Here is a 71,559-nt window from a genome sequence, read left to right as displayed (position 1 = left end):
TTTCTCATTAACTTCTGCCCTTCCACTGAGATTTGCCTAGAGGTAGCATTGCATGATCACCATTCATGCAAAAATCCCATTTGCTGAAGTAATAGGGGAGATCGTTGTCCTTCCCAGAGATTTCCAGTTAACAGATGTTGTGGTTGGTTGGGTGGTTTGTAAAAAAACAACAAAACATTTCCTAGATGTGTTCTAATCCAAATTTAATGGATTTTTAGTGCCTTGAGAATCGGCAAGTGAAGTTGAGGAAGTAAATCCATCCATCCATCCATTTTCAAAACTGGAATAACTGGAAAAATGAACAGACTAAAATAGACAAGCTTAATGATACAGCATGATTATTAGCATAGGGATGTTAAAATATGCATAATGTGGACAAGGATGTGCTACGCCTCGCCCTGTGCTCATTGAAGGCGGCAGGAATGTTGCTGCTGATTTCAGTGGGTGGGGACGGGCCCGCTGCATGCAAAAGTTGTTTCATTACCGGTTACATTCTACCTTGTCTTCCTCTGGTTACTTCTTTCAAGCCTTAGAAAACCCCCTTTTCTAAGTACTAGTTCCCACGCAGTTATTCCTGACCGCTCAGCACCAAGACTCTTGAAATGAGGCCGGAGTGGGGAATTCATTGCCGAGGCAATAGGCTGCTATAATGAGCTGATTTCCAGAAGGCGCTTGGGGAAAGGTGGTCTGGGATGAGGTTTTCCAGCGTGCCCAGGGCGGCTCTCCCTGCTCGCAGTCCGGCCTGGGGGTGCGGTAGCGGCTCCCGGGGAGCGCCGGGCGGGGGCGAGCGGAGCTGCGCGTCCGTCCGCGGGCCGGGGAGCGCTCCCGGAGCTCCAGGGGCGGCTCGCCAGGGGCTCCGCGGCCCGCCGGGGGAAAGGCGACCCCAGCCCGGCCGCCGGCCGGAGGCGCGGCCAGCGCCGGCCCTCGGGGAAGGGAGCGGCCGCAGGGGCGGGACGCGCCGCGCCATTGGCCGCCAGCCGCGCCGGCAGAGCGAAAGCCCGGCCCGGGTTGGCGGCGGCGGCCCGAGGGCGAAGCCATCGCCTTGGTAACCCCGGCGGAGCGCAGCGCCGGGGCCGGTGGCGGCCGAGGGAGTGCTCCCCGCTGGCTCCAGCGCCGCCGCGCTGGCTGGGGCGGCGCGGACACGGCGGCGGCCGCTGCTGCCCGGGCAGGTGGGTGTGCGGGGCTGGCCGTGCCCGGGCGGGTGGGTGTGCGGGGCTGGCCGTGCTCGGGCAAATGGGTGTGCGGGCTATGCGGGGCTGCGCTCCGAGCACGACGGGACGGGGCACACCGGCGGCACGGCTCGGTGTCGGTGTGGCTGCGGCGGGGCTCCCCTGCGCTGCCAGCCCGCTGCTGGCCGTGCCTCCCCGGCCCGGTGCCGGGCTCCGCGGGAAGAGGGCTCCGCTCCGCTCCGCTTGCGACACCGCGGTTGCTCAACTGCGCGGGCGGCTCGGCGCGGGGGAAGGTTCCGGCGGGACGCGGCCGGTTGGCGGCGGAAAGGGGCCCGGGGCGGCCGGCGGGGCTGGGCCGGGCTCGGTGCGGCGGGCGGGCGCCTTTGTGCGCCGGGATCGGCCCCGCAACAAGTGCCCAGCTCCAGCCGGGCCACCCCTCCCGCTGCCCGGGGCTCGGCAGAGCCTGCTCGGTCCCTGGGCGCCCGCTCCCCCCTGCTTGTCCTGTTCTCTGCACAAGCTTTGCGCTCTGCCTGGAGGGTTTTCCTATTTTTTTTTTTTTTTTTGTCCCGAGCTGAGAACTTTCGGTGATTGCTCTGTGAATTTTAAGTGGTGTTTCTATTAGTCGATACTCCCGGTTGTTTTCAGCTGGGTTTCTGAGCGTTGTTTTCCTTGGGAACCGCAGGAATTTGTATGGCAAAGCAGTATTTGGGAAATGTGTTTGCAGTCAGCTGCAGGGCGGCGCGCAGAGCGGTGGCTTTGGCACTGCTGTCAGCGTGTGCTCTCCTAACAGACAGCCACGCTGCCACAGACCAGGAGCGGCTTCTCTGCAAGGGGGGAATAAATCTTCATTAGTCCCAAAGAGTTCCTGAAAGAAAAACGGAAACCTCTCATGCCAGACTCGCTGGTTTTTCTGGCTGCAACACATGTGTGCTTAGACTCGTGCTGGACACTTTCCAAGCTCCGGAAAACTGAGTTTTTCTTCTTGGGATGTACAGAGTTTTTGTTTGTTTTGGTTTGGTTTAGGTGTGTGTTTTTTCCCTCGAACTTTATGCACTTACAGTCTTTTCTTGTCACTGCATACACTGAAGTTTTGTTCATTTGGAATTGACAAGTGTAGCCATAACTGTAAATATTAGGTACTAAGTAAGTCCGTGCTGCCATTGTTCTGTTGATACTGAGCTTCATTCAGGCTTAGGAAGCTCCTGGAGCTGGAAGCCTCAGCAATACATAATTTATGTTCTCAGGATCATAGTTCAGGGTTCGAAGTGATATGAATGTATGAAGGATGTTGGAGAAATTTGACTGGCCTGTGTTTTGCAGTATTAGCTAGAGACTCCCACAGCTGTGTGCCTTCAAAGATTAATTAAAAGGTGGAATAAAACTGGTACATGCTTGCTTTTAGGAAAATTGCATATAAAGGAATATTGAACATCCATATGCTGGCAGAGGGTTGTGAAGTCTCAGGAATGCATTAAGGTGGCTGGGAATCAATCACCAGGTCACCTGGAAACTTTGGTCTGGAAGCTTCCCTTCAGACTGATGGGGCTTCCAGGCTCTGGGAGTTTCATGGCAGCAAGTAGTGCTTCTCAGGAGAGCTGGGGTTCAGGAAAGGGTTACTGAACAAAAATTCTGTGGTAATTGGTTTACTGGCCTTTTAAAAAAGAATATCAGGGATATTCAGGTCACATCAGGAATGTTTTGATGTGGAAACATGCTTTAGTGGGGTTTTAACATTGATTCAATATTTTGGGGGTGTTTTATTATTTGACTTTTGTGTGGGTTTTTTTCCTTTAAAAGAGACCTCCTCTATATGTGGTCTTAAAATAGTTTTGTTGTTTGCCTATTTAAGTATCTATTTTTCTTGAGTAAAAATCACTTCCGTTCAGTCAGGTTTCACTTCCTTGGAATATCTGATGTCATGAATTCACTGGTTCTCCAATTGTCTATGGACTTTTGGCAGAACTTCAAATTCCAGTGTAGGAAAGCCTTCTTAAAAAAAATAAAAAATCATTCTTTGACCTTGTGATGTAGTGAAGAGAGAACATGTCCCGTTCCACTACTCTTTTCCCTTTAAAGTTTGTATATGTCTGTTATATGGGCTATTTTGCAAATAATTTAGACCCACAATCCAGTAAAACCCCCAGCTGTTAGGATGCTGTATACAGGACGAGGTTGCAGAGGAAGGAATGTTGTTATTTAGAAGTTGTGTGGAAATGCAGGCTGATGCTTTGGCTGTTTACTTCGAAAGCTGCTGTTGTGTTTCAGTGACCAGGGCACTCAGTTTAAGTGCTTTTTCACAGATCTAAAGATACACATGGAAGTGTTGCCCTTGGTTCTCTAAAGGGTTGCCACCAGTTAACTTAGCTGAAAACAAATGCAGAATGTGATGCTGTGTTTATCCAAAGGATGCTTTGGGTTTGCTGGGCTTTCTGACTTGAGAGCATTTCCCCACTGGTAGTTTCGCTGGAAGCAGTCCAGGACAGAACAATCTGAAATAAGCATAATTCACACAGTTGCCTAGAAAAGCTTGCTTGTTTGTTTTGTTTTGGTTTTTGTTTGTTTTTTTGGTGAGTTTGGTTGTTTGTTTGTTTGTTATTTTTAGTGAATATGTGTTTTCCTCAAACCAATACTCTTGGGCTGACACACACACACTGTTACACATTACATCTCAAATAGTTTGCCTCAAGGTATGAGGACTTTGAATTTCTGGAGGCCAGAAATTCATATTAATTCATTCAAATACTAATGCCTGAGTGCATGAAACACTTGGTTTTGTGGCAGTGCTTGTTAGTCCTTCTAGTCACTCACATGTGAAAGTTTTCATGTGTTTTGTTTTGATAATTAAATCAGATTTGGGGGCAAAGATCATCTTGTGTTAGAAATTTAACTTTTTGTAAATTATTTTAGTAAGTAAGTAAGCCAGCAGTTTTGCTTGGTAAAGTGTGTATTTACATTCCAGAATGAACAGCAGGTAACCTTTGAAATAACCACAATTTGGGGAATCTTCAAGGTGAAGGGAACCTGAATCTGGATAATGCCTGAAGTATCAGATATTTTATTGGCAACATCGACCAGTCTGTGTTAGTCTATCAAATTTACATGGGTAAATCTTTTTATCCCAGCCTTTGGTGGAAGGAAATTCAGGAATGTGGTTTCATTTGCATACATTAGGAGCTGCAGAGGAGGCCCTCATGTGCAAATGCCCGTGGATATGTAGGTACCAACATAATTGAATTTACATACTGCTTGAGAAGATTAAAGAAACAAAGAGTGACACCGAGGTGTCAAAACCAGCTTCCTTTGACAAGTGGGATTGGGCAGTTCTGCTTCCCCACTGATCATTTGTGTGTGGCCATTGTGACTGGGTTGATTCTGGCTTCTTTTCTGCAGCCGAGGTTCATCCCAGCCTGCTCCAGGGCTGCACAGAGCTCAGGATCCGCGCTGTCCTCACCTACCTGGGTTTAATTCTCTCTTTTGGCTTTTGGCCAAGCCCTCTTCAGTTCATTGTAAGAGAGAAGGGCAGCTGTATCCATTTCTTACCTTCGGTGTCCTGACTGGAAATTGTGAATGAGCTGAACTCGGGAGTACCTTCGTGTCTTTGGAGCTGCATCTAGGTATACAGAAGCATGTTTAGTACTTATTTTTAAAAAAGCATAAGAATTAGGAGTACTATAACTTTCTTCTGACACAAAATATGTAAATTTGCTACTCACAGCTTACTGTTGTTTTTTTCAAGCTTGTTAAACGTGTGCATTTTTCATAAGTAGTATTGCACGCAATTGCAATATGCATTGCAATTTTTGGCATGAAATTGAATTGTAAAGGGTGCTTTTCTGTTTCTAGACTATCTTGCTTTTGTTTGCAAAAGTAGTTACTCTGATTTTTTAGAACAGCTTTGTGAATTCATCAAATATCTTTAAGGAACTCCATCAGAGGTATTGATGTCTAGTTTTGTGCTTGTGTAGCTCAGCTTTATATGCTGCTGTAAAGTTTTACCTCCCATATTAGGTTGCTAAATAATCTTTTAGTACTTCACTACTGGCTGAAAGCCATTTTTTGTTCCTGTTTGCCAGAAACTGTGGTGATTTGGAGTAAAGGCTGCGTTGGGGGTTTAATTTTTGTGTTGGTATGTGGTGTTATGTTTTATCTTTGCATGAATTTACTTGTAAGGGGAGGAACAGTGACAGTATGAGTACTCCTAATTTCTTTTTATGAGACACAAGTAATCAGTGCCTTCTCATTGCTGTCTCTTTGGGTTCACTTTTAGGGGCTACTAGAGGCTTAGATTGATTTTAAATTTCTTTTCACAATGCTCTTCTGAGGCTTTTCCCCACCATATTTGTTGTATGCAAAGCAGAAAGCATAATTTGGAGCTATGGGACAGTTTTAAGTGATGTGCACTCCATCAGAGCTTGCACTGCTTGCTCTCCCTTTAGGTCATTCCTGTCCTCTCCCTGTCCCCAGGCACCAAATATCCACTGGATTTTAAAAAATAAACCTCAGTGAGAGAATTGAGATGTGAATTGGAGGATGTAAGTTTGGAGTTGGCCTCAGCTGGCAGAATGTGGGCAGGAGCTGGTGTGGCTGGCAGAGGTAGATAAAGAGTTCTGTGGAAGTCATGTGGGGCTCTGTGGGGAGAGTTGTCTGTTAATAAGAACTTGTAAAAATACTGCTGTGCCTTTAGTTTTATGGTGCAGGGTTGCTATGAGGTGTTTGCTAAACTCTTGGTGTTTCTGGAAGCCCTTTGTGTGCAGGAAGGCATCAGGGCAATGAAATAAATAAATATAAGCATAAGAATAGCCAGTTGTTTATGGAAGCTGCCATGTGGACAATCACTGGTGGTCTGTACCATTACCCTGACACTGCCAGAGGCTCAGTCCTGCTGTCAGGTGGTTTTGTGGCAGATTTAGTGTGGAAGACCTGTGTGTGTGTGCAGCTACAGAGTATCAGAAGCAGCTTAAAATTCAGGGTAGGTAGATGGTTTGGAGAGCATTGTACAAAATCTGTAGAAAATAGAATAGCTGGTAGTATTTTTTAGTGCTTGAGGTTCTTATGGGAGCTAACTCTGGAGCAATTCCTTTTTTTATCTTTGGTAACTACAGTTCTTGAGAGATGCACATTGATGTTGTTGCATCATTTTATTTTCTGAGAGGCAAAGGTAACTGTTATTTTCACTTAACAATTGGATGTTTATGAGTATAGCATGTTCACAACAGAAGAATATAAAGCCTACATGATTAAAAAAACTGATTACATTTGTGTCACTACAAGTAACAGCCTAAAAATGCTGCTTTTGAGTGCTGCAGAAGGATGGTTTTCAGTCAGTGGTGTCATTGCTGTTTCTCCAGAAGACTGCAGGTTGGTCTGTAGTTTGCATGTACAAACCATTGTACAGACACAGCTGCAGGGGAGAACCAGGTCACCAAAGGCCTGTGTTGCCAGCAGAAACTCAAAAAGCTGAGTACAAAATTGACCTGGTAGAAAGAGGCACATAAAATGTTATTTGAAAATTGCACTGGGCACTGAATGCCCTTCCTGCTTGGCTTCATCTCTCAAATTCCTTTTCTGGTGTTGAAGAGTACTTTGGTCCTTTTGCCTGTACTTTTTTTCACTTCATCTACCTTTCAGCATGCCCAGCTTTTTTACTTTTTTTTTTTCTTTGTACAGTATGGCACTAAGTTTACTACTCCTGGGTTAGTCCTTCTCCTCAGATCCTCCATTTTTTCCCTCCCAACCCCCAAAGAATTGAAGCGTGAAGCGTGTTAACCATACGTGACAATGTTATTTACTCTCTGCTGGTGTTGGGAGATGTTTTGCATTTGGGTTTTTTTGTGGTTTGGTTTTGTTGGTTTTTTTTTGTTTTTTTTTTTTTTCCAGTTCCTTTTTTGACTTAAATAGGTGTTGCTGAGGAAGGCAAGGCCTTTGAGATTTTCACATCACTACACACACATGGGCAATGGCAGCCTCAGGATGGGAGCAGACACAGCAGAGTGTTGGTCCTGCTAATAATTAATGGAGATGGACAAGACTGAATCCCCAGAAACAAGTCCAGACCTAGCAGGAAATAAAATTTGTAATGTAGAATCCTAAAATAGTTTGGGTGGAAAGGTTAAACCTTGCACTATCCCAGGTTGCTCCAAGCCCATCCAGCCTGGCCTGGGACACTCCCAGGGCTGGGGCAGCCACAACTTGCTTTACAATTTTACACTAATGTAATGTACAACAACTTGAAAGGGTGTTCCAGCCAGGGGAAGGTCAGTCTTTACCCAAGCACCAAGTGACAGCGTGAGAAGAAATGCCTCAGCTGCACCAGGGCAGGTTTAGGTTGGATATTAGGAAACATTTCTTCACCAAAAGCATTATCTAGCAGGTAGTGGTGCACTCACCTTCCCTGGATGAATATAAAAGATGTGCAGATGTGGCACTCAGGGTATGGTTTAGTGCTGAGCTGGCAGCACTGAGTTAATGGTTAAACTTGCTGTTAAAGAGGCTTTTCCAGTCTAAATGATTCTATGATTTTATTCTGTCCTGTGCCAGGTTTAAGTGAAATTGAGGAACTGTGGATTGAGCCACGACAGCAGGAGGTGAGGAGCACTGGTGTGCTTCTGCTGAAGTTTATTTACTTGTGGTGATGCCTGAGGTGTGTCTGTGTCTGCAAAGAGCTGCCTCATTTCTCCTTTCGTGGGAGGAATCTGATGAATGCTGACCGGAAAGTGAGCAGCGGTTTCTGAACCCTCAGAGTGAAGAAAAACACCATTAGTCTGGCAGATTGTCAGCAGCAAATGGTGCATTAATTGTTGGCAAAAAAAGAGACTTTCCTTTCTATTGTTAAAAATAAAAATGAGGAGGGACTGATTATCTGTGCTCAGTAGCTAATAATGTTCTGCTTTTTAGTATCCATGTAAGACAGATACAATGCTTTTGACAAGTCTTTTTATATTATATAAAAATAAAAAACCACTTTATAATATACTGATAATCTGCATCTGATTACATATCTCACTTTAAATAATTTTATTATTTTATAAGCTTTTACAAGCTGTGTGCTAAGAAGTGCAAAATTTCCCATGTGTTTGGAGCTAGAGACAGCACTCTCCAGATGTGTAGAATAATGAGAGTCTTCATGCTAGCTCAGTTTTACTCCCCCAGCACTTCAGAGGGTCTTTTTAACATCTCCTACTAGTGGCAGTAATATAGGGAGGTAATATTTTTTAATAGAAATGTTTATTTACACTTGAATTAGGTGACCTCTAGCTATATTGAAAATTTTAGTAAGCTCAGAGTAATGACCTAACTCTATTTTTGTCTGAGTAATAGTAACAGCAGTGACATTTTGTTTACTGAATTGTTGCTTTAACTGTTAGGATGTGGTTATTAATTGTTGTGACCCTAGAGATAGAGGGTCTCTAGGATGAGATAAGAGATAAGAATTGACTCTTAACTTCTTAGCAGGTTATAATATAATATAATAGTATAGTATAGTATATAATAGTATACAATAGTATATAATATAATAGTATAGTATATTATGGTATAGTATATTATAGTATAGTATATTTTATTTATTATATTTTTTCTTATATTATATTATATTAAAAGAAAATTATGTACTAAAATTACATTAAAGAAAGAGAAAGGAGGTTAGAAAAGAAGGTTAGAAAAGAATGATAATAAAAAACTTGTGACAGACCAGAGTCCCAATACAGCTGGACTGGGATTGGTCATTAAATAAAAACAATTCACATGGAACCAATTAATGATGCACCTGTTGGTAAGCAACTTTTAAACCACATTCCAAGCAATCAGATAATTATTGTTTACATTTCTTTTCTGAAGTTTCTCAGGAGAAAAATCCTGGCAAAGGGATTTTTCATAAAATATGACAGTGACATTAGGATACCATTTTTTTTATACCCAGTGTCATTCTGCACACATTAGAGTCCAGCTGCCATAAATGCATAACAATTATTTGCATTCTGTAGTCTGTTTTGATAGCTGGGAGCTTCTGTTTCCTCTGGGTGCTGTAAATAAATCTGGTGCATGAAGAGTTGCAGTGAGAGGGAAGAGTAGAAAAGTTCTGCATAAAAAGGAAAAGCTGTCTGTTTAGTAGAGTTCTTCCATAAAAGCAGGATTGGCAAGAGTGTGAGGATGTAACTTAAGTTGGAAGGAATGTTAAGACCATAATAAAGTTTTTTTGTCACAATTTCTTGTAATGAGTAGTCAGTGGAGATCTGCAGCAGCTGAATGCAGATATTGGGTGCTGTCCTAGTTTCTGTCACTGCAAATATACTGGGTTACAACTCACTTTATAGCAAACCTGCTGGGCACCCCAAAATGACAAAAGTCTTTATCTGTTTCTACATTTTGAGTGAAGAACTTCTCTCTGTGTATTATTTCTCATACTCCATTTGGTTTAACTGAAAAGCTTCAGCATTAATTTACTTGGATGGGAAATACTGTGAGTAAAGCACTGACTGGGGATTTGTAATAATTAGATTCTATTTCCAAGTGTGTCACAGGCTCTGTGTGAGTTCAGAGTCATTGGCTTATCCTGGTGTGTGTTTTTATCTGTGCATCAAGGGTGAGGCAGTTTTCTTTCTTTCTTTGCATGGTAAACTTGAATTAATGTCCTTGAATAAACACAATGGATGTGATGCTGAGGGACAGGGCTTGGGGATGGGCCTGGCAGTGCTGGGACAAGTTGGTCTCCATCACCTTAGAGGCCTTTCCCAACTCTAATGAGTCTAAGTTTCTCTGCTGCTTCTAGGATAAACGCAAACACTTCATTGAAAAATACTTTGTAGCAGCTCTGGTAGTTGAAATCGATGACAAATAAGTTTTATGTGCTTTGTAATAGGATGGGGAAAAAGTAAATGTATTTTTAAGTGGCCCCATTAAAAAAAAAAGATCAGTTTAAGTGATCCCATATAGTTGTTCCAGCTGATGCACAGGCTCGCTTTGGTGACTGTCAGTGAAAATGGTTTTGTCCATAGAAAATCTCCTTTATCATGTTTAAAAAAAATAAAGGAGAAATTATTCTTAAAAAGTAGGTAGAGGCAGATTGTAGTGCAGCAGCTGAAGTATTTTTAAAGCATCATATCATAAGATTAAAAAGTTAGAGTCTTTAGTGTATTCTTGTCATGGGAATAGAAATTTGAATGATTAACCCCTTTCTATTTATAGCTGTTTTCTGAGTTATTTCAGTTCCAGTTAACTTCTAGGTAAATTTCATGAGAAAGCAGAGCAATTCTTGCCTTAGTCTATCTCTGGAGCTCATCATTTTAGTGTCCTCAAGTAACTTTCTTTTTAATGTGAATTTCACAAACCACGGCTGAATTTTCAGATTCATTTGTAGTTTGGTAACCTGTCAGGTTTTGTACAGGATTTATAGAGGCCTTCAGCATTTGGTGGCTCCTTTTGTCTTCCCATCACTACTTGGCAGTTTTTAAAATCCTGGTATATCACTGCTTAGGGGTGAATTCCTGGGACTATTGCCTCAGGAGAATGAGAGGTGCAGGCTCTGTGTGCTGTGCTGATAAAGCTTGAAAGAACCAGACAATATATATCAATTTCTGTGAAAGTTTTCCACTCTCTTGATGCCCTAAGTTGCTTCTTCATTGCAGATTTAACTGGGACTTGTTGGCCAGGAAAGTAGCACGCTGCTCTTCAGGTGGTTTTTAGCTCTATTTGTGCAGTGATAAAGGGTTTTTACCTATATAATGACAATTTTCTTGAAAAAGAGGCAATGGCTAGACCCCTTATACAAGAAGGGTTCTTCAAAATGGCATTATTCCCAAAACCTTAGGCTCAAGCACCTCATTTTGGTGATTAACAGACCCAGTTAAGCTGAACAAAGATTGGTTGGGGTGTGGTGGCAAATGAAATGGTTTCTTGTTAAACTTTCTGTCGTTCTGTGATGTACTTTTTTCTTGCAATGCACGGGTGAGAAGTAAAATAGGATTTTAGAGGGGCTTTGTTTTCTTTCTCACTTGTCTTGGGAGAAAATTTGAAAGGAGTTTAGGGAAATATTTCTTGAGCTTTTCTGCTGTCAGGTATGGTGCTGAGAAATTTCTATCTTGATCAAGCCATCGTTGTTGGTGTGAAAACTGAAAAGCCTTTGCTTTCAGTTGCAAGAGTCACTTTTTTGGTGTCTGATTTTGTCATATTTTAATAATGGCTTTCCTAAATACAGATGCTGTCCTCCTGCTCCTGCAGTTTGGAGATGAAGCAGGCTGGGGTGCAGAATGCAGTGAAGGTGTCACAGGAAAGTCTGAGAAGGAGGAGCTGATGTTCATTTATCAGGGAGAGGCTGGGTTTGAGATGCCTGTGCCAGACAGTGGTGTCATGACTGAGTGACAGCAGGATAAATAAAATAATAATATATAAAATACACAATATAAAGTAATATATTAAATATATACAATATAAAATAATAATATATAAATATGCAATATAAAATAATAATATATAAAATATATAATATAAAATCAACACAATGTACCTGCTGCCTCTGCTCCTGCTCACAACATGGAAGGGAATTTCTCTCTGGAGGGCTCCTGGCACCACAAAATGCTTCTGCTTCTCTCAGAAATGAGCCTGTGGAGCAGGTGTCTGGTGAATGGACTGAAACCTTTCATTAATGAAGGAAGCCAGAAAATGCCAGTAGTCTGAATTCCTGAGCTGAGCACTGCAGCTGAGGAAAATAGAAGGGTTTGGGTTGGTTGGTTTGTTCTTACATCAAGTATTCTGTGATGTTAGGTGCTATGTCCAAAGGCAGTGGAAAAAATGTGAATACTATTCAAATCTGATTTTTGGATCCAAATTCAGATATAAACTGTTGGTTTGAAGACAGGAGGGTTGTCTTTTGTATTTGTTTTTCTTTTGTGGTGTGTTTTTGGTTTTGGTGGGTTTAGGATTTTGTTTGTTTATTTTTTTGTTTTTGTTTTTGAAACCAAGCACTCCCTTGCTTCTAGCCTGGGATTAGTTCAGATTTGAAGTTCTTAAATTACGTAGTATTATAAATTATCATGCTGATATTATGCTTCATATTTTAAATATTTTTTCTATGAGGCCTTGCTACCTGAAAGAGGAGGGAGTGGGGAGCAAGAGCAGATTAAAATGCACACTTTTATTATCTAAAAGAGCTAATAGATTTCCTTTTGAGTGTTGGATGTAGCTGGAGGTAAACTGCATTTATTAGATACTTGTATTTTTCCTTCTTCAGCGCAGGAACTATTCTTAGTGATTACTTTGAGTTTCAGGTAGAATTTACTGTATGCATGTTGTTAGTGATGGAATGCTGGTTTTATTTATTATGTGGTAATATTTGGAATCAAAGAGCAAGCTGGACTGCAGCAGCATGTCTGTAAAATAAATTAGGTATTTCTGTGTGGGTTCATAGTCCCTTGCAATGCCCAATTAGGAGTTTGTTTTAATCATAAAGAACAAAGCCTTTCAAGTGGTACCTGGAGCAGGGTGGGCAGCACCTTCACAAAATGGCTCAGAATGATTAATAACTGACAGATTGTTCAGTCTTGCTTTTGAATTCTGTGTTCTCATTTCTGTAAATTCAAATATGAGCACAACAAAAAGCAGAATTTGGGAACTAAATAGAAGTAAATTTGTGTAGTTTCACCATATTAGGCATTTCACAAAATGTAATTGGGAAGTGAAACGTGGGGACGTGCAAATAGTGAAGAAAACAGACTACACAGATCACAAGAAACAGAAATCACAAGTAGTGCTGCTAAATACATTTTAAATAACTCAGTAATTGTGGTGGGATCTTCACAGAAACAGGATGAGGACTCGCTGCTGTATTTCTCTGTTTAAAGTGCAGGTAAATATTTATTCATGTAGTAACTTTTGGGTGGAACCAGGTGGTGTTTTTCAGTGTTTTTATGTCAGTGGCACACTGGTGAGTAGAAAATGCATCAGCAATAAAGGCCTTGTTCAGGTGTTCCTGAGTTCAGAGGAAGTGCTGTGTTAGACCTTGGCCTTTCAGAGTTCAAGGCAATCAGAGAGAAATCATGAAAAAGGACACCATAAACTGTAGAGTGGCTGAAAATATCTCCTTAAACAAATAAAAGGTTTCTTTATTGAAAGTAATGGTGCAGGGGTAATTGTGTTCTAAGTCCTTGTGTTCTGCCTAGTAATTAACTCTAGATTCAGGAGCAGCTTAAAAAACAAAAGTATGGGATGTGATAGTGTTGTGATAGAAGAGCAAAGAAACAGGAACAGGAATTGCTCTGCTGCTGGCTGTTAATGCCCCTGCCCCCTTGTCCTTAAGTACTGCTTTAGATGTAATGAAAATCCATGCAGAATCAAATATTTTATTATTGCTTGCAGCCCATTGTAAGATGTGGGAAGCTGAATTTGGGTGCCAGGGCTGCTGAGGGTGTGCAGGGATGGCAGCCAGGCTGGTTGGGGATTCACTGACTCCTGCAAACACCTCTGTAGGTGTCACAGGGGCTTGTGCAGGATGCTGGCTTTGTCTGCACCTGCCTAAACTGCTGCTCAGTGGTGAGGCTGGCTCAGCTCAAGCCTTTGGGCCTCACATTTCACCTGTAGGTGAGGATTTCTTGCGCATGCCCGTGTAGGTGAGGATTTCTGGGAAGAGGAGCACTGCCCTGTGACCGCAGCATCCAGTTCCTCCCTGCTCTCAGCCACATGGAGTGAGCCAGACGTGGAGAAGCTGCAGGGCTAGCATGGAGGTGGAAGTGATCTGTGGGCCCTGGGAGGAGTTCCATCTTCACATGGATGAGTCTGTTCAGGGTGAGCCATCCAGGGCTTTGTCCCTGCTCGGGGCTGCTGAGCCAGCTGGGTCATCGCTTGTGCCCCGTGCTGCAGCGGAACTGGAAACCAGCTGGAAAGTGTTGCTCGCTTGATTCTGTGTTTGTGGAGCACTATAAAGGCTGGAAAGTGTTGCTCACTTGATTCTGTGTTTGTGGAGCACTATAAAGCAGATCTAAGCACTTGTTTGTGAGTCATCTGAAATAACAAACACGCTGCTGTTTTCACAGAACCGTCACAGCAGCCTTGGACTTTGTGCTTTTTGAACCATGGAGTAGCAGACAGAGCACATCCTTCAGGCCAGAGCCTCCCCTGGGAGCTTTTCTTGCTCTGCACTTGTCATTAGAAGTGATCAGCACTGGCAGCCAGCCCTGAGTGCTGAGGGCATCCCAGGGTCTCCCTCAGCACAGACCTTGCCCATCTCCATCTCAGCACTCTGCCCTCAGGTCAGGGGATGTCTGCCTGTCTGGCACAGTCTGAGAGGAAAATTTGCTGTCTAGGAGCCTCTTTTTGTTAAGCTTCCCTAACAGTGATGTGTTCCCCTTCTGCTTTGCCCAGAGGCATTTCTTTTGAAGGTGGCAGAGCAGGAAAAAAACAAGTGAAACATTCTGGGAAAATAAAAACCAATTATTTATGTTTAGGTTTCTGTTTGTTGATCCGAAATAGTGCATGTGATTCCTTCCTGTCTGGAACTATGTGTTCTTGCTGCTTTAAGGGAAAATCCTTCATTTTCCAGTGCCAGTAAGTGCCAACAGTCTTTTGCTCTTAAGTTTGACTTTATTGTAAGGAAAAAAGATTATTTTCCTCACAACTCCAATGGAATTGAGTTCTAAGATAGAATTAGCAGGAGGGTTACTGAACCTTGAGCACCATCAGGCAGGATACATCACTGGGTGGGAGGGACACACCCTCCCACCCTCCCAGATAAATTCAAATGTCTGTAACAGACACCCTGTTAAAGAATCACTGTGATCAAAAGAAAAACTGTGTTCAAAATAAAGGTGGAAACTTGCAAGATCGTTTTGATGTTGTTTTGCAGATCTGAACTGGAAGGGAGCTCAGCAGCCTGTGTAACCAAGTAAGAACATGATTCATTGTGAGGTGTATCAGTCTGTGCTTGTGTGAGTATCAATGAGTTTTACCCGGGCCTGTTGGGCTCTGAAGGGGATTTCAGAGGTGAGCCAGGGCTCAGTGAGGCACAGCTCTGGGAAGGGTGAACAAGGCTCCCTCAGACTGTGAGTCACTGTGGTGGGAGACAGGGCTCCTGCACCAGTCACCCACTGCATAAATATAATTATGGTATCGACTTCTTGGTGAAGGCATAACTGAATCTAGCCTCAAATCATGTTTTTATCTGTTTAACCTAAAGAATAATACTGGAAAATGCTAAGTGGTCTGTGCTTTGCCCAGAGTGCATGTTGTTGGCAATTGGGGCATGTGGCCACAATCGCTTTGGCCCAGCTTCAGGAGTAAGAAAGGACATAAACTGACTTACAATCTGACATAGATATCTCTTTTGAACTCATTTGGTGCTCTGTAATTTCTGTCTCTGCCTTTTTTTTCTTTTTCTGTGGCTGTTCTTGTGCAATGAGAACTTGTTGCTCTATGCCTGTTCAGTTTTGGTTAAAAGATTTTGTACAAGATATGTGGGTTTCACATTTCAGAGAAGTCTGAGGCTTTTCAAAGGATATCACTGGTTTCTGACCAAGCACCGACACCTGGGAAAGTAGAGCACAAAGAAGAATGCTGTCCTGTGTGTAACAGTGTGCTGTCCATTGGCAGGTTTGTCTCTTGATGTCACTGCAGAAATAGGTGGCACCTTTTAGGGGTCAGAGCTGGTCTGTGCTGCTGAAGGGGCTCTGGCACTGCATTGCTGGGGCAGTGCTTGTGCTGAGCTCTGCTCTGGGTCAGCTGGCACACATCACTACCTAACAGACATGAAATGCTCCTTTCAGAGCTAGGATTGAACCTGCATTTTCAGCCTGTGCAGTGTGCAGAAGCTGGAAGCTGCTCTCATTTAGGCAGGTGTGCACTGCTGTGAGCTTCTCTTGTGCCCACTGTTTTAGTTCCTGCACTTGAGTTGTGATGGCTTAGTTACTGTCAGTGAATGCTCTTGAAGAATTTTGTCTGTTATTGTTGGAACTTCAGACTGAGTTGCTTTATATGTTTCATTATTTTTAAAGTTGAAGATACTGGATGTATTTACTGATCCTTCATACTTTTTTGTCTCTGACTTGGTGAAATGGTGACTGACAGTGTTCACAGGGAGAGGGAAGAGACGTGGATTTGACTCCATGTTTCAGAAGGCTTGATTTATTATTTTATTATATATATTACATTAAAACGATACTAAAAGAATAGAAGAAAAGGTTTCATTAGAAGGCTGGCTAAGAATAGCAAAGCAAAGAATGATAAAGGTTTGTGTCTCAGACACAGTCCGAGCCAGCTGACTGTGATTGGCCATTAATTAGAAACAGCCACATGAGACCAATCCCAGATGCACCTGTTGCATTCCACAGCAGCAGATAACCATTGTTTACATTTTGTTCCTGAGGCCTTTCAACTTCTCAGGAGGAAAAATCCTAAGGAAAGGATTTTTCATGAAAAGATGCCTGTGACAGGTGAGTTTCTTCATTGCTACAGCAGCTAATTCACTTTGATACTCACCTGTCCAGTCTTCAGCACTACTGAGAGCATGAAATGCTCAAGGCAGCTTGGAGGTGACCAAAGCTGTGAACCAAAAGCTCTAAAATGCCCCAGCTGTGTATCACTGTCCTAAACTTCTGCTAGTCTCTCCTGATGTCTGCCTCAGTGCTTTCTTCCAGAGTAAGAGATTTAATCACAGAGAAATACCCAAGAAAATGCTGTGTTATGTCATTCAACCCACTCTGAGTTCCTTACCTCAAGTAAACCTGGAGCATCCTCTCTGACAAATGGATTTTTTGTGTACTCTGGAAGAATTGACAGAGCAGCAGCCTGTTAGATGGCCTAGAAATTGTTATAGAGCAGAAGACAACAGGGCCACAATTAGCCCAGTAATTTCTATGTGACACCTTACATTGCTTATGAATTATTTTTTCTCTCTTCTCTTTTTCCTTTTCTCTGTCTTTGTGAGTGGCCTATTCCCTTGGCTTGTAATTGTTTATCTTGAACATTATGCCACGCAGGAATTTTAGGCAAAAGTTTCTTGTAGCTCTTCCCCCTTTCTTTCCTTTTTGGTTATATATATATATACACACATATATATATACATATATATAGTTATATATGTATATATATAATATATATATATTATACATGTACATATATAACTATAAAATACATTCATAAGTGTTTCTTTGGACATAGGGAGTGTAGGTGAAGAGCTCTAAAAAGTTTTGCTGTACTGTCACAGGCATTTTGATTGCCGCCACACAGTGTTATGATTGCTAAATTGCCTCATAGGATTGTTAATATTTTAGAAGAAACAAATTACGACTTACATAAAATCAGTATCTGTGTAATGAGGGTGTGATTAAAGGATTCACGAAAATTATTCTTTTGCCAAATGCAATTTCTCATGCAGAAGTTGCAAGCTGGAACAGAAAAGGATTTCTGTTGGGTCCCTGGTGGGTCCTGTCAGAAGTAGTTTTATGGGTGTGGGCCCATGGTGGTTTGGTGGTGTGTTCTGGCTGAGATCACACCCAGCAGACCCACAAGAGAGGCTCTCTAGTGTCCAGCTGCCAGTTCTGTTTTTCCCATGTTCCCCAGAGAGGTGCAGTGGGGAAAAGAGATGTCCTCACTCTCCTCAGAGAGTGCTGTTCGTGAGGCAGTGCCTTCAAGTCCCTCTGTCCTTATACAGTTCCCAAAGACGGTGCTGGCAGGTTTGTGATGTGGTTGGAGTCCTCAGCAGCTGCTCATTGGCACTAAAAGGCCGGCAGGGTTTGTACCTTGTCTACTGGGTGTAACCAGCAAATTCTCCACTCGTGGTGTGAAGGTGGGAAGTGTCCTGGCTGCCCATGTGTGATCTGCAGCCCTTGGGTACCACCTCTCCTAACCCCTGCTCTGCTGCTCTGCAGAATGGGATGGGTTGGTTGGTGAGAAAAACAAGACTGTGCCCTCTCATCCTCTAGTGAAGGGTTTGTTTCTCATGCTTGGCTGTAGCCATGGCTGCTTTGTTTCTGTACTGTAGGTCTCAAGGGCTGGCTGATCCCCCACAGTTGGTTGTAGAGGACCAGCCTGTTGTCAGTGTGATGTCTGAGATGTCTGAGCTGCAGAGATCCAAAGTGCTGGGAGAAAAGAGGTGAAACAGGACAGGGAGCTGTGACAGGAGCTGTTCACAATGCAGTGGTTTGTTTAAGCTGTACTATTTATAGACCCTGGGTAACTTTTGGGCACCCACCATCTGATTGGTCATCATGTGTCTAGTTAGCCATTGACCTCTAGAAGTTTGGAATATCCAGCTTTTAGTCAGTGTCCTGCTCCTGCCATGGGCAATGGTTCAGTCACACACTGTGCCCCTTGTGTGAGGGGCCACAGGTCATGCAGGATTTCTTCCTTGGGTGGAAATTCTCTTGTCATGCCTGTGAGCTACGGCAGGATGCATTTCACAGCCCCTCCTAAGATCCTGCCTGCTGGCCAGTAGCCTTTGATTAGGATTTTTCTGATTCCACAAGCACAAATATTGACATGGCTGTAAAACATGAATTCCAGGCTGGTAGTTCAGCCTTGCTTCTGTGAGATTCACACTGATGCTTTGTCCTTGCAATTTCCAAATCACATAATACTCATTTTTCTCTAGTCTTTTTTTTTCTCTTGTGTGTGTTCCCTGCTGTAGGCTCCTAAACATTAATATTGAGAAGTTTTTGGATTAACTCATGCCTCTGTAAATCAAATAACTCAGTGTGTGTGGAGTGGCTTCTTGGACACCAGGTTGTGACCGTGTTCACAGGGGTTTTCAGGATGAGGGAAGAGACGTAGATCTGACTTCATATTTCAGAAGGCTTGATTTATTATTTTAATATATATATATATATTACATTATAACTATAGTAAAAAGAATAGAAGGAAAAGTTTCATCTCAGAAGGCTGGCTAAGCTAAGAATAGAAAGGAATGAATAATAAATGTTTATGTCTCGAACAGAGAATTCAAGCTAACTGAGCTGTGGTTGGCCATTAATTGTAAACATCCAAGATGGGCCAATTGCAGATGCACCTGTTGCATTTCACAGCAGCAGATAACCATTGTTTACATTTTGTTGCTGAAGCTTCTCAGCTTCTTAGCAGGAAAAATCCTAATGAAAAGATTTTCATGACAAGATATCTGCGACACCAGGTGAAAACCCATTTTGTGACAACACCTTTATGCACCAAAAGGTTGTGCATGGAGCAGTAGCTTAACTTTTTTTAGACCTAAGTACGTGAGGCAGTAAGGATTTATCCCTCAAAGCCACTGAAGAGTTGGAGTTGCTTCAGAGGGCTCCAGGTACCAATTCCCAGAGGAATTCTGCTCTGTGTGGGACAAGGCAGTGACAGCCCTCCCTCCCTCCCTCCTGGTCACCGTGCTGAGTTCTCACAAGCACAGGGGATGTGCCTGGTGTGGTTTAGAAAAAGAATTGTTTATGGGAAGTGCAGGGTAGTTACATGTCTTGTGCTTTGTGGCTTGGCCTACAAACCTGGAGATAGCATCAGTGCGAGCTGCCAGCACTGCTTGCTGCTCAGGGGGATTGAATGGTTTTTGTTCACTTCTCTTTCCTGAGAGCTCCATTTGCAGCGTACAGCTGAGGAGGATGATGCCTTGGCTCTGTGGAGGTGTTCTGCCCTGAACATCTGCAGGGTGTTGGTTGGGCAGAGACCTTCTGAACCTGTCACACCTTGAACTGTGCCTAGGAATAGGGGATCACTTGTGTCATTGGCTCAGCTTCTCCGTAGCAGGACTACAGATGATATTACACTCTTAAAACAACCCAAAATCCACCCAAACAAACAAAAAACCTCCACCAAAATCACCTTATAGCCCAGAGGAAAAAGAGAAAATGTGGTTAAGATAAGAAGGCAACTCTGTCTCCCTTTATTTTGGCTTTAAGTGCAATGGAGATCTGCTAGTCTGGTTCAAATTGAGTGAACAAAAATTTGAAAATATTTCTGGCAGCTAAAAATGCTTTTGACTAATTCATGATCATAAGACTTATTAGAATTAATTGCATATTCACATTATTACTTCCATTTTTTTCATTTCTGCTAGAAGGGTGTTTGTGGATTTGACATTGATTTAATTGTTAGATTAATCACATTGTGCAGTGGGAATGTGGTGCTGAAGTATTTGAATGCAGTAAAAAATAATGTGTTTATTAGGTATTTCTACACAGAAAGTTGGTGCAGCTTTTACACCAAATACAAATTGCTAATTTTCTCATTTGGTCAATTACATTGTATTGTGTTTTACATTTTTTAGATCACATTGAGGTCATCTCGTGGAATCTTCTGAAAAAACAAGAGTAATAGGAAGAAAATGTTTAATAAAAGTATCTTCTCTACACAGTCAAATTGAAACAAGGAAGGTTCATTGGAGTAAGTATTACAGGGCTGGGGTTTTCTGGGGTTTTCTGTTGTCTTGTGCTTGTAAAGTCAGCATGATTATTAGGCTTTTATTGTATTTAGTTTTGTTATAGTTACACTAAAAATAAAAATGAGTGACTCTACTCATTTCAGTTGATCAGCTGGTAATGGACTCGTGGATTGTCACTGAACCATCTTCCCACTTGGAATTAGTTGTATCTTGTGAAATTGGGATGGGTTTCAGGTTTTTCTCTTGGCTGCTGTGTATGCTGCCTGTGGTTTTGAACAGGGGGTTGTCAGGTATAGATGTGATTACATATAAACCCATATTTGCTGGAAAAAGTTAAGGCACTGCTTGTGTTTTCCAGGGAGTTTGAAAATACACTTGGTTTTTTTTTTGGTCTGTAACTCTCCAGTCATGGCCCTTATGACTGACTTTATTTTTGTCCTGTGTTGCAGTTCCATAATTCGTCAAACTTGCTTAGATTTTCAGTTTCTGAATGTCACAGACATCTTTCCTTCACTGTTTGTAGCTCACTTCCAGCTTTTGTGAATTCTGGGCTGACACAGGTCTCTCATTTCTGATAAAAGGAGCTTCTCTAGCATTAAGCATTAGGTAGCTTCTCTACCTAATGCAGGGACTGTGGATGGCACTTTTTGCTACCAGATAAATAAACATTTGTATCCTGATACAGTGTTATTCTTAATTTCTGTATCCTTCATGTGCTTGAGATGGGAAATGTAATAATTTTTCTCTCACTTTGCATCAGATTGTCAGATGTTTAAACATGTTCTCCTTAGAAACTGGGAAAAAGCTGCATTTGTCTGATGCATTTTAAATGCATCTGTCTGATGTAAAATGTAATATGCAAAATGCATATGTCTGATGCATTTTACCCTTGCTGTGTGGTTGTGTGAATGTAACTCTGCAGGAGTAAATAACTCACTGGAAATAGTCCTGAATGCCTGGTTGGGAGTGAAAAAGATCTGGCCATTAGAACTGAGAAGGCTGAGAAGTCATTTTACTTTACAAGAAGTATATTTCAGCATATTACTCTATTACCAAGAGGAAATGACTCCTCTCAGCTTCTTCTTTGAACACAGATGTGTAGAGGGCATCATAATTTGGGTAGAACAATGTCTGTGGAACCTAATCAGACAAAAAAAAGCTTTTCATACTTGGTGTTTTTAACAGAGTGTGTTTAACTGGCAGAATAACAGGTTTGGATTGATCAATTTCCTGCCTTAAAGAAAAAAATTCTATAAAATTTTCAATTCAGCGTGGATTTAAAGAAGTTGATGTGCATTAGTTCCCTTTCTCTAGGTACTTGAAAGAAATGCTACAATTTTTAGTCAGCACATTTAAATTTCATCAGTTCCTGATCTAGGCCAAATGTCAAGTGACTGGTAAATACTCATGTGCCACATTCTTGTGGCACCTGATTGTGAATTCTGACCCCTGAAGTGTTCAGGAGCTGTGTTATGTGGAGTTATTTGTCTTTTACTGCCTTATTAGATTACACAAGGGAAATACAGCACGTGCTCAGAAGGTCCCAGTACAAACAACCAAACCAACCTATTTGCTGCCTGCACACTTAGTTTGACAAGTTAATTCTTGACTCTGGTAATCAAGTTACTAAAACAGATAAACAAAGTTGCAGCTGAGCTCCCCAAACAAATAAAATGAAGAATGTCCACTGGAGACAGCTTTAGTAATTTTAAATCATTGTTCTTAGGCTTGTGCCAGACACAAAACTTGCTCAGGTGTTCCACAGTCAGTAAACTTGTGTTTCTTCCCTCCCTCCCCCCACTTTTTTCCTTTTTTAAATTTTTTTAAGAGACTCAGAGAATTCCATTGTTACAACTTAAAATTAATTCATATTTTCCTTTTTGGAGAAATGTTTTGCAACCCGTTTGTTTGTTTGTTTTTAGTTGGAGTTTGTGTGCTTGTGTTTGTTTGGATCATCACAAGGTATTTTGCAATTGGAATTTTTAAATTGCAATTAGCATTAAAATAAAGTCCTCTCAGCATCTCTATTCACAGTTAAAAAGCCAGATGGATTTCTTGTGAAGTCTTAGATGCAGATGCTGACTCTCACAGCTGGGGGAAAGTAACCCCAGGAGCAGCCAGGCCCTGCTGAAGGGATGCTGAAGGCTCCAAGGGCTGCTGCATTTCTGGGACACTGAGCCTCCATCCATGGAGACTTGCAAAATTATGTGTGCAGACTCCTAAGCAAGATGCTGGAGCTGAGCTTGGAACCAGCTGACTCCCAGGGGTACCTTTCAGGCTAAATAGTCTGTAATTCCTATGTAATCTTAAATATTTTTCGTCCTTGTGATGAATGGCCAGGGCTTCTTTTGGCTTTATCACCTTTATCTTCATGACAAAAAGGGTTTCTAGGATTGTGTTTTTCTACCAAATGGCATTCTATTTCAACTTGTCTTTATAGAACAATAGATATAAAATATATCTAAATATTTGCATTAGAGTTGAGTTGTTGGATTTCCTTCAGTGTTTGCTCAGTCCTTGACCAGTCCTGTCCATGTAACAAATGGCTGTGAGCAGCCACCTCTGAATCTGTGATGCGGGTGTTGAAACTGGTGTAGGAAGAAAAATAACTTCAAAAATCCACATTATGTAACAAACAGACCCCATCAGAAAGGATGTCTGGCCAGATGAAGCATGTAAAATCTATTTTTTTTTCCTTTAGAGGGCATCTTTCTACTTTTTAGGATACATGGCATCTCTGTATGAGACTTAAGCACAAGCTGCTTGTGTGCCCTCCTTGTAGGTGAAAATTTCACTCCTCCTTGATCCTCAACTGCTTTTTATTTCACTGGTTCACCTCCCTCTGTAGATACATGGAATCTGTCTGCTGGAGAATAATCCCCTTTCCTAGAGGTTTTGATCAAAATACCAGAAATAACTAAAAGGTGAATCTTTTAGTCCCTGGGTGAAGAGGTGTCCATCCACTTAGAGGAAAACCTCAGTTTCTGTTTTTAACTTTTTTTACAGTAGAATGTTGTCTAGATGTAACATCTGAATAGCCAGCCCCTGGTGAGATTTGCTGGTCTAGGTTCATTTGTACAATTCCAAAGGAGTGGAAATATAAACTATTTATATTTTAAAATGTCTTATAAGTGGAATGTTTCCTTTGTGTTTACAGTGGAATAAAAAATTATTTTGAGTGGTAGAACAGGCAAGGAAATCCCAGAGAGCAGAACTAATCCTGGCTGATTATTTCCTAGTTTTGTTGTGGGTCTGTTAAGAAGTCAGGTACAATTCTTGTTGAGCAATGGGAGGACAGGGCCTCTACAGTTTACTTAACAATAAAGTTTTGTTTACTTTGTACAATAAAGTAATAAAAGCTCAGATTATTAATGCATCTTTTCAGATTCATGACGGGCACTGCAAAGTAGCTTAATAATAGCTTGGGCTGTTAGAAAGCCAGTCCCTTAGGCTGTGGTTTTGCCTACAATTTGAGATGATTTTAAGAGCTGTCAAGTGGCCAGGCAGCCCTGAGGCTGCTAGGAGCTGTCACTGTGCCACTCCTCCTGCACCCTCACTGTGCTGGCACAAGCACTGGAGAAACACCTGACTGCCTGGCTTCAAATGGCATCTTTATTCTGCTTCAGCTCCTCCTCCTCCTCCTTTCTCATTCAGTCTCACTGTCCATCCTCCTCCTGCCCTCGTGCCCCCTCCTTTCACTTGTTTTGTTAAGCCTGGGTTTGTTTGTTTGTTTAAAATATCCAAGTGAGTGTGCCATCACTTCAATGTTAATCTATTCTTGGAACTCAACATACCCTAACATTTCATGCTGGCCTCCTGATGCTGTTTGGTTTTTTGCTTTTTTTTTTTATACATTATTTTTTAACATGATCTCTCCATAACTGCCCCCGAAGGCCTTCAACTAAAGATCTACTCTTATGTTACCTCCTTACTAAAATGATTTCAAGTTTCATTTCCGGGCTGGGAAAAAGACAACACTCCCTCTAGTTCATGAAGTATCTACAGTGCAGGGTCAAAAGGGCTGAGAACTCACCAGCTGTGATCTGTTCCCAAATCTTCAGTCTCACCTTTGTGCACAGGAACAGGATCTACAGATGCATTGCCCCTCATGTCAGAGCCCGCTCTGCCTGCTGCTCTTGAAGTTTTCCAAAATATCTAAGAGAGCTGGTTAGAAGTGCTTCTAAAGGTGATTCTATTGTTTTCTATCCTATTTCTATTGTTAGAAATGCCTCTAAAGGTGATTCTACTAGATGTTTTCTCACAGCCCAGTTGATATAGAATCCTGAATAACTGGCCTGGGCTTTTTTCCTTTGAGCTTTTCTCCTTTTTGTCTCCCTGACTCCATTGGTGAAGGTGTCAAATGAACTGTTCCTCATATGACTGTGCTTTTCTGAGCTGCTGTTTTCTTCCATTCCTTTATACTCCTTCCTTCTCAACCATGCAGAACTGCATTCCAGCCAGCTGAAAGGGAATGTTTTCCCATAGTGTCCTCAGCTTGTGTGTGATCCAGTGATTGGATGCTTCTAAAGACAGTTTCACACAGCAATATGGGAATGTGAAAGGAGTTTTTCCACTCCCTGTAACTCAGTTTACTTGCACAATTCAAAAGGATGGCCTGAACCTGTTTCTGTATTAATGTGACTATGCAGTGGTTTCAGGGTAGAGCAGAGGATGGCTGTGAATTAATTGGCTGTGAGAAGCTGATGTGTTCCTGTTGGCTTTTCCAGAATTTCCTGCTGCCTGGCCATTGGCAGAAATCTATCCAAAGCCTGGGATTTAAGTGTTATTCACTTGTTCAGTTCCTCATAGATATTCTTCAGAGGGAGCAGCAGATGTGCGTGCTTGCCTGAGTAAAGTATATATATATAGGGTGTATATATATGTAAAAATACATAATTTTATATATATAAAGTATCAGGAAGTAAGATTTTCCTTCTTGTGCAAGCCAAGTCCATAAGTTCCTCTGAGTCTGGAATACCATTTTAGTAGTGTTGTTCTCTATATGTAGACTTGTTTTCCAGGAAAAAAAATTCTGAAGACAGTTTTATTCACAGTTAGTTTTTAAGCTATACTGTTATTGAATTGTAGAATAACTTTTGTAAAAAGGGATGACTAGAGGTAATCTAATTTAACCATCTGTTCAAATGAAGTTACTTAAATTAAATATTAATTTGTAACCAGTTAACATGTTTGCATATTTTTCATATCTCTGAGTCCTGTGTAAGTCATTTGTAAATTTAGGTGGTCAGCATTTCTTGAAAACTGGGCCACTTTTATTTAGAGGCATTAATATTTGAGTAGAAACTGCATTCATTGTGGGTTTAAAATCCTGACTTCAGTTTTCAAAACTTGGTGCATAATGTTATGGGTACACCAGAGGAATAAGGCTACAGGCAATGAGCAGGCAAAATAATCAGGGAGCTGGGATAAAAAAAAACCTCAAATGAAATTATCTTTGTTTGTGGAAAATTAGCTGTATTTCGTGAGGAAAATGAGACAATCTAGACTTGATGGCTGAGAGACCACTCTTGGTACCAGTGTGAGCACTGTGAGGGAAGGAGGCCTTTGAAAAAGGCCTTTTATGTTTTCTGTACATAGATATTTTTAGAAAACTAAATGGTGATATTTTTATTCTGATTTCTGGAGAAACTCTGACTAAATGGACATTTAATTTTCCATTCCATAGGGCCAGCTCATGTGGCAGTTGAACTAAACTGCTGGGAAATATTTATAGTACCACATGATCTTTAAAAATAACATTCCAGTCTACTTTGTAGATGTCTTGAATTCTTAAAATCTTTGCTATTGTAGGTAGATACCCTTGACATTTGTGGAGTGGAAATACCTCTGCTTTGCTGATTTAGGCATTTGTATTTATCATCAAGTTGATTGTATTTTATTTTTAGATTTGGAAGCAGTTTGGCTGGAAATTCACCTGTGCAGCTGTAGAAGGGCAGAACCTTGAGTGGGTTCACTCTAGGGCTAAATAAGAATTGCCATGGAGGGTCTGCAGGGTTTCCATGCTCTGCAGTGGCACACATGTGACTGTTCACAGAGGTCCAAGGATGACTCCATGTTTCAGAAGGCGGATTTATTATTTTATGATATATATTATATTAAAACTATACTAAAAGAATAGAAGAAAGGATTTCATCAGGAGGCTAGCTAAGAATAGAATAAGAAGGAATGAATAACAAAGGCTTGTGTCTCAGACAGAGTCTGAGCCAGCTGGGTGTGATTGGCCATTAATTATAAACAACCACATGAGACCAATCACAGATGCACCTGTTGCATTCCACAGCAGCAGATAATCATTGTTTGCATTTTGTTCCTGAGGCCTCCCAGCTTCTCAGGAGGAAACATCCTAAGGAAAGGATTTTTCAGAAAATATCATGGCTACACTTCACTCATGCTGGAATAGGCAGTGCTGCACCTGTCACATTAAACCTTTAAACTTGGCTGCAGCTCCTGAAAGGAGGCTGTGCCCAGGTGGGGTCGGGCTCTTTCTCCAGGTGACAAATGACATAGCCAGAGTTCACAGCCTCAAGCTGTGCCAAGGGAAATACAGGTTGGATATTAGGGAAAAGTTTTTTACAGAAAGGGTGATAAAGTCCTGGAATGGCTGCCCAGGGAGGTGACAGAGTCACCATCCCTGGGTGTGTTTAACAAAGCCTGGATGTGGCACTGGGTGCCAGGGTTTAGTGGAGCTGTTGGAGCTGGGTTGGATTTGATGATTTGAAGGTCTCTTCCAGCCTGGTTATTCTGTGATTTCCGTTACCCCTGGTGTCACCCTGTGTCTGTTCTGTGGGTGAGGACCGCGCTCTCTCTGCGCCTCGCTGCATGCACAGGCCGAGGCCACTGGGGCTGTGCCAAACGGGGGGCACCTGTGCCCGGTGCTAACATTGTGTGCCCATGGCGGGTAGGAGGGCATGGCAGAAATGGGGAAAGCTGAATGGCGCTGCGGGCTGCCCTCAGAGTGGGGGAGTGGAACGGGAGCAGTGAGGCGAGCGAACGGGAGCCATGAGGGGATGGAACGGGAGCCATGAGGGGAGCAAATGGGACTGAAGCGATGAGGGGATGGAACAGGAGCCATGAGGGGAGCAAACAGGACTGGAGCAATGAGGGGATGGAACGGGAGCCATGAGGGGAGCAAATGGGACTGAAGCCATGAGGGGATGGAACGGGAGCCATGAGGGAAGCGAACGGGACTGGAGCCATGAGGGGATGGGACGGGAGCCATGAGGGGATGGGACGGGAGCCATGAGCAGAGCGAACGGGACTGGAGCGTTGAGGGAAGGGAACAGGACTGGAGCGATGAGGGGATGGAACAGGAGGGATGAGGGGAGGGAACGGGACTGGAGCCATGAGGGGATGGAACAGGAGGGAACGGGACTGGAGCGATGAGGGGATAGAACAGGAGCCATGAGGGGATGGAACAGAACTGATGAGATGAAATGGGAGCAGTGGGGGAGAGGGAACAGGAGCCATGAGAGAATGGAACTGATGAGGGGATGGGACAGGGATGATGAGGAGATGGAATGGGACTGATGGGAGGATGGAACAGGGGTGATGAGGAGAGGGAATGGGAGTGACGAGGGGAGTGAAACAGGAGCATGGAATGAGGACATGAAACAGGAGTGATGGGGGCAGGGGATAGGAGCAATGAGATGGAGCAGGAGTGATGAGGCCATGGAGCAGGAGTGATGAGACCATGGAGCAGGAGTGATGAGCGGAGAGGGTCGAGCTGGTGCCCAAAGTGCCCCTGTCACAGCCTGTGATGGTCCTGGGCAGCTCTCGGGCACTGCTCTGGGCTGCAGAACAGCTCCTAGGAATTTGGTGCTGATTGAGGAACAGAAGAGAACGTAGTTCTACAGAGCTGTGAACTGCCCCTCATCTAATGCATATATTTGTCTTTAGTGTCCTCAGAAGAAATCAGACTTTTAAAATCTTTTTTAAAACCCTTTTTCTAAAGGCCTTCTAAGTTTCATAGGACATAAGTCTTCCTGCATAGTCAGACTCCTTTTCCGTCGTTCTAATAGGTTCTTCTCCCTTGTTTCTTCTCAAATATTTCATTTATAGCTTGCTCATCCTTTTATAGTACTAGATGTTTACATGGTTAGAAAAACGATTACAATGGTTGTGTTGTGTAAGTGCTTAGTGTTTCTCCTACTTACACTATGTGATGTGCTGCTGTTTCCTAGAAAAAGACTGTGGTCAGATTGTCATCTCGTCTGTTCTGGACAGTGAGATACTGTTCAAACACTGTTCCTGTGTGTCTGCATGGGGTGGCCCTTTTCACTGCTGCAAGACTTCTGGTTTTTTTTAGCCCCTTGACTGCCACATGATGGAGCAAGCAGTAGATAAAGAGCTGTATTGATCACAGTGATGGTTGTCTTGGATGTGGTGCTCAACAGTTGTAACAACTTATTACATAAAGCAAAAATCTGGATAAGCAGAGTGCCCTTAGTTTTTGCATATCCAAAACAAGTTTGCTTCTGATACTCATCCTTTATGTCAATATTTATAGGTTTGGTGAAAAAGAAGAATAAATCCAGCTTTATATTTAACTTGAAGAGCTGTAGATATTTATTTGCCCTTAAAATGCACCTGATTTTCGAAGAGATGGTGTAAAAGAAACTTACAGAAAGTTACTTTTCAATATATAAATGATCCTCCCCTCCAACTTTTTGCCATCTGTTTGGGATGATAGCAAACTGATTTCATCCTGAGAGAACTGACCACATCTCAGGGCTGGGTGACATCATTTCAGATGGAAGATAGCTTTTCTAAAGACTTTTCCAAAGACTTGGTGCTCAGGAGAATAAATACTAGGAGAGATAACAGGGCATCAAAATTCTCCTCTGGCACTGCATTATATGTGTGTTTATAATTACCACCTTCTTTGCAGCTACTTTTACTTGTGTTTGATTAGTATTCTTCTGGATTCTCGTTCAAGATAAAACATTGAACATTGTGTTGGATTTTATGTTGGTGTTAACAACAGAAAAACAGATCTCAGAGGATGAGTGATAGGGGATTTGTGGTGAGTTCAGAAGTAAAGGATTTAATGACACAGTGTGAGTTTTCATAATTGCTGCATTCTTCAAAAAGTTGGTTTTAGAAGAACTTATCTGACTCAGATAAATGTTGAGTGTTGATGACAATTAAAGTGGATTTGGTACTTTTTAATGTCTAAGCCTTTTGCTGATATGATAAATTATTTTCAAAGGAGAGTTCATTGCATTGTTATTCCATGTTTCATTTTTTGCAGTGCTCCAGACAGGCTCACTGTGAGCATGTTCTTGGGCAGCTCTTAATTTCAGGGTACAAAGGACCTTTGTATCTCCTTGGTCAGCACTGTGATATTTGCACCTTCTGGATTTAATTCCTGTATGTATGCAAGTTAACTACCCAGTACTGGTAAAATTGATTTAATTCCTGTACCTGTGCCAGTTAACTACTCAGCATTGGTAAAATTGATTTCTCCAGCTCTGCAGTGGTGGGCAACCCTTGGAGCTGGGTGGTCCTGGGCTCTCAGCAATGTCCTGAAGGGGTCACAATGGATTTGAGTTTGGCACAAGGTAGTCTTGCCTGCCTTCAGGAAAATGGGTGGGTGGTTTAGAAAGAGAGCACAGCCCCGGTGTGTAACCACAGCCTCTGAAATCCTACTGAGCCTTTGGTCTGAAGAATTAATCTGAAACTGCTGGGGATGTTCTGAATGCCTGGGTTTTGTTAACTGGTACTGTGCAATGTTCCAGTGGTTCTGCTGGTGGCCAGCACTTGCTGGAAGTGTTGCCTACATTTTGTTTTTTTTCCAAACTAGTTTTGTACCTGCTCTGTATAACCTGGACATATGATTTTAGTTCTGGTTTGCTTAGGGAGAAAACATGAGGGGGCTGCAATTCACATAAAAATATCTGCAACTTACTTTTGACTGTGTCTGTCCTTAAAGTATTTTAGAAATCAGTGAAGAAGCAGCCTGCTTCTGGTAGCTCTTTCTTTTCTTTGTTTGTTTTTTTTTTCCTTTTTCCTTTCCAAGTGGTCTTGTTGATTAAATGAGATGTACTTTTGTTGGGAGGTGAGGGAAAAGCTGTAAGATCTCCTGGCTTCTGGAATGAACAAATTCTTTTGTCTGCCTAGAGATGGAAAGTCCTTTAAAAACCACAACAGCAACACCCAACTGAGAAATCCTATTTTAGGGCTTCTTCTTTGTGTACATTAAATAAATGAGTGATAAATTTCCTTCTTCTGCAGATGTTCTACTCATCTGTGTTCCGTTTCTTTCCATTAGTATAAGCAGCTCTGGCAGAGCTGCTGGTATATGAAAATACAAATTGATTAGGAGGGAGAGTGTGTGGGCACACACAAATATATGAATGTGAAATTTGCAGGTTTAAGCTTAGAGAAAATTTACACTTACATGGGAAGGTTTGAATGCTGTCTGTCAGTACCACCTGTACCTTAGCAAGGCATTTTGTATTGGGCTTTGCTCCTGTGACATTCCAAGTCATTGATTAGACACTTGAGGAGCCAAGGTTAAGTGCTGCTTTAATTACTTCCTTCTTTTGTAAGTGAGGTTGTTGTTACTGTGACAGTGGGCAGGAATAGCTATGAGGTTAACAGCCTGAAATAGCTTTTTATTATTATTTGAATTGTTGGTTTTTTCCTTTAGCTGGAAGTTGTTTAAAATGTCTCTGGTGCTGTTACTCCCAATCCAGATGGCTTTTTGCCTTTGTTTCAATTCCTAGATGTGATATTGAGATTTAGTCACCACACACGTCCCAGCTGGGGCCGTGACTCATCCCCAGAGCTGCTGTGGGCTGGCAGTCTTGAATTTCTCAGGATAAAACCTGCTTCTCTCACCCTGTCATGTCAGCTCTTGGGGCAGAAGGGGTGCTGCCTGCAAAGCACACTGACCTGCTTCCTTGAGGAAGGAAATGTTAAGTAAGTGCCTGCAGGCAAGAATAGCTCCTCAGCATGCTCACATTGGTCAGATGGCTTCCCTTCCCTTTTTTACAATTCCATTTGCATTTTCAGTTAAAGATTCTGGTGTCTGTGCTGGAAATCTGTAATTAGAAACAAGTATCTTACAAGAACTTTATAACTCTCTGTTATGGTGTTTGGGCTCCAGGATACGGAGCAGCATTTTTAAGTCTTGTTTCTTTGAAGATTTTAAACTCTTGTTGATGCACTTAAAGTGGTTTCAACAGCTACAACTGCGGAAAATATCTGAAAGAGGATGAAAATAGAAAAGATACACTGAATTAAAGCAGGAATTAACTACATACAAAATAACTACATAAAACAGATTTTCTTGCTGCTGTACCTGTCCAAGTAACACTTTGTAATGGAAATACCTCTTTATTTTACCCTCATGAGCACAGAAAATAACTGCAAATGTGAATATCCAAATATGAAAAATGTACAATAGTAGTATCTTTTGCTGACTGCTAATTTCAGTTCCAACAGAATTGCAGCCAGCATTTTATGAGTACAAGTAACTGGATGGAGGAAAACAAATAGTATCCCATTAAATAGCAGCTTGTGGAAAATATACTGATTGCTAATGAGGAATTAGACATTTTATCTTGGTTTGTTTTTTGGGTAGATGCTGTGTTATTCCAATAACATAGTTTGTGCTGGATGTAATGGTGGGGTAACATTTTATTTCTTTCCTTTAGACAGCTTAGAGCTCACACACCATGCTAAACTTTGCATGTCCAGTGATGAATGGATGGATTTGTAAACTGTGGTGATTCAAATAAAATACCTTCATATCTGAGTTGTTATTTTTACCATGCTATCACCTCTAATTACTTATGTTCAGTGTAGTGGATTTTTTTTATAAAAATGTGGACATAATGGTGGTAAAACTATTTTTGATAGAGATGATGGTAGAAGCTCCCTAATTATTGCTTCTATTGAGAAGAAAAATGTTTCTCCTTATGTACTTATGCTTTCTGAAAGGTAAAGGTGTTTTATTTGGCATTAATAAAAACTGTGCTATATTTTATCTAGTACAAGTGGAATGTGAAGTGATCCATGCATTGATGTGGTTCCAAGATGTGTTGGCAGCTTGTGCTGGTCCTCACAGCTTTGCTAAGGCCAGGTGGAAAGGTGTTGGAATGATCTGGCTTTTGTTTTTCAGTGCATTTATGTGGCAGTTCGAGGGGGATGGAGTGTGTTGGCAAATAACTGAGGCAGCTTTGATTTTTGTGGCAAGTTGATTTTTGTGCTGCTGGCATCATCTGTTATCCATTGTGAGGGAGGGAAGGACTAATTGAGATATTGGAAAGCTGCGAGTGGAGTTCAACATTCTGACATTCTCTGTTACAAAGGGTGATTTCCCGCATCTTGTGCTGTCCAACAAGAATTCAAAAGATGCAGGAGTAACTTGTGTGTTAAAGTGCTTTATTGTAGTGTTTTCCAATGCTCCCTATCCCTCTGGCAGCTGAGGAGCATTGTCTGGATGAGGAGGAATGATTCAGTGAGCCATGGCTAAAGGGAAAATTCAGCTTTAGAGAGTGGTAATCACAGAAGAAGACTTGGAATGTCAGAAAAACCAGTGGTGGCATTCAAAGTAAATAGGAATGTGCTGAAATACAGAGGACAGGCAGCAGGAAGGCAGAGGAGTGAGCCAGGGGAGATCATGGGCAGGGTTTCCTCCTACCCTGCAGGGAGGCAGTTCCCACCGTGGGTGGAGTTCAGTGATCCTTCTCTAAGGGTGAGAACAAATTGAGATAAGTGTCTTCAGAGGAAAATGGCACTTTCTAGTAGTGCAGTGTGTAGCAGAGTCAAAGAAACTTTTCCTGCTGTTAATGCAAACTTTCAAATTGCATGTCACTGGCCACATTCATGGAAAACTAAGAGGAAACTTGCAGAAAATAAAATAATGAAACTGACCAAATATTGCCACTCTTCATCCATGAAACTTATTTTGGTTGTGTTTTACACAGGTAAAGTTTTAGAGAGAACTTGAAATTAAGTTAATTAATTAATATTTCTTAGTTTGTTTCAGCTAACCTCTAATTAGTTTTTTCTCTTCTCACTTAGTTTTAATGATATAAACATCTCAATAGTGCTTTGCTAGGCAAATACTTTTAGAATATTAAATAGCATTAATGAGTAAAAATGTGCTTATGTGTTTGCAATACTGGCATTTGTGACCTCAGAGTTGTAAGCTGAGCTGTACAAAGCAGGCTTATGTCAACCTTCCAAAGACTTTAAAATGTGTGTCTAATTACAGAAGGTTAAGTATACTGAATTTTAGAGTTTTTTTCTTTTTCCCTAAGGCCATGTGGTTATGATATTATTGAGATTCCATAATGCCTCCTGCCGTGACAGACAGCCTTGACATCTGGGCAGTGGATTCACAGATTGGTTCTGATGGCTCAATATCTGTGGACTTCCTGTTGCCCACTGGAATCTACATCAAACTGGATGTCCCTCGAGATGCCACCATATCTCAGATTAAACAGGTAACACCAAATGGGCATTTAGCTGAGGGTTGGAATGAGGGCTGGTTCTCATTTTGGCCTGCCCTCTGGCAAATCAAGTCATGAATTTTAGCAGGCATAGACATGAGGTACTGGAGGCACGTGCCCAGCAGATTGACTGATAAAGGAATGTGTCTGGGGGGGTCAGCACTGGGTTTGGGCAGGGGGCAAGGGTTGGAAAGTGGCTCCTTGCTGATAGTTACACTTCAGCAGAGGTTATTCTAATAGCTCCAATTAATACTGTACTGCTACTCTAAAGCTTTTTCTAACACATTGACAGTCCATTGTTTGCTGAGCTAACATTGCCCTGATTAGATTTTTAAAGTCACAGATTGGGCTCCTGCTTCTGTTGACTGGCACCAAAGATAATTGCTTTAAAAACTGCATCTGCCTCTTCTTAAAGGTTTTGTACAAATTGGAGCAGCACTTAAAGCACGATGGAATGTCCAAACAAGGGAAGGGCAGAATGTAAGGAAGTGACCACAGACACTAAAAAGCAATCTAATGACCTTTGATCAGATAATGGCCATATGGGAACATTGCCTAATTCCTCAGTAACTTCTCCCAGTGAATGAATTACAGCACAGACTAACCTACTTCTAATACATCAAGTGATTTCAAGTGATAAAGATTTTGAAAACAAATGTGTAAGTGACAGCAATAAGGGATTGGAGCTAAACTGCCTGGTTGCCTTGCTGCTTGTGGCACATGGAAACTTGACATGCCGTGACTATATACTGTTGATGTTTAGCTGTTTCCCAAAGAAAAGGAATGCTGATGCTAACTCCAGAGGTCTGTCCTGGAAATCACTCAGGATAGAGACTAGAAGTGAGACAAAGTAAACATACAATGATTTGTAGTGGTAAAATTTAAACAAATTAGCAAACATGTTTCTTTTCTATTTTTTGGGGATCATAAATGGAAATGAATGGTACCTTCAGTACTTTAAGATGTGTCCCTATTTTCTGTTTTTGGGGTTTTTTTCATTTATTTCTTTGTTTTCATTGCAGCTGTTATGGAAGCAGGCACATTCCTACCCACTCTTTCATCTCCTCATGGAGATTGACTCTTACATGTTCTCATGTGTGAATCAGACTGCTGTACATGAAGAATTAGAGGATGAAACACGGAGACTTTGTGATGTTAGACCCTTTCTTCCTGTCCTTAAACTAGTGACAAGGAACTGTGATCCAGGAGAAAAGTTGGATTCCAAAATAGGTGTCCTAATAGGCAAAGGTAATTCCATTTATTTTTTTGAGAAATGAGGTTAAACTTTGTTGTGTATGAGGGTTTTAATTGGGCAAGCAGGGGTGGATTTAAAAAAAAACTATTAAAAATTCAGTATTTCCCTTTGTCAAACAAGTACTGATGTAATTGGAAAGAATTTAAATACTCAACATGAAACACATGCAAGTTATTTAAAGCTACTTTCTGTATTTAAAGCATATCAGGAACATCAATCAGGAACAAACTTTATTTTGTAGATGAGGAAAAAAATATATTATTATTATTAATATATATTAATATATATTATTATTAAGTGAAGAACAGCATAATCCTTGAAAAGTGTTATCATAAATAACCTACCACAAAACTGGATACTCACAAGGAGCTAGAAATTATGATTTTATTATACGTGGTGTCTGAGTTGGTTAACAATGATTCTTGCTTTTGCTCTCAATTGTGACACTAATTTTCATCAAACAATGAAATGCTATTTTTAAAGGTTTCACAGTAACTTATTCGTGATGTTATTTCAGAATTTTCAGCTTTTAAATCTACTCTACATGGTTATACAATCAAGATTGACAGGGTCATATGAGGTCATACCTCTTGTTTTAAAACAATGAGCCATTGTTAGGTCTCTTATAAGAGACTGCAGGTTTTGTTTAGATTTCAGCAGTACACTGTCTGCCTATTTGTTAGAGCTGACAATGGGAACAGTTGGTCAGTTTAACCATTCAGACAGATCCTGACAGATTCGGAGAGATTCACATTCTGTGATTGAATATTTGGTTTATCAGAGCTGTGTGAGATCCTGCCTTAAGCAGCCCCTATTCTGTACCTTAGTAGGGAAAAAAATGGGTTCCTGTCTGAGCTTCTAAACTTAGTGCTTTGTTCTCAGAAGGTGCTGGGTGCTTTGTGTGATTTGGACAATGTCCTTCAAAGTTCACCAGTAAAGATAAAGACATGTGCAGGCCCTACATGCCCTGAAGTACCAAAGTCACAGCTTTCCATTGTATCATGGGAACATGGGATGGTTTGGGTTGAAAGGGACCTTTTAAAGGTCATCTCATTCCACCACCCTGCTGTGGGCAGGGACACATTCAACTGGACCAGGTTGCTCAGAGCCTGTCCAGTCTGACCTTGAGTGTGTCCAGGATGGGGCATCCACCACTTCTGTGGGCAACTGCTGCCAGTGTCTCACTCCCCTCCTTGTAAAACATTTCTTCTTTACATATAATCTAAATCTACCCTCTTTTAATTTAAGAACTCCCCAGAGCTTGCTTTTCTCATGTTCTCTCAGCCCATCTCCATTGCAGAGGTGCTCCAGCCCTCTGAGCCTCTTTGTGGCCTCCTCTGGAGTCTCTCCAGCAGGTCCCTGTCCCCCTGTGCTGGGGACCCAGAAGAGAGGGGCAGAACTTCCTCCCCTGCCCACCTGCCCACAGTGCTTGTGATACAGCCCAGGACACGTTTGGCTTTCTGGGCTCTGAGTGCTCATGGCCACGTCACGTACAGCTCATCCCCCAGCACCCCCAAATCCTTCTGGGTAGGGCTGCTCCCCATCTGCTCATCCCCCAGCACCCCCAAATCCTTCTGGGTAGGGCTGCTCCCCATCTGCTCATCCACCAGCACCCCCAAATCCTTCTGGGTAGGGCTGCTCCCCATCTGCTCATCCCCCAGCCTCTGTTGATCCTGGGGGTTGCTGCGACCCATCTGCAGGACCTTGCATTGGTCTTGTTGAACCTCAGTGAGATTCCCATGTGCCCACTTGTTGAGCTTGTTTGGGTTGCTGTGGCTGGCATCCCCTCCTTTGGGTGTGTCCCCACACCCCTCAGCTTGGTGTCATCTGCAGCACTGCTGAGGGTGCCCTCAGTGCCTCTGTCCATGTCATTAATGAAGCTAGTTAAGAACATTGGTGACCCTGAGGGACACTGCTTGTCACTCATGTCCATTGGGACTCTGAGCTGGTGACTGTGGCCCTCTGGATGTGCCCACCTGACCAATTTCACACCTACTGAGCAGTCTCCCATCCAATACATCTCTTTCCAGTTTAGAGACAAGGACATTATGGGGCCCATGTCCAAGGCCTTTCAGAAGTCCACATCCACAGCCTTGTCCTCTGTTGTCACTCAGTCACAGGAGGCCACCAAGTGGTCAGGCAGGAGTTGCCCTGTGTGTTTGTTCTTTACATGTTTTGGAAAAGGAACTTTACTGGTCTTGGATTGGTAGAAATTTCAGTCATGTCATTTTGACTTGAGTAGAGGATTTTCTTCTTTGACTTTTAAACAAAATTTAAAAGGATGATATCATCTTTCTGGGCTGTTAAAAAAACCCTGTAACTTGAAAGCACTTCTGCTCTGTGGTCCTTATGATGCATGTGCTGTGCTTTTTAAAATTTGCTCTTGTGAGGAGAGACTTAAAACTTTCAAACTACCTTGAATTCAGGGTAAGGTTGGATTTTCCACTTCATAGTACCTAGGAGGTACATTGGTTCTTGTTTAAAATAAACACTCATGCCAGTTGTGCAAGTAACTTTGAAGAACACTGATGTACAGGACAATGTAGAACCCAGCTCAGCTTTGAGCATCCATTTTGGATGGGATGTCTGAAGGAAACCACCTGTGTCACCTTAACTTACTATCAAAGATAGTAACAGTTTTAATGGGATGGGCAGTATTTTTACAGCTGTGTATCCTTTTGCTTCCTTGAATTCTTTCAGGTCTCCATGAGTTTGATGCCTTACAAGATCCTGAAGTGAATGACTTCCGAGCTAAAATGAGGAGAATCAGTGAGGAAAAGATTCAGTCCCTTGTGGGTCTCTCCTGGATGGACTGGTTGAAGCACACTTACCCACCAGAGCAGGAGCCTGTGATCCCAGAGAGCTTCCAAGATAAGCTCTACAGTGGAAACCTTGTGGTGGCTGTTCATTTTGATAACTGCCAGGTAGGAACGGTTGTTCATGTTTCATGAGCTGTTCTTGGTCCAGGGCTGAATTGGCATGGATTGCTCAAGGATATGAATGAAATAGAGTACTTACATTGTGGTGTTTGCAAAGTCTTTCAGCAGGATCATTGACTCTTGAAAGAAAGTGAGGATGTGACCCCTTGGTTGAGAATTGAACTTCTAATTACAGTTCAGCTTCTAGAGGCAGAATGTACAATTGTATCTTCTGTATTACTTCACATTTGTTTAAATGTAAACCATAGTTCAAAGCTGTCAGGACTTGTTTTGCCAACTGTTCCTGTGTTGCTTCACTTACATTCAGTTTTAAGCTCAGTTCATCAGAGATTGCTGGTGATTGGTAGGCACCATATTCAACACACTGGTCTCTGTGTGTGGCTCCCTGAACATCTTTGAGGTTGATCTGCTACTTAGATTGAGAAATAATTAAAAAAAAATTAAAAAAGAAGAATCAGTATTTCCTTTACTAGAAATGCATGTAGAAAACCAAAACACTGAGACTTAGCTTTTCATTAAGGCTTGCAAAACTATAGTTTATTTTTAAAATAAAACCCTCTTTAGTGTCTACTAGGAAAACATGAAATGCTTTAGCATGAGTTTTTATGATGTTGCAGTTGCTCTGACTGTGCTTGAATCCAGTATTCCCATTACCCTTTTTTGCACTCTGTTCTTTTGGATAACCATGAATAGTCAGCACTGGAAACCTTAAAAATCTTACAAGTGTGTAAATGCATCAGGCTAGATTCGGTGTCCATTTTGACCCAAGTGCCAGAGGCTGATTTTCTAATGATTCAGATTATTTTAATTACAAAGCTGAATTATTTCTGGCACTAACCTTTTAAACTTTAAAGGTTTAAAGTGGTACACACATCTGCCTCTGGAGACACTAAATGTAGAGACAAAAGCTAAATTTGGTCACCAGTAACCCCAGCTGCTGTTGGATGCATAGGTGTTTTATGACAAAACATTTTCCAGTCCTCTTCAGCTTAAGAGAGAATTTGTGTTATCCAGGAGTGAGATTATCTTCATCCCTTGATTAAATACTGCATCTATATGCCTATGCTGACAGGACAAAAGCAGTGCAAAAGTTCTTGCTGGTGCAGAATGTATTTGCCTGCCACTATAATAGCTTAGGCTGCTGACATTTCAAATGTTTCAAATGCTTCTGCTGCCAGCTCTGACCTTCAGAGCTATTAACAGTTCAAATCAGAGCTGCTTTTTGGAGCAGTAAACTTCCAGACTTTGCTGCTTGCACTGAGCACTGGAGTCATCCCAGGAGAGTAAGAGAGGAAGGTGTGGGGACTGTTCTGTCAATTCTTGCAGCTGCAAGATTGAGAGAAGGAAATATTGAAGCAGTTTTTGTCTGGAAGGTGTGGGTGAACTGTAAGGGCTTCATGGCTGTCTCTGGAGCAGGAGAGACTGCTCCCCATCTCTGTGACATCTCTGTTCAGATCATCTGGGGAGCAAGGCAGCTGTCAGGGACTACCAGCTTCCTGTGAAGAAAAAGTGTTATTCCCTGTCTGCCACTAGCAGTTATGGCAGGAGGAGAAAGCCTTCACATTGGGGCAGCTTTCTGAAAGGGGGAGGCTGTTGTGGACCAGGCAGAAACTGAGAAAACGCAGAATTAGTTTGCTGTGACTCTGCAGAGTTTGCTTGTTCCATTGGGCAGCTTGGCTCCTTACCAGTCTATATAAATAAAGCACAAGTCAAAAGAATTAAGCAGGCAACACTGACAACACATTTGTCAATAACTGGGTTTAGGGTGCTCACATTTTCAGAATTGGGCATGTAAATAAAAAAACTTGAAAAAAATAAAACAACAAAACCCCAGTACCTCCTGAATCAACCTTTGCAAATAAACCTGTGTAAAGCATAATGTGGTAGATGAAGGGAGATGAAAGATTTCACAGAAGATTTTGTAATTTAGGAACTTGAAATTAAGTTAAACCTCCTTTTTAATTTACAAAAGGGAGTACCTTCTTTCTTTTATCTTTTTAGAACACATTAAAATTAGAGATACTTTGGAAATAGGTTGATAGCCTCTAAGGGTTTTAATTAAAAACTTTCTTAAAAAAATGCAGTCTTTCCATACTGTGTTCAGAATGCTACAGGTATTGGCCACTGCTCCTCTTTTCTGCTCTCCTCCCACTGTGGTGGTGGTTTTCTACATTAATTACATTCACAGTTTCTTTTGCTTTCTTACTTGAAGCTTTTTCTTCTGAGTTCAGTGGTACTTAAAAAGAGGATAACTTGCTTGTGGCCAGAAAGATGAAAAATTAACACCTCTAGTACTGCTAAATACTTTGAAATGCATCATGACTTATTCTCCCTCATTCAGCATTCCAAAATAGAACCTTCTAGATCAATACATTGCTCTAGCAGTCTTTAATTCACTGCTAAATCAAATAAAGACCTATGTTTTTAAAAGTACTTCTGATAATATAAAACTTTAGGAATTAACACCTTACAGCTTTTAGGGTGTGTGTGATTTTGATTGCCCTAAACATACAGAGTCTAATTGTTAAAGTAATCTGGATTTAACAGTTATTATTTCTACCTGGTTTTTTATGTGTGCTACAATTTTAGCCTGGTTTGTCTGCCTAAGACAAGTTTGACCTTTGTTATCCCTGCTTGTGTTTTGTTAGGATGTATTTAGTTTCCAGGTGTCTCCTAACATGAATCCCATCAAGCTGAACGAGCTGGCAATCCGAAAACGTTTGACTATCCATGGAAAAGAGGATGAGGAAGTTGATCCTGCTGATTATGTGCTGCAAGTTAGTGGAAGGCTGGAATATGTCTTTGGTGATCACCCATTAATTCAGTTCCAGGTACACAGAGTTTTTTGGAACTTGATGTAACAATTCCCTGCTGCCTTGTCCAAAGGTGCTTCCTCCCATCCCTACTATCCCATTACTGAGCATCAACATCCCCCTCCTCGTGTCTGCAGTGGTAAAACACATGAGCACCATTCCCTTTGTAGCTCTGGAATGAATTCTTTGTTCCTGTGGTTTGGAAGTTGCTGTAGGAATACTCTGCTGGCTGCTAACAGCTGCTTTCCCTGGGTTTTCAGTATATCCGCAACTGTGTGATGAGCAGGACCCTTCCCCAGCTGACCCTGGTGGAGTGCTGCACCATCAAGAAGATGTGTGAGCAGGAGATGATTGCCATAGAAGCTGCCATCAACCGTAAATCCTCCAGCCTTCCTCTTCCTCTGCCACCAAAAAAAAGAGCAACAACTGTGAGTTGGTGGGGAGAATGTCTGATAGCCAAAGGGAGCAGCGACTCGTGGCACATAAATCACAGAGCCTGGGGTTTGTGCTGTGACTGCTGTGCTCCAGTGGAGGTCACCTGGGTCAACTCAGAGCCTCCTCTTGCTTGGCAGATTTACCTCAGAAACAGAAATGTGGACAGGTCTTTGCTCTGTTACACACTCTGGAGTTATTCAGAATGAACAATAAATTTGGAATTGTCAGGGTGTTGTACATGATGTATGTTCTCACCCCTAGAAAACTCTCTTCTAGCTGAGTTTTTACTTCATCTCCTCTTGTAGCTATGATGACCAATTTATCTTTGAAGATTTCAGATTTATATTTTTAACTGAACTTTTTTTTCCTTTGTATTTGATATTTTTGCTTAAAATGCTTGGCTTACAAAATAGGTCTCATGTTACAATGGTGAAGAGTGAACTTGTATCTTTGTTTCTCTCCTCAGAGTGTGTGGGATATTTCCAACCCTTTCAAGATTATTCTATTAAAGGGCAATAAACTAAACACAGAAGAAAATGCCAAAGTAAGTAACTGTGTCTGGTGTCAGAAGACATTCTGTTTGTTGTTTATTGATTTTAGTGCTAAGTGAGCTCAAAATCATACAGATTTCAGCATTTTTAATTATTCCCAATTGCATTGGTAGCATTGGTCAAAATCTGGCTTTATTGCTAAAACATTCCTTTATTGTCTGAAGCTGGATATGTGCATTGGAACATTGCAATCATTGTGGCAGCATGACATAAGTGTTCATTGGTATTTGATTTTTTTAAAACATGGTTTCCCTAAAGTGCTGATAGTGGTGTGAAATGAGCTCATTTTAAATAGATTGTCATAAACACCTTGCACAAGTCAATTAAATATAAAATGTTTTAAAATGCAACATGGTATTTTAGTAGTCCTGAATATATTCTGTATGTGTAAACTTGTACTGTGTGCTTCTATACAATCTGTCTTTTATTTTCTACACATGAGGAGCACAAAGAAAGAAAGCTGGAGTATCATTTCCTGTAAAAATATACATGACTGGGCTACTGACTGCTATACAGACCACAAGTTGTTAACACGTGGGAATTTATTGCTCAGCTACTTTAATGCCTTACAAAACACTTGCCTGTGAGGTAGAACAACATTAAACTCCTTTATTTTGTTCAGAAATCAGTGAATTGTGTAGCCAGTCCTGCAGACAAGGAAGATACCTAGTTAACCATTGATATTTTCTGTTCTCATCTTATATTCAGGGTACTTGGTGCATTTTTTTCTTTCAAAACTGTTGTTACAACCTCCTTGTAAATTAACAATCCTACATTTTGGTCAACACCAAAAAGAAGTTCTACATTACAGATAAATGAGCCATAGTTACATTTTAATACCTAAGACACTGTGATTGTGGAAGCTGATGGCTACAAAACCAGATGTTTTCCTTTTTTTTTGTCTAAACCATTATTTAGCTAGTTCAAATATCTTCTTAACCCTCCTCTGTAGACCCTGAAGTTTTTAAAAGGAAAGATAAAAGACCTGGTGGATTCTGGAAGGAACATAGCTGTCAGGAGTTTCTAGGGTGGGTTTTTTCATGCTTAGAAAAGTGACTTTTGGTTCATTTCAGTATGCTTTTAGGGGAAGACCAAAGTACTTTCTAAGCTTGAGAAGAAACAGGAAAAATGGGCAGTTCTTTCATACTGGCACCTGTGGGCACCATCTAAATGTTATTTAGTATTTTCAATGCTTTTCAGTCTTGAAAAATTAAATTCCTGTGGATAACCTAGGACAGGAATAAATGCAGTGACCCTGCAAACCTGTGCATGCTTCCCTGCCTTGTTTGCCTACAGTGTTACACTCTCAATAGTGACAATTTTGTATTTGTTTTCCAGTCCTGATTCTAAGGCTGTTTAATTCACTGCCATTGTTCCTTTAGCCCCACTGTGCTGTGGATAAGCCAATATTCATCCATTTCTGCTGAACCCACCACCAAGGTTCACAAATGCAGTGTTTGTAGTGGGGAACAAAACATTTGTCAGCTGGGTAGCACTGCCCCAGTGTGAGCTGGGTTGTGGACATCCACCTAGGGCACAAGTGACCTCACCCAGCAATCCAACACCTCATTTTCCAAATACATGACATTGAAAATTGCCTTTCTTTTCTCTTGGTCTTTGGCCACCCCATCAGTACACACCATTTCATTCAAAAAGGGACATGTCAGAATGAAAAGAAAAAAATTAGGGTTCAAACCCTTACATTAACAGGATCAGAAGTCATAGAATTAAAGAGGTGAATTATTTTTTTACCCAAAGCCACTATCAAATTTAATATCTCTCTCTTTGCCTTGCAGTGCTCAGCAATGATATGATGGCTTAAAGTGAATATGGGGAAGGTTGACTCAGAAATAGAGGGAACCTGAAACATCAGATCACTTTTACATATTTAACATTGAGGATTTCTTTTTGGTGTTGAGCCAAAAGATTACATTTGTAATCTTTTGGTTTTTCTCTCTCTGTGTTTGTCTCTCACTGATATTTTGGAAGGCCACCTGAAAGAAGTTGGCACATTTCACTCTGCAGTTTTCTGTCTATATATGTTATGGAACAGAAATGTAGAAATGAAACAGAAAAATGAAGAAAGAACAGAAAAACATCTTAGCATTGACATGTAATGAGTTTAATTTCAGTGCCAGTAACTGCAGGTTCTTTGTCTAGTTGTCCTTCTCCTTTCCTGATCCTTATTTTAATTGTTCAAGCTACCTGGTTTTGTTGGTTCCTGGGTACTAAAGCCAAAACAAACCCTGGAAATCTTGTGCATTGTTATTATTATTACAGGTGATTCCTGACGTTAGGGTCAGCAGTGTTCCCTCTATACATTTTTAGAAATAGTTTAAATAAAAAGTGAGTTTTTTCTTAAGCTGAAAAAAATCCCAAACATTTCTCATTTAGAAGCACAAATTGGTTCTGCCTGGAGATTTTAATTTGTATTCAGAAAATCAGTCTTAATTTCTTCACTGTGCTTAGTTGTTTGCTTGATGGAATTAATATGTATGTATGTTCTGTATATTATTCTATTCAGAATTCTGTAGGTTTTGTGACAATCTTAAAATCTCTCATTTCTTTATGGCAGGTTCATGTTAGGGCTGGTCTTTTCCATGGCACAGAGCTCCTTTGTAAAACAATTGTGAGCACAGAAATATCTGGGAGAAGTGACCACGTTTGGAATGAAGTGCTGGAGTTTGAAATCAATGTCTGTGATCTGCCAAGGATGGCAAGGCTCTGCTTTGCTGTTTATGCTGTCATGGATAAGATGAAAACTAAAAAGTCTACCAAGGCAATGAATCCTTCCAAATACCAAACCATTAGGAAAGCAGGAAAAGTGGTAATTATCTCATTTGTTTTTCTTGACTGACCTCCTAATTATATCAAAATGAGCATCCCAAAATCTTTCCTTGTCCTCACTTGTGCTCAAGAATGCAAAATGAACAGATATTAAAAGCAGTGTATGTATTAAGAATTGCACATCTTGGTATGAAAACTTTTGATACTTCTCGGTGATTAATTTCTTTTTTGAAAGTTTTACCATTTGAAAAAAACTCCAAGCCATCCTCTCAATTTTATGTATTTGCAGTGTTTTCTGTATAGTAACATTTGCTGGCATCTTCATTTCATATAACAATTCTTTCCTTTGGCAGCATTATCCTGTAGCCTGGGTGAATACCATGGTGTTTGATTATAAAGGACACTTGAGGAATGGAGAACTGGTACTGCACAGCTGGTCATCATTTCCTGGTAAACCTCAGCTTTTCAGATTTGGACTTTGGCTGTGGGAAAGAGTGGGTGCAAGAACAGAATAAGAACAGAATATTTACTGTATGCATGTTCAGATCTCTTGTAATAATCACTTTATACTTTTAATTTTTATGTGGCTATATATACAACATTTTAATCTCTTTCCTGAAAGTTTTGTTTAGCAGGAAAGAGGAAGACCAAGAAGTAGTGTTCTAAAAGTTTCATCCATATGATCCAGAGGGTTTGTCCTGCTTTGCAGAACCTGCAGATCTCACTGGGATTTGTTTCAGTGTAGGGATAGCTCAGCTTCCCCGGACTATTATGTTTCCTTAAGGAAATCAGTTTCTCATGGGGTGATAATCCAACATTTGGGAATGCAGGAGGTGGTTTATATTAGAAATACAGAGCATTGCAGTGAAAGTGCTGTGCAGCAGAACATGCTCTGTCCATTTTATAAGGAAGTGATTTCTTACTGCATGCTGGCCTGTTCTCTCTGTGTTTCAGATGAACTTGAAGAAATGTTGAATCCCATGGGAACCGTCCAGACCAACCCTTACACTGAAAATGCAACAGCTTTGCACATTAGATTTCAGGAATATTCAAAGCAGCCCATTAATTACCCTCCCTTTGATAAGGTAAGGGATGACCTAAAGAGTAGTCATGAATGCTTATGTGGAAATAGCTGGTTTTTCTTTCCTTTCAACACTGCCTTTTCCAGTGAATTCCCCTTTTCCTGCCTTTTAGTCACTGTACTGCAGTTTGTTAAACTTGCACTGCATGAGTGGCAGTGCTTGACTTCAGGGTCTATTTTGAAGATGTACACTTTTAAAAGTGGTCTCTACATGGTCTTTTGAAGGTCAAAAGCAAACCAGTTTCCTGTATGAATGGTTTTACAAAAAGCTAAATTTATCAGCTATTCTGGAAACCTTCAAACTGTTCTTGCCTGTGATCTATAAAGATCTGTTCTCTCTTGGTACAAATGTGTGTTAGGCACTCTTTGGGACACTGCCCTGTGAGCTCAAGTCCTTTAAAAGATAAATGGTCTCTTAATACTGTGTGCAAAGGGATTTCTGAAGGTCTGCTCTTGGAATAAATCCACTGAAGTGGCCCTGCAGTTTTCTACAGATGAAGATAAGAATCTGTCTAGAAAGGAAATGTATATTTGGAATACACATGGTTATTTCTGTAGTGTGAAGGATAGATGGAAAATCGTATAGAAACTAGCAAAAAAGGCTAAGTCCTGGAAACAAGTAATGAAATAAGTCAAAAAACAGACTGCTAATTATACATTATAAAAGTGTACATTTAACTCATGTACACATTAGTCTGAATTTTGGTTTGGGGAAAGTCAGTAACAACCTAGAGAAATTGCTTCTTTTTTCTTTTTGGAGGATTTTGCACCTTCAGGAGGTGTGAACAGAAAGACTGAAATTACCAAGTTTTATTATCTTGTTCAAAGGCAGATTTGGGATTTAAGGTTCATAAAAATGAAATCAAATAACAAGATACCATTTCTTTTATTTCAGTTGAGGTTAATAGTGTTTCCCCTTCCTTGTCATCACAGTACTTTTTCTTTTTTTCAAACAGCTTTGGAAATGCAGTAAGAGCTAAACCAGTACTGACCAATTGCTGTTTATTTATGGCTGTTCATAGTGGACATATTTTATCCAGTTTTGGTATTGCTTTAAGTTTTTTACTCATTACACTTATGAGTACTTAATTTTTAAAGAAAAAATGAATGTACATATTAGACAGACTAAGTAAAAGTGTGTCTCTTTAGTAATCACGTATTTGTTCTGGCTCTGGTGTTTCTTTTCTTTGTCCCTGCAATGCCAAATTCTCAGGAACTTCAAAGCCTGGGCTGAATGCAGCCAATATTTTACTGGGTGAGGCAGAGTGTAGTGACATTAAGGTGGGGTCTAATGGTCTTCATCCCTTGTGACTTTCAGCTTCATTCAACTCAATCTCCTAAAGATCCTCTTGGTGAAGGTTCTGTTGAATGAGGAGTGGTGTTGCAGCTGCTGGAATTACATCAGCTGAGGATCTGTCTCTTACAATGCTCCAGCTGAGACTTGCTTGTTCTATGGCTGCTTCTCATTTTCCCAGTGTTGTTGCTGGTTTCTGCCAAGAAAACAAAGAACGAGATGCCAGATTTGTGTTTTGAGAAACATAACGTGCAAAAATAGAGGAATCTTTTCAATCATCCCATCAACCTGCTTGCACAGCGAGCTGTGCAATGCTGCTTGCACAGTGAGGAGCTTTTTAGGGGCTGAGGGAGCAAAAGAGCCTGGAGCAGGGATAAGAAACTTGTCTGAGACAAGAGCCATGTGTGGGGCTGGGCCATGGCCAGTGCTGCAGGCACATCATGGGGCTCGGGTTCACAGAACAAAGCTGGACTTGCAAAGACTTTGAAAATTTATTTGCACACAGAGAAACTCTGCAAAGCAGGGGGAGGAGAGAATCAAACATAGAATTAGGACACTGTGGTTTTGTTTATGCATGTTTTTACACACAGTATGTAAATAAGCTTTGTAGCCAAGTAGCAGATGTAATACATGATATTAATGAGAGTTTCATACAGAGAAAAGAAATAAAACAAGTTAGGATGCCTTTCTAGGGATTTTAGCTGCTGGGTATTATGCTCTGATTATTGCAGTCTTTTGTTGTTTCTTGTGTTGTCTGAGGAAAGACAGCACAAGTCTTGATGGGCCTGTGACTCCCAGACCAGCTGGGGTGCTGGTGTATTCCTGGGTGACAGGAGAGGCAGAGCTCTCAGGGAAATGAGATGCTGGAGTTCCTTAGACTTTTTTCTTTATTGAGATTTTATTTCATGATTTGTTCCTTGAAGCAGCAGCATCTGACAGCTGTAGACAGACATACCTGGCCAGTTCAGCACTGTAACACCTGGCTTGGTTGCAGTAATGTGCAGAATGCACTTTGAAGAACTGCATTTACCTCTAGACTTAATTCTCCATTATGGGTTATTGCCTGAACTTCAAAAACCAAGTCAAATGTTCAAAAGAAAAAAAAAAAGGAGAGGAGATCCAAGATCCAGAGAAGCACATGGACACACTGACTGAGATCATATGGGCAGTCTGAGAGCATGGTGAAAGCACTGGGCTTGTAGGTTCTTACTGGGGTTTTGAGGGCTGGAAGCATGGATCCATGGGCATGGAAACTGTGCCCTTGGAAACTGCACAAGTAGAGGGGAGAAAGCAAAGGGTAAGTTAGAGTTGAGGAATTGATTTTTCTGTGATGAAAAATGAGGAGGAAATGCAGAAACAGAAAGCAAGATGTCATCAGGAAGGCTGTTTAATTTAGCCCAGGAGTGATGAAAAAGGAAATAATGGAGGTCATCCTAAGCATTGCTGTTCCTGATGTCCCTGGTCCTGCAGGTGAGAAAGGGGACACTGCACACAAGTCCATCTTATACCACTGGATATACAAAAACTACCTAAGAGATAGCAACATTTCCTTATCTGCTTTGTTTCTGTAATGCTTATTCTAGCAATGTGGTCGCATTTGGGGTTAAATCTAATGTATTTAAAACCAACTTCTTGCAGATACTTGAAAAGGCAGCTGAGATTGCAAGAAACAGTGACAATGCTGCAATGGCGGTGAGTATCATCTAAAAACTATTTTAAAATTAATTTTCTGGGTTTATTTGGTTCTTATCTTCTGCATCACTCTAGAAATAAATAAGTCAACTGCTCAAATAGCAATTCTACTGGTTCTGTTTTCATATATAATTCACTTTGATAAACTGCTTTAAAATTCAGATATATATGTGCTTTTCCCAATATATTTTGGACTTGTCTATATTTTGTCAAAAAGCTTTACACACTCTGGATTTGGAAGACAGCTAAGATTTACATTAGAGCTGAAAAACAGTTTAGGACTAGAAGACCAAAATAAATGTATGTCTACTTGGCAAATGTGTTTTCATTTGATTGTTACAAAAGTATTTTTTTATTGCTAATGAGAAGAAATTATTATTTATGTATCTAAATTTGCTCATTTGAAAAATAGAGAAGAAAGTATATGCATCCTAAACGAGAGTGCTCCATGTTGGAGTTGGAAAACAGAAATATTGCCATCTAGCGTCCTTAACTCTAAAGTTGAGTTATTTTTTCAGAAAGTTCTGCACACTGCATTTGGAATCTGTTACTTACAGTGTCTACAGTAAGGAATCTGAGAGAAAGGCACAGTGGTGATTTCCCTGTGTTTCATAAGTTTTTATCTGATGTTCTTTCTGCTGTAGGGTTGCTGGTATTTGAGGTACCATACCAGCCTCTTCCTAGATTTATCACATTATACATGTCTCATTTCCTAGGGTCGAGGTGGTAAGAAGTTTTATGTTGTGCTAAAAGATATAATGGAAAGAGATCCTTTATCTCAGCTTTGTGAAAATGAAATGGATCTCATTTGGACTTTGCGATATGACTGTCGTGAAAATTTCCCACAATCGTTGCCAAAACTGCTGCTCTCTTTAAAGTGGAACAAACTTGAAGATGTTGCTCAGGTAAGGGAAAAGACAATGTTGGTGGGGAAAAAAGCTTCAATTAAATCATCAGGAAATAGGATTGCTTTCCCAAGTGTAGCCAGTTTGAAATGGTGCTGTTGTGCAAGCTGGAGCTCCTTGTCTAACTTCTGCAGCCTGGACACGTAAAGAACTTATTCTCTCATAAAAAGCTCCATAAACCAGAACCAAAATGCATTTCAGGGGTCCTCTGAACGACAAGAAAAACACATTTACACAGGCTGATGCTCAAATTTGATGCTAAAAGGAAGAATTTCCCAGTCTCATCCTGTGCAGCCCCATGCTCCAGCACATTCAGCCTGTGAGTTGGGAGTACCTCCACCACTGGAGATTCCACAGGCTCTGGCCAAAAAAGTCCAGTGCTTGACCACCCTCACAGCAAGAATGTTTTTATAAGGCTATTCTAAAAAAAAAACAAAATAACTTTGTAAATCAAGATCTGAAATAAAACTTCTTGTGAAAATTGTTAAGCTGCTCAAATACTATAAAATGCAGATCTCAGCCTGGGTAATTAAAACTCACCAAGGGACAGATATGAGACCCACCAGTGCTACAAAACACATCATTTCCATTCTGTCTCTTTGACCAAATAGTCTCTTTAAAATAACTTTTAAGGACATGAGGCTGGTGCTGTGATACAAGGTCCATTTTCAGTAAAATTTGTTCATTTGTTTGCTGCACAGATGTGCAAGGTTATTTTACACTACACTGTAAAGAAGTTGGTGTTGCTGCCTTTTGCTGTATTTACTCAAATATAATCCAACTCTTGGGGCACTTTTAGAGAATAGGTTGGACTTTAATACAGGAAAAATTATATGAGCTCATAGTAAGACTATCCCTGCTTGATAGACTGGTTTTAAAAATAATAAAATAACAGGTTTCTGGATTGGAATTGAAAGGTTTTAGTCAGATTGTGTACAGTGAAGTTTGAGCCAGACTATGAAGTCTGGCCCAAGTTACCAAGCACTGATGTTGTTCTGGTCTTCCTGACAGAATTCAGAGGTAAATGATGCTCACCTTCTTGCACTGAGATAATGTTCATGTCTTTCCCCAGGTCTCATTTTAAAAATTTTCAACTACCTTTTTTGATTTTTATAAACTTAGAGCTAAAAAGCATTTGCTGTGAAGGATTATGACTGGTGGTAGAAAACTCTATTGCCCCTTAGTTTTCTGACTGTCACCTGTTACAAGCTATGTGTTTTTGGAAGAAAAGGCAGCCACTCCATGAAAATCCATTTTCTGTCTATCCATTTTATGATTTTTGTGATTATCCAGTCAGGCTCCTAGTGTGCTCCAGCAGAGAGTTCATTTTCTGCTACATCCTTCCTCCCAGCTAGATGTGCAAGTGTTGTGAACTTCTGAAAATAAATGGAATTTCATCCCAGCTCCTTGTCTGTGCCATGAACACTATACTAACAAAATGGAGCACCCACACATTCCTTGCTCACTTGTGTTCTTTCATGTGCAAGAATCCCTTTCCTTAGTAGTTCCATTACTTCTGAATTTATTGTTCATTATTCAAAGTTATCTGGAAATCAAAACTGTAGAAATACAAGCAGGCACTTGTTTGCATCTTAAAATATGTGAAGGAAAAGGCATTCTGAGTTCTGGGGCTTTAAAATATGGCCCTTGGTGGCAGTTTTGAAAACTTACTTGGAGTATGGATATTAGGTGACAGTCCAAAGTCCTTTACACTTGGAAACATTAAATATTATATTTGCATAAAACTTTTTATTTAAACAGATGGCTGAAAATATGTTGTTGTCTTGTTACTGTGTACTTTCTGGAAGGAATATAGTATTTATGTTTGCTTGTCTATAGACAATAGTGCGGTTTATATCATAATATTGGTTTTGGCAGCGTGGAGAGTCTCTGAAAAATGAGATCTTACCTTAAACATGCTGAATATTTCTGTAGTACATAGACATGTCACTACTCCTAATGATTTACCTTTTCAGGTAAGGCAAGACAGCATTCATTTTAGGAATTCCAAAATTATCAGGATTTATAATTTACTTCCCCTTAAAATTAAATACTTGCTGTACTAGCTGTAGTTGTCTGCTACAATGTGCATGCTGTTGTACCAAAGGTTGTTTTAATGCCCATTTTTAGATGTATTTCAGTAAGTCTTGACACTTCTTTCTTCAAGTTCAAGAAACCCCTAACACAATACAACAAAACAACAAAACTCAAAGAAGCAATCAAATATCAGCTGTTTATAAGAAAAAGTAATTAAACACCAGCTGTTTGTAAGCAAATGGAATTAATAACTATATTCCTGTTTTTATTTAATGCAGCTTTTAGGCTCTTTTAGAAGTGGACTCTCTCATATTTGATTGTAATTATCTCTCATCTGGTAGTTCAGTGGTCCCTGAGGTTATGTTCAGTGGACTCAAGCAGCTTTCCTGAATTATTTACTATTATTTACCAAGCCCTCATTGGATTTGCAGATTTTAGCAGAGTGGCTGCTCTTACTGCTGCCATAACCTCCCTGCTCAGCAGAGTAGCAGAGTGGTAAAACTTATTATGAGAATTCTCAGGCAGTATTTATTCTCAAAGCAGAATTAAAACAAAAAAAAAGTTTTTTTTAAAAAATCCACTTGCTTTCAGTGAAGTGATACCATCATTAATGAGAGGTAGAGATAGGATAACTGAAATACTGAAAATAATTGGAATAAAAATACTGGCCTGTGCTTAATTGTATTGTCTCAAACAGCCTTCTTAGGGAAGAAATTGTGGTTATTTCTTTACAGAAGAAAATATTGATACACCAAGGCCAAATTCAAGTTTTCTCTGAAACATGCATTGTTCATTCTCATTGTAACCACCTGTGCAATGATTTCAGCAAAGGGAGGAGCTCTGTATTTTCAGATCTTCTTCCCAGTAAATGTTCATGCTGTGGACCATGACTTTCACTGCCTGATGTATGAGGCATGTGGGGCCATGTGAGATCATCTTTTCAGACTATTTCAGTTTCTCCATTTCAATCATTCAGTATTAACAAAACAGCTCTATATTTTTGCTGGTTCTGCACCTGATTTACAGTAGATTGTGTAGAAATCATGATAGTTTTGTTTTGGAGTCTGTGACTGACAAGCAGAGCTGCTGTTTGCATTTTCAGTGTCTGCCTTGTGTATTAAATATATGCTCAGGGTTATATTGCCTGCAGAGTTTCAGTACCAGCTCCTGCTGTGGAAATGTTGGTGGCTGCAGTCAGGACTGGCATCACTGATCCTTGCTGGGTCAGTAGATTTTTGGGTGTATTTTTGAGTGTATTTTTCTGTGGGAATGTGACATCTGTGTTTAAAACAGCTTTAGTTTTACTTTACATCATTTGCCCATGGCTTAGCTGGTCCTTTCCTCCACTTGTGGAGTTTCAGCACAGCCTTGGCTTTGTCATGTGATTCATGCCCATTTCTTGCCTTCTGAATGTCACAAAAATGATGACTCAGTTCAGAATCTGCCCCCAAGGTGTATAAATGGTGTTATGAACATGCCTGTTAAACGTGGGCTGAGAATGTGAACTCCTGTTTGTCCTACTGGAACTGGAAGCAGGAGTTGATGGGTGACAGAGTAGAAATAAAGGTTTTTCACTGCTCTAAGTCATTATGAAATCAGGAGAAAAACAAGATCTTCTTAATTATTCAGCTTTTATAAGTTGCTATTGAAATACAGAATAACCTCTATTATCTAATTTGTAGGGAATGGTGTTATTATCATGACTTGTTCCTACAGAAAGAAACATCTTGTGCTGTTGATACACTGAATTTATACTAATATGCATTTATATTAATGTGCATTAAAGTGTTTATTTGTGTCTATAGTGCACTGTTTCAGTGATACAACTCTATACCTATTGCTCTCAGCAGGTAGCTGTGAGCTTCATAACAATGCAATAAAATCAGTTTATTTTGTGAGGCCTCTAAATGTTGTTCTTTTTGGTAGTCTAAAGTTATGCATCACTGTATTCTGTAATTTTTTTCCCAGCACATTATTGCATCAGTCTAGAGATTCTTTATTTGTTTTAATACCTAACCTATTTTTTTTTTTCAATTTAAGCTCATTAATATTCACAGTGAATGTTCAAAAAGGCTCCATCAGCTGAGGTTGTCAAATGTTTTTGGTAAAGAAAGCTTTCTCTCAACAAAACCCTTTTTTTTTTAATCCTTAGTAAAAAACTTTCACTGTTAGCAAAATGGTTATATATTTATGAGAGCACTTTCAATAAAAATAAGAGGTTTTGTGTGTCTACTGTTAAACCACACATACCAGGTGTTGCCTAATTTTCGTTTATGGTGCATTGTGTCTACATGTGAAGAAATGGGTTTTCCAGACTAAAAATAATCTGCATCATTTGAAAGAGTAAGAAACATAATCAAAAGTGGGCCCAGTTACCCCAAATGATTTCTCTCCTTTTTATACCCCTCCATCCCATGGCAGCTGGTCACCATCTTCTGTTCATGTGAGTGCCTTTATGAGCAGTGTGTCCACCTGTCTCCTTACCTGTCACCTTTTTTTTGGAACAGCTCCAGGCCCTCCTGCAGATCTGGCCCAAGCTGCTGCCCAGGGAGGCTTTGGAGCTGCTGGATTTCAACTACCCTGACCAGTATGTCAGGGAATATGCAGTGGGCTGTTTGAGGCAGATGAGGTAGGTGAGGCTTTCTGGGGTACCAAACTTCATTCTTCTTGGTAACAGGACAAAAGAAGCCCAAGAGGAAAGAGCTGAACACACTGCTTGCCATGAATAGGTGGCCAAATAAAGCAGTCTGATTTCTGGCTAGGCTCACTGGTGACTAAATAAAACCACCTTATTCTGACACCTTGTGGAAAATTGTGATTATTTTCCATGTTGCAAGAGAACACCAGTGCACCTTTGTCCCAGAGAGGACTGGGTGTTCATCCCTTTCTTGGGCAAGGGGAGTGAGAAACTCTGAGAGTTTTAATAACAAAGGGAGAAATATTCCTGGAGTCAAGTACTGTAACACCTGGCACCCAGCCACCTCCACTCTGCTGTGCCATTTAATGGGAATGGGAGCTGCAGCATGCAATAAATAATCAGAGAATTACTGATTTGGTTTTGATTCACAGAGTTCTTCATTCTCTGCAGTTCTTTCATTATTGCATTTCATCTGCTTTCCTCTGTAACCTAGGGCAGGACTTGTGTAACATTATCATTACTGCACATTTCCTGTCCTTGAATTCTGAATTCTCTGTGGTGAATAGTTTAGTGAGTAATTTCTAATGGTCAAGGATAGACATTTGGGGTAAAAAAAATAAATTATTTTGACTTCTTGCAAATCCAAACAAGGGATTTGGCTGCTTAGAATTCTATCCTAAGAATGCATCTGGAATTACTTCCATCTGGAAGTTGCACTAAGCTGTGTGATGGAAAAATTGGGAGACTCTCTTGGTATTGAACCAAATCATGTAATTCTTTTGTTTGTCATATGCACCTGAATTTCTGAAATACCACTAATCTAGCTACTCTCTTACTAACTGCTTTTATGTACCTCATTCTAGTGATGAAGAGCTCTCTCAGTATCTTCTCCAACTTGTGCAAGTCCTGAAGTATGAGCCTTTTCTGGATTGTGCACTCTCCAGATTTCTCCTGGAAAGAGCACTTGGCAATCGGAGAATAGGACAGATGTTGTTCTGGCACCTGAGGTAGGAGATTTTCCTTTCATCTTTCTGAAACTATTGAGCCTGATTACGCTTTCAAATATGATTTCTTGAGGATTTTTCTAAATGAGCCATTATCATCATGCCCACAACTCCATTTATTTATTTTTGGCATCTATGGGTCAGACTTCTCATTAAAAATAAATTAGAGTGGTCTGTAATCTACCCTTGGATAAAACAAATCCAAACTGCATTCAGCTCTGACTACCTGATGAGTTAGGTTTGTAAATACTCCTAGTGTTTGTTTTGGCTGTGGGTGCAGTAAAAGCACAATATTTATACCTCACAGTCGGGAAAAATTATTATTGTTGCAAGTCTAACAGAAAGTAAAAGCTGTTCTGTGTATTCTTGCTACTTTTGATGAGCAGTTTCATGAATGGCAAAAGCCTTTTAGTATGGACTGGAATAGGCTGGATAGGTTGATTAATTAATTTTAATATTTCTAGGTAAAAAGAGCAAGTGTTACATGAAATTGTTTTGGAGGATAATTGGCTCTGATACAAAGTTCAGTGGTTTGTTTCAAAGTGTTCTCCTTCAGGCAAATTGGGCTTTTCCCTTTTACAAAGGTTGGAGAATGTGTGGTTTAAAGTCAGCCCTTCAGTGACTTCTCAGAGCTGCTCTGAATAAAAGGGGGTCCTGAGGCAGATATTCAATCACCACCTCATGGTATGAGCCCTACTGCCCCCAGAGCAGTCCTGGGCTGGAAACAAGGATCCTGCATCCAAACTGGCCTGTCCTCCTTGTCTCCAGCACAGAGGCCTTCTAGCATCTCCTAGGAAATACAGGGGGATAGAATACAAGTAAATAAAGGTAGTATAGAAAGTAATCTTAGCCCCTAAAAGAGTTGCAGTTGTGTTAATTATTAAAGATTAGGAGCAGGCCTGACCATAACAGGCCACAGCTGTAGCTGATAGTAAGAAGAGTGCTATGAAAGAGTTGAGGGAACTGGAGTCAATTGGCTGTTGTGAGGAGAAGAAAGAGTCAGTGCTTAGAGGAGATGCCTATGAGAAACATCAGAGGCATGAAACTCTAACAATGTGGAACCTTTGCAATGTAGTGACAAGGAGGAAACCTGGTTGGTTTCACCTACATGACCATGAGGTGTTTTACTGTTTGATGTGCCCATGAGGTGTTTTACTGCTTGTCCTGGGTGTTTGAGTGGCTGGGAGGATGCAGTTGTGTGGGTGCTGAGCTCTGCTGAGCAGTTTTTCCCCTGGCAGGTCGGAGGTTCACATCCCCGCCGTGTCGGTGCAGTTCGGGCTCATCCTGGAGGCTTACTGCAGGGGCAGCGTGGCTCACATGAAGGTGCTGGCTAAACAGGTAGGGACTGCCCTTCCTTTTCCTTTCCTGTCATCCTGACCCAGCCAAGCCTGGAACTCTCATCCTTACTCCATTGCTCCTAGGGGGATATTGGCTGCCTTTACAAAGTTGGGCAGTGTGGAGGAGAAGGAGGTGTGAGTGAGACAGGGAATTAAAAGGGCTGAGTGATGGAGGAGCCTCCATGGCACAGAAGGCAGCCAGGGCTGTGGGGCCTCAGGGAGCTGGTTTTACAGTGCTCTAAGACCTGTGAAACACCTTCAGCACTGTCTGTGTATTCTGGACACAAGAGACTCTGGATTAACTGAAAAAGAGCTTCTGTGCATTTCAAGTTTTTCTCCCTATAAGGGTAGCTTGTTCTACATTTTACCTAGATTACTTCAGTACTACTTCCTGCAGCTTTTGCTGTTGTTAAAAGGTGTTGCATATTACCCAAATACTCATTTTAGTGTTAATATAGATCTTTCAGTTACACACACGCAGACACAAAGAGAGAACAAAGGAGAGATATGTTTGCTTTTAAATACCCTAATAAGTACTAGTGGTTTGCTTTTGAAAGCATTAGTAATTATATCACCAGACCATTAAGGGACACTCACAAATCATGTTTAAAGTCTCTAATGTGGTTTTAGTGAGTTAATTTAGATTGTGATCTTAAAAATATTTGAAAATGCATCTCCCTTTGGAGTTAAAGTATCTACAGTATCAGGCCTCAGAGATCCACACAGTGGATGAGTAACTGATGGTGGTGTTTGTCTGCATTGAAACTGCTCTGGGAGCATTTGGAACAGGGATGTTCTGTTGTGTTCTTTATTGCTGCAGCTCACAGGACGTGGAAAAGACCATCTCTTCCATGTGTGCTCATTAGCATTGTCAAAATCATAAAAAGAGTAGGTGGTGAAATGCTTTAAGCAATAGATGTAAGGTCAGTAAAGTTTTTGTGCACTTTACAGGAAGCAAATGTCAGTACAATCAAAGAAGGGGCAAAAAAATTCCCAACTGTGCAAACACGGAAGAAATTCAAAGTAGAAATACTTCAAAAAGTTCCTGTTTGTACAACACAGGTTCCATTTTGTTCCCTTGTCACTGATGTTTGTACAGCTCCTAGAATAGTGGAAAAGCAGAGCCCTTTTGGTTTTGACAGATGGCTGACCTGGCAGCTCTCCACTGCCCAGTTTTATAATCAAACTCCATACAATTTCCACAGCATCCTGCCTGGCAGGGTTCAGGCTGTGGGAGGGGTGAGTTTTGACTCAGCACCTTGTAAGGCAGCCTGAAGCTTCCTTGTATAGAAAAGAGCTTTCATAATTGTTACATTGCTGCTGTTTGCTACAGAATCTGTGTATTGCTCAGCATCTTACTGGTGCAAGCACAGCTGGTTGTTAGAAGAGCTATTTGGTCAAAAAGTTGCTTAGATGTATTTGTTGTATGTTGTATTAAGTTGTATTTGCTGTATGTGCTATCTAGGTTTGTAAAAGGGCTCTGCTCTGTCTGCGTTACACATTTACATCACCAATTTCCTTAGAAATTTTGCAACAGTAAAAAACTTTGCCAAACAGAAGGGAAACAAGGAGTTTAGCCCACCTATATTATTGCAAATAATTGCCTTGACTTTTTGCACACTTCTAAGGTAAAAACTTAGCTTAGTTGAGATGCTATGATTTTAAGCACCCATAGCCAATTAAAACTTTTGTGTTCTGCCTGACTTCAGCAGGATTTTAATGACGTGCATTTAAGACTTTGTTCTGTGAAAATTGTCTGCTAGTGGTCACATGGCCATTCCTTGCTGGATGCATCTTAATGTGAACAATGAAGTATCTGCATCCACAGCTCATCTCCAGCAATGTCTGAGTTAGAGTATGAAATAAGCAGTATTTCTGTTACTTCTGTATGTCTAGGGGGTACCTATGTTATGTGCTTTGTTGAAATAGGGAACTAAAAATTGTACTTTGAAGAATGAATTTGTGTTAATGTTTCATACATTAAAACGCCTCATTCATTTTTTTGGAAATGTTAAGTCATGCTTTTAAAAGTGACTCAAAGTTTAGGAGCTTTCATCTCATCATTATGAAAATGATATTTCTGAAACATGTGCAACTTAATTTCCATCCATTATTTCCATTTTTAAAAAGTTGTAGAATTATTTAATACTTGGTTTTGTTGTGAAATGGGATTTCACATTATCTTGCATCTCAAATCAAAGCAGTAACTCTTGATAATAAAATATCTCTTTCAGGTGGAAGCCCTCAATAAAATGAAGACTTTAAATAGTCTAATTAAGCTGAATGCCATGAAGCAAAGCAAAGCAAAAGGCAAAGATGCAATGCATACGTGTTTGAAACAAAATGCTTACAGAGAAGCGCTTTCTGACCTCCAGTCTCCTCTGAACCCTTCTGTTATACTCTCAGAGCTGCAGTAAGTAGAGAATGAGCACAATTTCACCATAGCTTTGCCTGGAAACAGTAAAGGAGGAAAACATTTGTGTCTGAACTTCTCTGGTTGCATCGTTCAGCTGTGCTGCCGCAGGGAACTTGTCCTGTAGTGACAGAAGCTCTGCTGAGCATCTTCTGAGGTTGAGGCATCAGTTAAATTAGAAGACTTTTGTGATCCACCATGAAACTTAATACTGTCTTAGTCAATATATTTAAATGTAAGCTTAAAAGTGAATTTGACTTCATTCTTGACTTCTGTTTTTTACAGTAAGCACAAAGGCCACTAAAACTTTCCACAGCACTTAAATATAAAGTCTAAAAATTCACAGGGAAGGATATAAAGAAAACTATTTTCTCTGAAAATGAGGATGCTCGATTTAAGAAGTAGAGATACATTCACCAGTCAGTGTCAAATACATTCCACATGTAACAAATGCATTCATAGCTTGGTGAGTGCTCATGACATAGCAGCAGAATGAAAGCAGACAGAGCATTTAAGTACTTCCAGACTGGAAGTCTACCTGTTCTCTTATGTTTTGAACCATGTTTAGATCTTTTCAGGTGAATTATTCCTATTTGACTAAGACTTCTGTCACGTTTTCTTCCAGTGTTGAGAAGTGTAGATATATGGATTCTAAAATGAAGCCTCTCTGGATAGTGTACAACAACAAAATGTTTGGAGGAGATCTTGTGGGGATCATCTTTAAAAATGGTGATGGTAAGCAATGCCAGAAACTTTCAATTTTTCCTTTTCCACTGGCACGTTTGCACTTGAGTTACTTGGTATTATTCTGTATTGCCATCATGTAAACATGGATTACTCTGACATCAGTAAACAAATTAAGCATCTTCTGACTGAGTTTCAAAGCATGGACACTGCCAGTCAGGATGTGATTATGATTAATACCACTTTAACCCTTAGGCTGAGTATTTTTAGATGCCTTTTTCTGAAGGCCTTGGAGCTGCAGGAAGTGTGAGGAGCTGAGGCAGTGGTGTCACCTCTCGTTGCAGATCTCCGGCAGGACATGCTGACGCTGCAGATCCTGCGCCTGATGGACATTCTGTGGAAAGAGGCTGGCCTGGACCTCCGGTAAGGAGCTCCTCAGGGCTGCTGGCTTTGAGAAATAAAGCTTTCCTGCTTTTTTAGCACCTTCCTCACTGTCCTTTTTCTACATATCTATCAGGCTTCCCAGAGCTCCCAGCTGTCATGGCCAAGGTGAGCAGGCTGTGGGAAGCATTACCTTCGCTCCTTCCTGCTGGGAGCAGAGCTCCCATTGCTGCTCACACCAGCACTTACAGCCCTGGGAACATCTGCAACTCTGAAGTCACTTTCTCTTGTTGCATTTTTCCAGCCAGAAATATCTTTGTATCTTCCAAAGTCTCTTGCAAAGTAGCTTTCTTGCTTTTGGATGCTTGGTAGGGTAAACGTGATTTCTTTGAATGAATACTGGAGTATTCCTAAGAGCAACAGTATCAGTCATTGCTCAGTGTTATCACACAACCCTCTAGTACATGGGAAGCCTTTCCACCCAAATTTATGAACCTGTTTTAGGTAACATAATTCCCAAATTCTAATTGCACTTCAGGAAAGTAGTCCTAAGAAAGGTACTGGCTATCATATTATTAGAAACCATTTTTAGCCATAAATTAAATTTTGTATGCCTGTTTCAAGAGCTGTAATCCTCTCTGTTTAAGTTTTGCTTACAAGTCTTGACATACTTATTGCCTGAAGTACTTAATTTAGATTCTTGGAGCTCTTTTAAAATTGTTATGGTTCAAATATAGTAGTGGGAACTACATAAGGCACATAACATCAACACAGGTAAGTAAAATTATCAACTTGTTGCTCAGAATGCTTAAGGAAAGGTGGAAATGTGAATTACAAATTGTTTCTGAAAAGAGGTACTTGTGATGAGATGGTTGAGTGTGTGTGAAGTTGAACACTGACTTGAAGAAACCTTAGGTCATTTATGTCATTATAAATTGACTTTGAGGAGGCTGATCCAGCATTTGGGGGCAAGGACAGCCTCTGGCAGCTGTGGAATCCCAGATGAGGCATTCCTCAGTAGCTGCCTTCCCAGAAGCTGTTTGTGGTTCCAGCCTGGGCCACACACCATGCCTAGCAAACAGGAATAGTGATGAGAGTCATCAAATATGCTTTTCCTGACTAAGCCTTTTTTTTTTTAAAACACAAAAAAGGAAAACAAAAAAGTAGCTCTGATGTCCAAGATTTTTCTTAAAACTTTGCGAAGAAAAAAAAGTAGAAAAGGGGAAGTTCCTAGTGAGAATTGAAGTTCTATATTTGGCCTCTTCAATTTGTTTGCTTAACTGGGAGCATCTTCCTTCCATTCATCCTGTCATAGTTACCATTATGAAATGAAGTCCTGGGATTGAGGCAGGGTTACAGTTCAATGTCTGTCAAAGAGATTAATCAGGCACTTGCCAAGAGAAGGCTCTGAAATGCCCTTCCTTGAGAACAGAATTGGCCAAAACAGCACTCAGAACACCCAGAGCATGAGGGCACAGCCAGCAGGGTGAGGCTTTGGCATCTCTGTGTTTATAGCCTGCATCTCTCTCAAGAAGAGACAACTCCAGAATCCATGAGCCAGCAGTGGTGGAGTGAGTTCTTTGCCATGTTTGTCAGTCAGGAGTCAGTGGTTACTTTTTGCTTGGGTGAGAAGCATGGTCTCAGCTGAAAAAGTAGTGTCAAAGAGCTGCTTTCCTGAAAAATACAGTGCCACGTGCCCATTCCAAAGAGTGCAGTCCTTGCTTGTTGCCCTGTATCATCCTTAGTTTCCCTGAAGTTGTTTCCATTTGTGGATTCACGATGGATTTTGCACTTTTCAACTTTTTTCCACTGTGAAGAATCTGGTAACTCCATCCAAGTAAAAGCAGGGCTTCAGCCATGCCAGCAGTGCCAGAGCAGCTCTGGCTGCTGCCATTCCCCATCATCAGTGATGTTTTGCCACAAGCAGATTGTCCAGTTTCCATGAGGCATGAATCAAATGGCAGCCAGGGCACCACTGAGCTGGGGACAGCATCAGTTCCCTTCTAATTGCACTGCAGTCCAGACTCACTTCTCTAGCAGTGATTGAAAATGAAACCTAAGCTCAGTCTGTGTCTAAAGCAGGCAGAATATTCCTGGTGGGATTTCTCAGCTCTAGAGAGAAACCCCAAATACATATTGATTTTGAGAGCTGAAGGAGGAGAAATGTTTCCTTGTTTGTTTAACTGCCAACTAATTTGTCTTGTGGGTGACAAACAGGGCAGGGGATGTATCGCTTGTGAGCAGGAGGATGGCACCATGTGCTCCTCTAAGTCCTTCATCCTGGGCTCTCCCTGTGTGGGCACAGTGAGGAGAGCCTGGGGTGTAGGGTGGATCTGCTTTCCAGAACAGGACCAGCACCAAGACAAACACTGACACTTAGTGCACTCTGCCTTTGTCTACCTCAAACATCATCCAAGTAGCAGAGAAAAATGAACAAAGCAAAAAGTATATTTTTTAGTTAATCCCCATGCCTTAATTTCTAAGACAAACTTGTACCTGAACACTGACCTATTACAAATACATGTCACAGCAGAGGAGCACAACATCTGTCTTCCCAAGGATGCTGTAGGGTCTGTGGTGCTGCACCTCTCAGGAAAATCCTTGTGCCAGAAAGTGTTTGGGCTGCTTTAGCTCTGTTATAGCATCAAAGTTGTGTTAGTGGAGAAACGAGTAAAGCAACAGCAACAGAAAATCATGAATTTGAGGAGTTTGATCTATGCCAAGTCTCCTTTGCTGTGGTAAATTGTCATAAAAGTATTTAATACTTGGTTACTTTTTGACCAGATGCAGGACATTCTCCAAAACACTTTTTTGTTCAGCCTGGATATAGTAGGCTCTCATTTTGTCTCACATTACATGTGTGAGATCTGAGGTTACATGGCTGTATATGAGTGAAGTCAGAGTTCACACACATACTGGAAAATGTATTTGTTACAACTCTTTAACATGTCATCATTTTTAAACTATTGGACCTGAAGTTACAGAGAACGTGTTGATAAATCACCAGTATTTTTGTGTATTTGGAAGGGCACTGGTTTGGTGAATTAAACACTTGAAATAAAGAACAGTTTTAAATGAGTGAAGAGAATTTTCTGTCCTAGCCAGGATTTCAGTATTGATCTGTCCATGGCTTTTGCTGGCTTTAAAAAGCAGGGAGCATATCCTGCTGACAGATGCTGAAGTCAGAAAGACCAGGATGAGATGGAAAGGGCCCAGAGGATTTGTCCCTAACTTGACTCCTGTCAAACTGTCTCTCTGACAAGGATGTTTTTTCCTGCAGTTGTAAGCACACAGCCCTCCAGGGGCTGCAGCTTTCATCATTGCCTGCTTTTGAAGGGGAAGTTGTTGGCCGTGTGCCCGGCTCAGCCCGAGCGCGCTGCCTTGGGTGCCGTGGGAGGAGGCCAGGCTGCACTTTAACCTGGCCAGCCTGGGCTGCCATTTGTGCTGTGCTGATAAGGATGGGCAGAGCTTCCCCGGGCCCAGGGGCAGTCCCAGCCACCCTGCTGCTCCTGGAGAGCCCTGCTCTGGGGACAGGGCTGGGGCTGGGCAGGGCGCAGAACAGAAACGGGAAGAACGTTCCAAGCCTGCACTTCTGATGTTTTGAAGTTGAGTCCTCTTGAAATACCCTGTTGAATCTGGTTTTCAGTGCACTTTGTTGCCAGTAGGGAAGAATCCCAATCTATATCATTACTGTTTCTGATGCCTTAGGATTTTAGCTTTCATATTTTTCAGGTCCTGTACTGCATCAGTGCACAACTCTGAACTCCATGCAGAGTGTGAGTTACTGTCTTCACATTTTGGTCAGACAAAACAATCCCTCTGGGCCTGAAGCTCAAGGACACTTTACTGTCTCAGGCCCTGAAAGTACAAACAAAAGTGAATTGGGGGAGCAAACTGGAGGTAAATGACTTCATTACCTGAAGCTGTAATTGGAGAATTAACCCCTGATATGTAAATGGGCCAAACTTAGAATTGTCTGAAAAACTCTGAACATTGTCCAGCTTGGGTGTAGCCTCTGGGAGGCTGTGACTGCCCAAGGTGTGGCTGTTGAAGGCCTTTAATGAATACCCACTTTATTCTCTAAATCTTGTCCAGCCTCTGCTCTAGGCAGCCCCTCCAAGGCATCACTACTTGCACCACTCCAGTTGTGTTATCCCTTCAGTTCCCTGATAGCTGTAAGGCAAAAACGTTGTGTTTAATTTTGTAAGGAATTTTATTTATTTTTCTTCCATGGCTTGGGATAATCGGCTGTGTCAGTTAAGAGATGTGGTTATGCTTTGTAGCTATTAAATTTAATATCTTATATTAAACTTATATATATATATATATATATATATATATATATATAAAATATATATATAGTTTTATATAGAAATACTAATGACAGCTTCACCAGCAGTGAAGCTTTATATATATATATATATTCATGTGTATGTATGTATGTACCTTTAGACATCAATTTTCATGATCAATTTTCATTTGAAAATTGATCAAATTTTCACATCAGTTTTCATGTCCTGCAGTTGTTTTATCCAGCTCTCTAAGTCAGTGAGTGCTGGTCTACACCTTGTGTGCTGCAGTGTAGATTTTTGTTGGTATTCATTCTCTTGCCCATGGACCATGACCACAATTGAGATCATATCCTTGGCCTGAGCTGCCTGGCACAAGAGCAGACACCTCAATTTGTGATGCATTGCCTTTGAAAAGTTTGCTGTAAGTTTACCTTGCAAATGCTAAGCTCCCATCTCAGGATGGGATGGGATGGCAATGGGATGTTGCCATTCTGTTCAGCTTTTAAAGCATCTGAAGGGAGGAAATGGATTGGGAAAAGATACACTTTGCTATTTATACACACCTCTCCTTGATTTTCGTCCTGAACTGTGTCTCACTGTAATGCACTGACATGGTAAGAGGTATTTTCACTGGTCACAATGTGTGAATGCACAGGTGTGTTCTGATACCAAGCCAGTTAAGAGATGAATTCTTGTTTTCCATTGGGTTTCTATGCTTCAGTTTATTATGAACTGGAAAACATTCTTTATGTTAAGATTCAAAAGGATTTCTAGCATTTTCCTTTGAAGTAGGAAGATGATGGAAAAGGATAAGATCCTCTTTTGCATTTCCAGCAAGAATTTATGGGTAATGAACTGGAGCAGGTCGGGGTCTGTCCGGGCTGGAATTCACAAATGCAAGCACAGGGCTCCCTCTGTGGCTCATCCTGGGAAGTTACAAGAAACTGGGTTCCAGTAAAAAGGAAAAATTAGGCTTTTTAAAGTGTCTCTCTTCTTTGCATCTATATACAAAATAGGAAAAATGAATGTTTTAAATGTATTGCCAGTCTTTAACCTTTACAAGCAATTCCTATATATTACCCCTTGAGAGTTTACTGTTCACATGAGCATTCAACCATCTCCAAACACTGAATACACCAAAGAAGCATTTTGCTGTTTTAAGTTCTGACATGACTCTGTGTTTCCTTGCAGGATATTGCCCTATGGCTGCTTGGCAACTGGAGATCACTCTGGCCTCATTGAGGCTGTTTCTAGCTCAGAAACCATTGCTGACATTCAGTTAAACAGCAGCAACGTTGCTGCAGCTGCTGCCTTCAACAAGGACGCGCTCTTGAACTGGCTGAAGGAGTACAATTTAGGGTAATTTCTACACTTATTCTCTCAGCTATACTATAAGCTACAAAATTCCTCTGAAATTTCTCTTTCAGTCTGGAGGAATGTGTGGTTTCTGGCTAATTGTTTTTCTAGCATGTCAAATTCTGCCTGAGATTCATGGTACCCTTGGGCCTGGCATTTGCAGCATTTTGGCTGTGTGCTGTTGAGTAGGTTATATTAAATTTGGCAGCACAAACAAACCCAAGGAAACTACATGGGTCTCAAGCCTTGATGTTGCCTTCCATACTGCTTGTTCTCCACAGCTACCTTTACAATATTTTTTTCTCAAGTAATTCTGGTTTTGTAGCATCTAAATGGACTTCTAGTTTAAGCAAGTAAAAATCTTTTCTGAGGCCAAAGCATGACATTAATTCCATCAGTGTGCACTAATACAATTTTCTCTGTGCTTGCAGAGAGGACTTGGATCGAGCCATTGAAGAATTTACTCTGTCTTGTGCTGGCTACTGTGTAGCTACATATGTGCTGGGAATTGGTGACAGACACAGTGACAATATCATGGTCAGGAAAAATGGGCAGGTAAAAAAACCTTCTGGTGACCTTGGTGTGCAAGAGTTCTCTTCAGAATTTGTAATTTCTTTGGTGCCATGATGAAAGGAAAGGCACACATGGGTAGAACTGATGTCTGTGGTTCACTGAGGGTTGGAGAGAGCTTCAAGGAAAGGAAATGTAATGCTGGGGGAAGGACAGAGCACAGCCTGGTCCATCAGCAGCTCTGTATGGAGAGAGGCTGTTCTGCAGAGCTTTTACAGAACATCCAAGAGGCCTTATAGTGGTTTAGATTCATTGAATAAAAGTGGTCTTAGGGTATCTTGCAAAAGACCACCCTTAAAAATCCATGAGGTGCATTTTGGAGCAGTGTGGTTTCCCTGAAGTGAGTCTGTGCAGCTCAGCCCTGCAGAAATGCTCAGTGTGGAACCCAGCACCAGCACAATGCTGTGCACTCAGAACCTGGGGGAGCTCCTAGACATCTGCTTTCTTAATTGTCACCCTGTAATGTAACTTGTCTGATTTAATTCAAATTATTCTTCTAGAAAATCAGCAAGGGTTATAAAATTGACAGCTTTACAGACATTTTCAGTATTCTTTTTTAAGTTTGTACTTCCTGGAAGAAAGCTGAAATGTCCTTAACCTCAATTCTAACATGGGGAGCTGCCACAGATCCTTCAGATTAACTCAGCTCTGCTCCCTTTGCCTCTGTCCTTGTGTGGGAAGGCCTTGGATGTGATGATGTTGATCCTTGTGGGCTCATCCTTGGGCTCATTTTTGTCTGATGCTGCCACCAAGCTGTTTCTCTGTGGCAGCAGCAGCTCAAACCTGAGAGAATCTTTTGCTGCAGTGGTCACTCAAAGGTGTATGGATGTTATTACTGACTTTAAATCTTGAAGTCGTTTAGAGCCAAATTCTCCCAAAGGGTTGAAACCACAGGTTTTGGAGAGTCACATTAGGAGTTAACTGTTCTTGATACCTTCGTCCTGTAGAGATATTAGAAAAGTGACACATTTCACTGGAGAGATTATTTTTAACTTTTTTTGTTTGTTTGTTTGGTTTTTTTTGGGTTTTTTTAGCTCTTTCACATAGATTTTGGGCATATTCTTGGAAACTTCAAGTCCAAGTTTGGAATTAAAAGGGAACGTGTACCTTTCATCCTTACCTATGATTTCATTCACGTTATTCAACAAGGAAAAACAGGGAACACTGAAAAATTTGGTCGGTGAGTGTTATTTTGATCTATTTGTAATTGAGATAACTTCCAGCATAGCAGAACTTACCTGGGGTTGGTTTGCTCGTTTGCACTTGTATGGAAGTGTTGCCAACATGAATTTACAGGGCTATCTACTGCTCTCCCTGGGCTGGAATGCCCACAGATGACTTCAGAACCAGAAGCTGCAGCTCTGCAGCTGATGTCCCACAGCAGGAGTGGCAGGTTCTGCTGGGCTCAGCTCTGCCTGCAGCAGCTCTGGGCTCCAGGCTGTTGTTCAAGCACTGCCTTAGGAAGAGGCTCCCTCCTGCCCTTCCTGTCCATGAGGGCATGTTCATTGTGCTGCCCCATGCTGGCCCTGCTTGGCCATGAGGAGCCACGTGCTCCTGATCCACCAGCCCTGGAAGCTGGCTCAGTTTTGACCACAGAAGGAATTAGAAATGGCAGAGATTAGAAGGGATTGCAATAGAGATTTGGCTTTTCCACTGTAGCCCACCCTGTAGGATCATCGGGGCATTTCACCTAACAAATTCTCAGGGAGGTGGGACCATGACCTCTGGGGTTTTGTTCTTTCTGAAGAGCAGCTGGTGATGTTTTGTACTGATAGCTCACTGGGAAGACATGGGATGTGTGTGTGTGTCCTGGTTCAGGGCAAATTTTGGAGAGACCCCCAAAGGGGCCCCTCTAGGAAAGCAGATTCAGTTGGCCCCTCCTGCCAACTGGTCCGGGAGAAAATACCTCCTTGGAGAAAAGTGGAAAAACCCTGTTTATTAAACAATAAACCTAAACAATATTAAACAATAAAACCCCCTGCTGCTCCAAAAGAGATGACAAACTGAGACAGTCCCTCCCTGGGTTGCAGCTCAGCTCACTCAGGCTCTGGTCAGTCCCTCAGTGCTGGAAGTGTCGCAGGCCAGGCCCGGCCCTGTGGCCACGGTGCAGCTGCCGGTGCTGCCCTGGGTGTTCATCCAGAGCAGGTTAAACAGGGCCAAAGAAAAGGGAAAAACCACAGTCCAGGGAACTTCTCTGCCTCAGCTAGCTAAACTAACTAAAGCAAAGGAGAGCTCTGTCCTGCTGTCTGTCCATCCACAGACAGCACAGTCCAGGAGCAGGAATGTGGAGGAGTGAGTGCAGTGTCTGAAAACAAACTGAACTTCTTCTCTCCCCCCCTTCACTCTCTGGAACAAGTCCTAAAGGTGCAACACTTATTATTCAGCATAAACAGAACAGACAACTGGGGATAAAAGCATCATTTAGTCAGCCCAGGACACTGGGGATGCACAAACAAGTTCTGCAGGCATCTCTGTCTCTCTGTGCTGTGTCCCACAGTGTGTGTTTGTCAGACAGATCCCAGATTGCAGATAAGAGTTAACAGATACAGAGGTAGCAGTTGCAGCCCTTTGCAGTGTGTGACTGGCCTGTTGTGCTCCCTCCCTGTGCCCAGGTTCCGGCAGTACTGTGAGGAAGCCTACCTGATCCTGCGCAAGCACGGCAACCTATTTATTACCCTCTTTGCACTGATGCTGACTGCAGGGCTGCCAGAGCTCACCTCTGTCAAGGACATCCAGTATCTCAAGGTACAGTAATGCTACAGCTCAGCAGGGCTCAGCATTTTTCCAGGATGTGATTTTTTTGATTCCAAGATTAATACGTTTTCATTGTTTTTCATTTCTGTGAAGATTTCCATGCAGTCCTTGAAATTTTCTTTTTCAGCTCTATAGGACAAGGTCTGTAGTCAGGCCTAGTGCTCAGAGAATGAGTTCAGGATCTGTGCATCTTAAATTGAGTCATCTCAGGGGTATTTTACATCTTGGCTCATGCACAAGCATAGAACTGGAAAGGCGAAAATGATTTGCTTCATTCTCTTTCAGTTTTATCCTTAAACCCAGGAAGATTTATTATTTCACCCAATTGATATATTGCTCAATGAGTAGTAAGCAGAAAAAGTGTCAGAGGAGAGCAAAACACACTGTGGCTTGTGTTGAAAGGTGAAGGAGCCTTTCACTGTGCATTTTAAAATTCCTAACAGTCCTTGTTTCCCTGTTGCCTTAGGACTCCCTGGCCTTAGGGAAGAGTGAGGAAGAAGCACTAAAACAGTTCAAGCAAAAGTTTGATGAAGCTCTGCGGGAAAGTTGGACTACTAAAGTGAACTGGATGGCTCACACTGTCAGAAAGGATTACAGGTCCTAGGAGATGCTAGCATTTGCACTAAGCTGAAGGATACCTTGAGAAGTGTTTGTAAAGGGTTTCTGTGGTATGGACCAACCAAACTTCAGGAAGCACTGGGACAATGCTCTCAGGCACAGGGTGGTTCCTGGGGAGCCCCACACAGGGCCAGCACTTGGACTCTGATCCTGATGGGTCCCTTCCAGCTCAGCACATTCTGTGATTCTATGAAATGATCCAAACCAAGAAAGGAAACAACAGTGGAAACAAATGGACTGAAATAATTCCTGAGTCTTTTGCACTCTGCTTCTGAATGCTTGATTCCAAGACTGTCTCTACAGTTAGTGAACATCCTGGATAATCAGTTCCTGCTGACTTTGCACGCTGAGAGCTACTAGGCATTTTTAAAAATTCTTTGGTACTTCATGGAGGTGTAAATATTTGTTTTTATACGTTAGGGTAATGTGCTCTAACATATCCTCAGGAGGTTTAAAGACCTCTGGCAGAACTGTTCTTCATTTAAAGTTAGGACTTGAAGAGTAAATTTTTTTTTATATCCTAATCTGGCTAAAAAATGAGTGTATTGTGTATATTTTTCATATGACCTCTGCCCTACTGGCACAGATGCATTAATTCTACTGTAAATAGCAACCATGGTATCACTGTACTGCAGGGAGCTGCTTCGTGTCTGTGCTGCTGCTGAAGGAAGGCTGGGGGAGACCTGACAGATGTGATGCAGCATCCAGATGTTCAGGGTTGCACTGCTTTGTTCCTCTGACTTAACACACAAAAGAAGCCCTTCAGAAGGAGGAAGGTGAGGCCAATTCCAAACGTGCCTGAGAATCCCTCGTTGGTTACAGTCTCCCACTCAGCCTCTGGGCTTTGCCTTCAGCTCCCAGAGAGGCACAGTTTGCTTCCAGCCTTACACTGAAATGCCCATCTCAGATCAGTCCTTCCCTGTGAAATGTACTGACCTATGTAAGGGATGTTCTCATGAAATAAACAACACAAAGTGATTTTTAAAGCATACATACCAAAAACCCCAACTGGTTGGAGAAGCAAGAGTTGATGGGGAAAGATCATTCCACAGAACACCAATGCAGTCACTGATCTTCTCTCTCTATTTATTAAAAGCTTGCAGGAATGTTGCTTTACTGAGATATATATGTTGAAGATGGTTGCTGAAGAAACTGGATTTGTTTTAATTTATTTAGTGAGGTACCAGGCTTTTAGGTGCTTACATGGAGAGCAAATTTGTTATGTGCAATAGGGGACTGCTGGTTAAAAGATGTAACAAACTGTTCCTGGACATCAGCAAGAGAGTTTAACTACTGCCTGTTCTCCAAGGAACACTGGTAGCTCTTGATTCTTGTGGACATTTGAAAGAGATTAAACATATATATTTACTTTTTGACTAAACAGTTGTTCTGCATAGAAATGTTGGATGATGTATGAATTTAATTAAAGTAGGTTTTACTTTGTTGAGAGTGTTTTGCTTTTGTTGCTTTGGGGTTTCCGTGTTTATTTTAAAGGTTAAGAACTTACCTGGAGTCAGTTCTGTGTAGGGCATTGATTCTCTTCTCCTCACCCTATAGATTATCTCTCTGAAAAGACTTCTAGAATATTCTAAAAGTAACAAGTGTTATATGGGTTGGTTTTGTTTGGTTTAGGGCTGTTTTTTTAATATACAGCATAGTAGCATTTCAAGTGTGCCATGTCCTTTTTCAAATTATTATTTCTACAGCAGATAGCAAGAAAGTTAAAAAGAA

At 41.2% G+C, this 71,559-nt stretch overlaps 1 protein-coding gene across 1 annotated transcript; it reads left to right on the top strand.

Annotated features, from left to right (window-relative positions):
* The first annotated feature begins 20,419 nt into the window (after positions 1–20,419).
* On the top strand, positions 20,420–70,700 carry PIK3CB (phosphatidylinositol-4,5-bisphosphate 3-kinase catalytic subunit beta). The gene is made up of 23 exons (XM_054282573.1): positions 20,420–20,510; positions 33,801–33,986; positions 35,015–35,240; positions 37,948–38,171; positions 40,835–41,017; positions 41,260–41,427; positions 41,901–41,978; positions 44,561–44,812; positions 45,126–45,222; positions 45,727–45,857; positions 48,786–48,839; positions 49,556–49,744; positions 54,289–54,410; positions 55,283–55,426; positions 56,662–56,761; positions 58,995–59,173; positions 59,799–59,908; positions 60,202–60,280; positions 65,722–65,889; positions 66,318–66,441; positions 67,491–67,636; positions 69,069–69,201; positions 69,677–70,700. Exons 2-23 carry the CDS (start codon positions 33,834–33,836, stop codon positions 69,812–69,814), a joined length of 3,198 nt encoding a protein of 1,065 aa, XP_054138548.1. The 5' UTR covers positions 20,420–20,510; positions 33,801–33,833; the 3' UTR covers positions 69,815–70,700.
* Positions 70,701–71,559: the final 859 nt, after the last annotated feature.

This window comes from Melozone crissalis, unplaced genomic scaffold (assembly GCF_028551555.1).
Source record: "Melozone crissalis strain CALT ecotype California unplaced genomic scaffold, PUWL_Pcris_2 ptg000034l_1, whole genome shotgun sequence".
In the NCBI taxonomy this organism is placed as follows: domain Eukaryota; kingdom Metazoa; phylum Chordata; class Aves; order Passeriformes; family Passerellidae; genus Melozone; species Melozone crissalis.
This window is presented reverse-complemented; position numbering and strand designations above follow the sequence as displayed.

Coding starts and splice junctions, on each gene's coding strand:
- PIK3CB (XM_054282573.1), top strand. CDS start 33,834: ATGCCTCCTGCCGTGACAGACAGCCTTGACATCTGGGCAGTGGATTCA. Junction 44,813..45,125: donor TTAGGAAAGCAGGAAAAGTG/GTAATTATCTCA, acceptor TTCCTTTGGCAG/CATTATCCTGTAGCCTGGGT. Junction 66,442..67,490: donor TGGTCAGGAAAAATGGGCAG/GTAAAAAAACCT, acceptor GGGTTTTTTTAG/CTCTTTCACATAGATTTTGG.